Below are 72,089 nucleotides of genomic sequence, written 5' to 3'. Positions count from 1 at the left end.
AGCCGGGTCAATAATCGAGGAAACAAGAAAAGCAACTGGGTATGTAAGGCTGTAGAATACAAATTCAGAAGCAAGGAAGCAAAGAATAGGAGGGACATAAGTACGGACATGCTGATCATGTGACCCATGAACGGGAATTAATGTGAGAAGACACGTGATCTTAGAAACGTGGAACGACCGTGTTTCCAGGACAACCCCCAACGCTGTTTGAAAGAACTGTAGCGTAATGCAACGTTACCTTTGTTGAGACGCCGTTTACAGATTCCACAGGGAAAACGGGGGATGCTAGTAGGTAAAAGAAAAGCTTTTGTATACTGAGCCTTACATTTAGTAAAACAACCATCGCCCCTTGGCTTCCTGACAGCCACTCCCCTCTGGCATTACAAACGGCATCCTAAAGGACCTAAGAAGGGTCTGAGGAAGGGCGTCATTCCCCCAGCCTTCGTGAACTGTGATAAAAAACCAAAGAAGGGCCCAGGGAAGGGAGTCATGCCCCAAACTATGTGAACGGTGATAAAGAGCCTAAGAAGGGCCTGGGGAAGGGAGTCATTCCCCCAGCCTTTGCAAACTGTGTTAAAGAGCCTGAGAAGGACCAGGGGAAGGGAGACATTCCCCCTACTACTGTGAAAATTACAAACCAAGAAAGATCAGGGGAAGGAGACCATACCCCCTGATACTGTGCACTGTGAAGCAATGCCGAAGAAGGCCCGGAGAAGGGACTGTGAAAGTCTTGAAAGTAAGAATACCTGGAGAAAGGAGGCATTATCCAGGAACCCAATAGTGTGGAAACTATGGGCAATAAGGAATGTTTGAGCTGGAATCTTTGAGTTTGAACTAAGAACTTTACAGCACCTCAAGCTGGAGCTTTGTGTTACTCCTGGAAAGGAACTGAGACCTGGAGAAGAAAGTCATTCTCTCAGGCACAATTCCCACCTGCCAGTTGGAACTATAATTCAGTGTCTAGAAGAAGCAAGTCATTCTTCTGGAACAAGAAGACCCAGTATCCCTTTAGTTTAATTAATAGTGTACGGGATAGAAGTAGGCATTGTGACACAAGACAGTCGACTTTTTTAATACCCTTGGACATTCTGACAGATTCCTAATTCCCTTATTTGAGGCAGAGAAACACCTCTTAGAGTTAGGGAGAGATAGGTTTCCTTTTTATTTTTGGAACAAATAAAGGTCTTTGGCAATATTCATGCCACCTATGTGCCAGTCTCCTCCTACTGCACACTTACATTTAGTAAAGAAAATGCTGAGCAGGAATGAGTAGTTGGTTTTGGGAATGCATGGGTAAATCACACCCGTAAAGCCGCAACTGGTTAAAAAACTGGTCCCCAGAATAGTTAGGTGGCGGAACTGAAGCCAATATATAAAGTTGTCCTTACTGCCGTATATCACCAGTTCCAGGCACTAGTAATGATAGTTGATTCAGACTATGCCCAAAATTGATTAGTTGAGCATTTTTCTAAACTGGAAAGCCAGAGTTATGCTTTGCGCAAACCCCTGAAACATAAGAAGTTAATACAAATGATAGATGATTTATCCTGGACAAGGTTGCAACCATTCAAATTCAAGCTTTTATCGAAAAGACAGAACTCCTACATCCCAGACAGTCGGGTTTCAGACCCTATCATAGTACTGAGACGGCCCTTATAGACCTCCAATCCTTTATACTTGACATTGCTGATAGGGGTAAGGCTGGCCTTCTGGTCCTTTTAAAATTATCGGCCGCATTTGACCTCCTGGACCACAACCTCCTCATTTCTAACCTTAAAAGAACCGGTCAGTGTTGTGAAGATTCCATCACCTGGTTCCAGTCCTTCCTATCCCAAAGGGTTTCAACAGTATGCTGTGCTGGGGCAAAGCAACCTCCCCTCCATCACTGATTACCAACAGCGTTCATCAGGGGGCGTGTACTACCCCCCTCTTGTTCAATCTGTACATCTGTCCCCTATGCGATGCCTTGGATGAAAACAAGGTGTTCTTCACACACTATGCTGATGACACCCAGATAGTCTTGGAACTATCTGGTATCTATGAACTCGACGTAGCATGCCTCAACCATATCCACACTCAGATTGAGTCCTGGATGAATCATCACTGGATATGTCTGAACCGCAACAAGACGGCGCTCTTGATCTTTGGTCTCTCTCATGCGAAATGGAATTTGCATTCTGACTACCAGTCCTTTGTCATTCACAACTGTATCACACCAGCCATAGAGAAGGAAAAAACCTTAGGCTTCTGTTTGAACGCCACTCTGAACACCGACACCAGTGTTAGCCAGATCTCTAGGGTATTATCAGGCTGTAACTCAAAACAATCCTTTAACACTGCAAAGTAGCATAGAGAAAAAACAAGATGTTTTTCTAGTGAATGCAAACAGTATTCAGAGATCACGTTTAAAACTAAAGCCTTCACTGAGGCGTGAGGAAAATGTCCACTACACCCAGAATGCATTTCAAATAGTAGTCTCACATTAAAATGTAACAAAAATATGACATTTTTGTAAAAGCATTACATTCCACGGTTGGACATTTGACTACTATAACTCAGTGGCACTAAAGGTGGCTTCTGAAACCTACAAAGCATTCTTTTGTAAACTTTTTATTTGTTTTGGTTTATCATAAACCTTTCCAAAAACAACTTACAATTCTTTGCATAAAACCACATATTACAAAAATATATTTTCTTTTTCTTCGTTGTTAAAATACATATTCATCACATTTCATACTTCTATATTTCACAAAGTTCCTTTTCCTTAAGAATGTATCTGAAAATGGCAATATAAAATTGTTCTCTTGACTAAATGAATAACAAATATACTTCTCTAACAGACATCACATACATTTTTCAAGAAAATAGTCACACGTATAATTATGGCAGTATTACCTTCATGTAATAATCTATTCCAAATTAGTTCTCTGTTTACATATGCAGTTGAATGTACAAATTGTGCAAAATACGCAATTCTTTGGGTTAACAGTGCCGGACAGATAAGTAAAATATGTTGTAATGTTTCCTCGACTCATTCACTTTTGCAAAATCTACACCATTTCCAATCCTCAATTGTCTTATTCCTAATTTGGATTATTTGATTGGTGAGCATCGCATTCATTCTGTTACGCTCACCTGGTATCCACGGGGGCACCACACAATACTGGATGGAGGTCTAAGCGCTATCCCGGACCCCTCTCCGCTTGGGTATGTGCCAGACATTGGGTAGCACCTATTACAGGAGAATGGAGGTTTAAGATACTGGTTCTGTGATGGGTGGACTCCCACCTCCCTCTGGTCCAAATCCCCTCACTTGGGGTTATTGCTCACCGTAGGGTTTTGTGTGTTGAACTCTCCGTCCTGCGTCTCTGTGCAGGGGCGTGTGGTTTGTGCAGGTGTTCCATGGACCTAGTTGCTTCACTGGTCCGTGTACCCTTATGTCGGGTCCAGACCGGCTGTGACTCCAACTCTGCTTGCTGTCTTCAAGGGAGTTATAATATCTTTTCCGTCTTTATTCTGTCTTTTTATTTCACTCTGTTTTCTCTGTCTTCTCGGCGTCTTGCTCCACTACGCTGTACCTTAACAATGTCTCTTTTTGTTTTCACAGGGATAGTTGCGATCTCGGAGTTGCCGCGCCGATGGCGAAGACCACAGTGAGTTATTGATGCGCAGAGCGCTGCGCTGTTTATTGGTGTTAATTGCTAACCTGTGTTCTTTTCTCTTCTTTGTACAAGTTGCGGTGATGTTCCGGAGTGATGAGCGATCGAAGCGCTGCTTGCCCAGGTACGTGCTTTGTTAATGCTGACCTTGTTCCTTCTCCCTTGCAGGTTGCTGCCAGGACTCGCTGCTTGCCCAGGTAATAATTGTTATTAATGTATCCTTGTTTCTTTACCTTTGCAGGTTGCGGCGAACTCCGGAGATGGGCGAGGTAAGTGAAGTGCAGGATGGATTCAAGACCGGTTACCTCACAGGTAAGTGTTCTTGCTTGCTAATGCTGTTCTTGTTCTTCCAGGTTATTAATGGAATCTGGATCTAGGGCTTCAGGATCGGGCGGCCGGAGAAGCAGATGAGCAGGAGCTGGACACGGTGAGCGTTATGCTGCAGGAGTGCAGAATAACTCAAAGCATGTTCTGCTGTTTGGGTGTGATTTAAATAGCCCAGGTAAAGTAGTTCCAGGCCAAGTAGTTCCAGGCCCAGCCACACCCAAAACACTAGACTGCATGGCTTGGTTCTAAAGAACTGAGCTGTGTAACAGACCTCCATGTTGGATTAAGGTCTAAAACTGGTATTGCTTTATTCCTGATAATGAGCATGGTGCCAAAGGCGCCAGGACTGACTCCATGTATGTTTCTGATGGAGTTTTAAGGCCGTTGGGGCCAGTGTGAGGTGCTTTAGCCCCACTGCTGCCTGAGGGGTTCAGGGGCATGGATCGTGACACATTCTGAAATGCATAGTTAAGTTTCGTGTCTTTCGAGACGGGTATTTAATCAGATAACACTCAATTTCTGGAAAACGTTTCCACATTGAAAACGCATGGCCATATAGTTTGTAATTTGCCACCACATTTGTTGTATTAGCTCAGTCATTCCCTCGAATGGTTAATGTGATCTTGTTTGGTCTATTTAACAAAGTAGCGTGTGCCAGCCTCAAATCACTAAGAGTATTATTGGTCTGACTTGATGGTCGTGTAGATAATAATACCTCCGTCCCAAGTACCGCACGAGTAAGAGTAAAAACACTACTTAAGCAATCCTTGAGGACACAGGTGTAGAGTGTCGTCAGCCTGGAACCGGGAATGCCGGAAGAACCCCCTGACCACTGTAAGGCAATGAAGGGTTATGTTTAAACAATGATAATTGACAACAATGGGAAGGACAGCAGTGACAATGTAACAGTGGCTTACCTAAAGTGGGCAGTTGGGAAGTTGTAGGCGTAGGCAGGTAGTATGCTGACAGCAGCAGCAGGCTGAGGTGTTCTGATGGCACTCTGGGAGACACCTGAGTTAGGTATGGAACAAGAACGTAATCCGTGATCAATCCAAAACACAATCCGAGGTCAGGAGTCAAAAGACAGAAGTGTAGACAGAGAAATCCAAGTACCAAGTCCAATATCCAAGCCAGTGGTCAAAAGTCCAGATGATCAGAGAGCACGCCAAAATCCAAGTAGGGAAATCCAAAGGCAGTCCAAGCAAACGTTCCGAGATCAAGGTAGTACGTAATAACAAGCAAAGTTTCCGTGTTTGCTCGCCCTTTTTCAATACGAGCATGGTCATGTGACGCGGTCACGCGACCGAAGCTACGTGTCACGTGGAACGCAACTCAGACAGGGATTGGTGTTGATGTTGCGGGTGTCTTCCGGTCATTTGACGCGTTGGTTTCCCTACACCTTGTTTCGCCGCGGAGCGTGAAAGAGTTGCCATGGCAACCGCCAGCGTGGAAAGGGGCGTAAGGACACCGATCCACCAGCCGGGAGATCTCTGCGGCTGTGCCACTGCTGCTGTCGCTGCCGTTGGGAGTACATGTGGGAACTGGGAACAGTAGCAGGTGAGTGATTGGACATGACAGAGGACATGACAGAGCCCCTCTTCAAAGGCCCACGACCCCGTGGGCATGAAGGATGGTCACGGTGAAAGCGGCCCAGTAATCGAGAAGCGTGGACATCCCGGGAGGGAACCCAAGAGCGGTCCTCAGGACCGTAACCCACCCAGTCCACCAGGTATTGCAGGCCACCCCTGAAAACACGGGAACCCAGTATGGCGCGTACCTCAAACACATCAGGAGAGGAGACAGATACAGGAGCGGGAGGAGCAACCAGTCGGGTAGGACCTAAACAAGGCTTGACCAATGAAGGATGGAAGACAGGGTGGATCCGCCAGGAGGAGGGAACCGCTAGGCGTAGGGCCACCGGGTTCAGGATCTTGGAAACCCGATAAGGACCCACAAAACGAGGGAGCAACTTGCGACAACCAGCGATATGCAAATGGAGAGAGGAAAGCCAAACCCGATCCCCCACCCGATAGCTAGGGTCATCCACCCTTTTCCTGTCGGCCGCTGCTTTCATGGACACCTGTGCCTCGCGCAGATGGACTAGCGTCTGGGCATGGATCGAAACCAGATCACGGGCACAAGCCATGGCCGCAGGGGTGTTGGAGGAAGAAAAGTCCGGAATAGGAAGGGTACGATGTTGACCATAGAGGGCGAAGAAAGGAGAAAAACCATTGGAGGAGTGTAGTGTGTTATTGTATGCGAATTCAGCAAGATGCAACAGATTGAGCCAGGTGTCTTTGGAATTGGAGGGACAGACAGCGTAGATACTGTTCTAATGCCTGGTTACCCCTTTCTGTCTGTCCATCGCTCTATGGATGGTAGGCGGAGGAAATCGAGCATTGATGCCGAGCAGTTTGGTGAGGGCACGCCAGAATCGGGACATCAATTGCGTACCACCAGCGGATACTAAGACATAGGGCAACCCAAAAAGGTAAAACACGGACTTGAAGAATAACTTGGCCAACATTGGAGCCGAGGGTATCCCTTTACATGGTATAAATCGTGCCATCTTTGTATAGGAGTCAACCACCACCCAGATGGTGTCATAACCCTGAGTACGGGGTAGGTCGGTGATCAGATCCATTGAGACAGTATGCCATGGTCTTGGGGGAATAGGAAGAGGTTGAAGAAGACCTAGAGGGCGACCCCTACGTGATTACCCTGGGCACAAACAGAACAAGTGTTGACATAGTTCTCAACATCGCATTTCATGGTTGGCCACCAGCACCAACGTTTGAGGAGATCTAGGGTATGTTGTTGTCCAGGATGACCATTAATGGCAGCATCATGGGACAAGTCTAGTGCCTGATTTCGTGTCTCAGTCGTGGGTAAGTAGAGCTTCCCTTGTACGAAAGGTAGCCCGTCTTGCATAACCGGATCCCAGTCTGTTACATAGTGCGGATATTGCGAGGCCCATTGATGTATGGCGGACAACATGGAATGCAATGGTGTACAGGCGCAAACAACATGCCCCTTTCCTAGTAGGGTATCAGGAAAAGACGGGAGGGCCTCCCCCCCAGGGGAGTGAGACAGGGCATCTGCCTTCCCGTGAACCACTCCAGGCCTATGCTTAATCACAAAATAAAATGCAGCAAAGAAGAGATGCCAACGCACTTGACGACTGTTCATGCATTTGAGGGAGGCAAGATCTTGTAGGTTTTTGTGATCCAAGAACACCACAGTTTGATGTTTCGCGCCCAGAAGATGGTGCCTGCAGATCTGTAAAGCATCTTTGATGGCTAAAAGCTCCTTCTCTGTGACTGTATAGTGCAGTTCGGTTGAAGTGAACTTCCGTGACGGGTATGCCACGGGGTGTAGTCGGCCTGTAGTAGGACAAGGTTGTGAGAGTACAGCACCCAATGCGTATGAAGAAGCATCTGCTTCCAAGACAAAAGGGAGCTCTGGATCAGGATGTTGAAGCACTGGTGCTGTAGTGAACATTGCCTTAAGGGAATCGAAAGCAGTTTGTTGTTCTGCGGACCAGGAATAAGGGACTAGAGGACTTGTCATGGCAGTGAGAGGGGCAAAAATAGAAGAGAAACCAGCAATGAATCGCCGGTAAAAATTGGTGAACCCCAAAAATGTTTGCAATTGTTTCAAGTTAGCTGGAACCGGCCAATCACTGATCGCTCGGACTTTGGATTTATTCATGGACAGACCCCCAGGTGATATATGAAACCCCAAGAACTCGACCTGACTGGTGTGGAAAAGACATTTTTCAGGTTTGGCAAACAACGCGTTCTTTTGGAGTCGGGACAACACTTCCCTGACATGTATAATATGTTCCCCCAGGGAAGAAGAAAAGATTAATATGTCGTCTAAGTAGACCACTACGTAGACGTTCAAGATGTCACTGAAAATGTCATCCATGAAACGTTGAAACGTGGCTGGGGCGTTGCAGAGGCCAAATGGCATCACTGTATATTCAAACAATCCCTGTCGAGAGCAAAAGGCCGTTTTCCACTTATCCCCACTACGCATACGAATCAGGTTATAAGCCCCCCGAAGGTCCCTTTAGTGTAAACAGAAGCATGAGTGAGTTTATCTAGCAACGTAGAGATGAGAGGGATGGGATAACGTTTTTTTTACAGTGATGGAGTTCAACCGCATGTAGTCCACACAGGGACGGAGATCCCCCTCCTTCTTCGGGACGAAGAAGATCAGACTCGCTGCTGGCGAAGTCGAAGGGCGGATGTGGCCTAGGCGTAAAGCCTGCTGAATATATTCCTGTAGGGCTTGTTCTTCTGCCTGTGTTAAAGAGTAAATCCTGCCTTTTGGAACCCGGAGCATCGGGGATCAGATCAATGGGGCAGTCGTATGGTCTATGTGGAGGAAGGCCTTCCGCTGAACCCTTGTCAAACACAGCTTGAAAGTCATGGTACATGGAGGGGATTCCTGCCATGACCGCTCCTACCACAAGCGGACCCAAAGAAATGGAATCATCCTCGAGGACCAAAGAAGCGTCTGCCCCGAGAGCATTCGCCGGGTTGGAGGTCGAAGGGGGCTCTATTAGACAATAATGTTGGCATATCTGAGACTCGAAGAAAACTTGGCCTGTGCCCCAGTTGATGAAAGGGTTGTGCTTCTTTAACCATCGAATGCCTAGGATGATCCCAAACTGAGGAGTAGCAATGAGATCAAAAGACAGAGTTTCCTTGTGGATTTCTTGGATTACAACCTCCAGCGGGGCTGTTTGTTGCATAATCGGACCTGAAGCGAGAGACGTCCCATCAACGGCCTGAACCGGCTCTGGATGTCTTTTGGATATCAATGGTAGATTTAGCAAGTTGGCTAGTGCAATGTCTATGAAACATCCTGCAGCCCCTGAATCGATCACTGTGTGCACTGGATGCATGTTGCCTGTGGTAGGGTTCAATGAGGCCTGGACCATCACGGGTCGGACAGGACCAAAGGCAAGGTCAGAGGGGTTTTGTGAAGGACTCGCCCCAACCCCTGATCTCAAGGGCGAGTCTTCTGAAAACCCGGAGTTTTATTTTTTGGGCGGCGGGGACACTCCTTAGCGAAATGACCGTTGAGACCGCAGTAGAAACAGGCATTTTCTGTTCTCCTACGTTCTCGTTCAGCCTGGGTAATGGGTCTGCGTATCCCACCTATCTGCATGGGTTCACAAGTAGAATCAGATGTGGGTGTTGGTGGAAGGTGAGATAGACCTGCTTCCACTCTGCGTTCGATCCGTCTCGCGTCCAACTGTAAGACCAAGTCAACCAGGTCAGCATAGACTGATGGGAGAGACAGTAGAACCGACAATGCATCTTTCATGGCGTTACACAGACCCCGATAAAACACTACTGCCTTTTTGTTTTCGGGCCAGGAGGTTTCAGCGGAGAGCTGGTTAAACCGAGTAATGTATTCTATGAGCGACTGTCTGCCCTGGGTGAGGTCCAACAATTCCATATCCCGAGACTGCGCCTTGTACCTAGTATCGAAAACCTTGGCCATTTCACTGACTAATGGATCGAAATCGTAAAGGGCAGGGTGACCACTCTCTAACAGAGGGTTAGCCCAAGTGGCTGCCACAACTGATAAGTGGGAAAGCAAAACTGAGTCAGGGAATGCTTGAGGTCAGCACAAAAAGTGGAGTTTACATTGGTTTAGAAAAGTGCTATACTTTCTGGGGTCTCCCTGATATCTTTTGGGGGCTGCAAGAGGAAAGGGTGTTGGAATAACAACAGGGACAGCTGAAGTAGAGGATGGCGTGGCAGGAGTCGAGTCCTGTGACGGGGAAGGATCCCCAAATTCGGAATCTGCAGGCAGAGGATGATGGGAGCTTTGTAGGGTGTCAATGCAGTGATGTATAGCAGTTGTGGCGGCGGCCATGTCAGTCCTGAGTGCACTGGTGGCGGCGGCTATGTCAGTCCTGAGTGTTGTAACTGCTTGCATTAGAGTAGTCAAAGGGTCCCCGGTTGAGGTATCCATTATCTGGACAACCAAATGGCTTCACAGTCTGTTCTGACTTGATGGTCGTGTAGATAATAATACCTCCATCCCCAAGTACCGCACAAGTAAGAGTAAAAACACAACTCGAGCAATCTGTGAGGCCACAGGTGTAGAGTGTCGTCAGCCTGGAACCGGGAACGCCGGAAGAACCCCCTGACCACTGTAAGGCAATGAAGGTTTATGTTTAAACAATGATAATTGACAACAATGGGAAGGACAGCAGTGACAATGTAACAGCGGCTTACCTAAAGTGGGCAATTGGGAAGTTGAAGGCGTAGGCAGGTAGTATGCTAACAGCAGCAGCAGGCTGAGGTGTTCTGATGGCACTCTGGGAGACACCTGAGTTAGGTATGGAACAAGAACGTAATCCGTGATCAATCCAAAACACAATCCGAGGTCAGAAGTCAAAAGACAGAAGTGCAGACAGGGAAATCCAAGTACCAAGTCCAATATCCAAGCCAGTGGTCAAAAGTCCAGATGATCAGAGAGCACGCCAAAATCCAACTAGGGAAATCCAAAGGCAGTCCAAGCAAACGTTCCGAGATCAAGGTAGTACGTAATAACAAGAGTAATCCAAACGCCAAGCAGTTCTCCGTGAAGAAGCTGTGAAGCAAAGTTTCCGCGTTGGCTCACCCTTTTTCAATACGAGCATGGTCATGTGACGCGGTCACGCGACGGAAGCTACGTGTCACGTGGAACGCAACGCAGACAGGGATTGGTGTTGATGTTGTGGGTGTCTTCTGGGCATGTTACGCGTGGGTTTCCCTACGCCCTTGTTTCACCGCGGAGCGTGAAGGAGTCGCCATGGCAACCGCCAGCGTGGAAAGGGGCGTAAGGCCACTGATCCACCAGCCGGGAGACCTCTGCGGCTGTGCCGCTGCTGCTGTCGCTGCCGTTGGGAGTGCATGTGGGAACTGGGAACAGTAGCAGGTGAGCGATTGGACATGACAGAGGTCATGACAATTATCTACCTCTTTTTTCAGCACATTCATAAATGCGCAAGATGTATCCTTGCCGACATACTCGTATAAATTGGGTTCCCCATGCAGCCTGCACTTTCTCCATAGTAACAGTCTTTTCGTTGTTACCATAGAGCTTAGAGATTGGATACCAAGTTCGTATCTGATCAACTCGATTGGTATAGATTTCGGAAGAAAGAATAAAATATCCCTCCATATTATACCCTCCAAATACTTTAGATATTCCATGAATTTTTTTGTGAATAACTCCAAACCGTGAATGATCATAGGAACAACTTTCATCATATAAAATTCTTTTAAAGGTTTGATCGAGAATTTTCCGAATTTTGTTTCCATCAAACACATCTGTCTAAGTGCAATTTCCATCTTTGTTTTTAGTAGATTAAAAAAAATGTTTTTATTATTTTCACATACATACAAGAAAAAATAAAACTGAGTAACATCCCGCAACTTGTCCCCCCCACCCTCCCCGGAAGATCCTCTCAATGTTTCTTTTGTTCTCGAGAATGTCTATGAACTGTATATGTCTGTTATTCTAATATTAGGTGGGCACCATTGTTCCATATAGTCTGATTGCAGGTAGTCCAGAACCCCCCCCACTCCTTTGAGAAGGATTCTTTCGAGCCCTGTATGATATGTATGAGGTTTTCCATGGTCATTTGTGACCAGACCTTCTGAAGCCATGCGTACAGTAGAGGTGGGTCTTGCTTTTTCCAGTTTTGGGCTATTGCAGCCCATGCCGCCATGACTTATCCCATGAAACTCCTCCATTGTGATTTCTTGAATTTCTTGGCCGTCTGGTCTTTGATTCCGCAGAGCCACACTTTCTCCCCCAACTGCTCCACATCTGGGAACATCTTTTTCATCTCGTCTTCACTTCGGACCAGAAACTTTTGATCCCCTGGCAGTCCCACCATATGTGCTTTCACGTACCTGCTTCGGAGCATCCTCTCTAGCATTGATTGGGAGTTTGCGGGTGCATAGTGTGCAGTCTTTCCGGTGTGTAATGCCATTGGGTTCCTATTTTTAGCCACATTTCCCTTATTTTCACTGATCGGGTCATTTTTGGTATGCTGTTCCACAAATCCGCCCACTGTTGTTTTGGGATATCCTCTCCCAGTGTTTTCCCCCATTTGATTATGTAGGCCCATTTAACTTCTTCTTCTTGGGAGTTGATAAAGTTATAGAGAGAGGAGACTAACTTCCTGGATCCCAAGTTAGTTATTAAGAACTTTTCAAATGGAGTGAGGTCCCTTGTAGCCGCTTGTTTGACTTCTGGTGTCGCCAGCCAATGCCTGAGCTGGTCGTACTTGTACCTGTCCGACTCTGTTAGGTTTAGTAGAGCTTTACACTCTTCAAACGATCTCATTTCTTTGTCTTGGAACATTTCCTCAATTTATTTGCACCCTGCGGCTTCCCAATTCTCAAAGGCCCCACGTTCCCTTCCCGGCGGGAATTGGGGGTTTCGACAAATGAGTGTAAAGGGGCCTTCCACTGTGGTCATGATGCCCCTGCGCGTTTGTTCGTCCCAGGTTTCCAGAGTAGTTTTCATGACCTTGCTGATACGGAGATTAGGGTGCCTATGTTGTTTTGATTTCCATAAGGTGTCCTCCAAAGGAGATCTTGCTACAGCCCTATCTTGTGTCACCCATATTGTGTTTGTTGGTCTTCCCCCAGCCAGTCCTTCAGTACCCATAGTTGCGCTGCTTTGTAATATTTTCAAAAGTGTTGAAGGGACATTCCCCCCGCTCTAGTAGGTGCCGTAAGGGTATCTCTGGCGACCCTTGGGGGTTTCCTATTCCAAATATAGGTTGAGATTGTCTTTGATAGTGCCTTGAAGAAGGATATAGGGACCATTATTGGGAGAACATGAAAATAGTACAGCAACCTGGGGAGAATGTTCATTTTCACCGACTGAATTCTGCCCCACCATGAGACCATTAGGGGACTCCAGCGCTCCAGATCCCTCCTTACCCGTTCCAGGAGTGGGGGATAATTTACCTTATACAGCAAGTCCAACTTGTGTGTCAGAGTTATACCCAGGTACTTGATTCCCTTTTCTGCTATTTTTAGGTCTAGTGCTGCTGCCTCCCTTTTCATTTCCCTTCTCTCGCCTACCAAGAGTAGTATCTCTGATTTTTTTCTGTTTATTTTAAGGCCTGAGATTGCCCCAAATGTCTCCAGTTCTTTTATTGCTAAGGCTAATGTCCTCCCCGGGCCCGCTATGGCCAACATCATGTCATCTGCGTAGGCTATTACTTTATGCTCTCTGCCTGCCATCTCTATCCCCTTTATAAGGGTTGACTCCCTGATTCTAATTAGCAGTGGCTCCAGAAATATGGCATATAGGAGGGGGGAAAGAGGGCATCCCTGTTTGGTGCCCCTTGTTATCTCTACCCTATCTCAGACCTCTCCATTTATGGCTATCCTAATTGATGGGGTATTGTAATTGGCTCTTATCATGTTTATGTATTGATCTCCAAATCCCATGCACTTCAGTGTTTGTCCTGGGCTCTTATGTGGGTTTCTCGTAGTAGAAGAATGTTTGCCTTTTCCCTCTTGAGCATGCTCTCTACCTTTTTCCTCTTCACAGGGGAGTTCAGGCCCCTTATGTTATATGTTGGAATTCTAAGTTTCCCCATATTGACTTAGCCCGTTTTGAGTGTTATGAGTTCTGGAATACTGAGATCCTTTCCTTCTTCCAGAGTTCCCCTCCTACCCCACCCCCCAAACCCCCTAACTCCCCCTCAACAATAAACTTTGAACCATCTTTTATCCCAAGGAGGGCCCGGGTACCTAAGGATGCTAGGGCATTGAGCCTATCGCTCACGGCCCTCAATGATCTCGGGGTAAACTTTGTGGGGGCTCCTATACCCCGCATCTTCCTCTGTCTTTACTGAGTTCCCGTTCCGGGGCCCTTTACGGGGCCTCTGAGATGTGCGTTCTCCGGATATCCTTAAGTGTTCACTTCTCCAACCTCCTGTTGTTCTGGCTGTGTTCCCTGCGAATTTGTCTTGACTGTACTTCCCCTCTACTCATTTGTGGTCCTTGTGCTGTTCTCCCTTCCGTTTTGCTTCTTCTTTTGTCCTACCTCTTCCCAGCCTCTCGGCCTTTTGTGGTATTCTCTCCTTGCCTTGTTGCCTCTTCCCTCCGCCCCCTCTACTTGAATGTCCATTAAGTGGAGCCCTTCTTCACATGTAGTTACTCTTCTTTGTTTGCCTTCCCACGCGAACAGCAGACCAAATGGAAACGTCCATTTGTATCGTATTTCCCTCGCCACCAGTTCCTTAACCAGCGGGGTCATCTCTCTTCGTTTTTGTAGAGTCACCAATGCCAGGTCCTGGTATAGCTGAATGTCCGTCCCATTTATCCTTATGTGAGCCAACTGCCTCGCCCTCCTTAAGATTTGTTCTTTTGGCGGGTATGAGGACAGGGCTACCAGCACATCTCTTGGTCTTTCCCCTGGCACGCCTGCTCTTTTTGGGCCCACTCTGTGCACCCTGTCAATCCCGATGATTTCAGCCTCTTGCGCCTCAAGAATATCTCTGAACACCTCCTGCACTGCGTTTTAGAGATCCTTATCGAGCACCGATTCTGCCATGTTCTTAATACGAATATTGAATCTGCGGGACCGATATTCTAGGTCCTCACATTGGATCTCTAGGTTGTGGGTCAACCTCACCAGGTGTTCCTGCGTCTCGCTGTTTTGCTGTGCTTCTTCTTCTGCATTCTGGACGATTCTCTCGAGCGTGTCGGTCCCCGCTTCCAGTCTGGCCACATCTAACTTTAGTTCTTGGACCACCTGCTTCATTTCATTCCTCATCGTGGCGAACTGTCCTGCACCGTTGACATAAACTTGTCCTGTAGCTCCACGAACCATGCATGCATGTCATCCCTTGATGGTGGTAGTTGACTTGTGTTGGGAGGGTTGCGGTCAACTGGGGGGTCCTCCTGAACCCTTCCCCTAGTGTGTACCGGGGTATCCGATGACCACATTTGCATCAGATTAGCATCTTGTTTGGTGGATTGTGGGTTCGTTTGGGTCGAGCCCCCTTTCCCCTTTTCCTTGGACATGGCCTTGTGGGGTAGCTCCGCGGTTGGAGTGGGCACCTTACGGTGACTTCACTGCCGTGCCCTCAGTTTGTTGCCCTTGCTGTCCTCCGCTTGCCAGAGATGGGAGGGAAGGGGGGCTGAGACCTTGTCTTGGCGGTGGGGGGGTTGCTGTCTCTCTTGCCTCTTGGGAGCGTTAAGCTTGTGTTAAGGTTCTGGGGGCTGCAGTCCGATACCCCCCAGCCCGTGGAGGGCTTGAACCGGGGGGGTGTACTTCACTTGGTGCTCCCTTTTTTCCCCCAGCCCCTCCCCCGCAGCGTGTGGCCTTGATGATTGGCCGACCCTCCGAGGGTACTTTGCTGTGGAGAAGTGCCATCGTGGGGTTGGATGCCCCCTTCTTTGAGGGGCAGGGGGAATGGGGGGAACCGCTCACCTTCTGCACCGCCTGGCGACTGTTGGCAGACTGTCTCGCGGTCCAGGCTCCAGTGCTCTTGGTACTCTGCTTCCTTTATTGAGGGGCTGCGCGGCCCCTCACTACAGTGCTCTATGACCTCCCCGGCGCCCCTCACTGCAGGGCTCCACCGCAGCAGCGCTTCCTCTGTGGCCAGGAGGGGAGGTGCTCCGCCTCTCATGAGTGCCGGCCTGTGCGTTCCGCATTGCAGGGCTCCCTGCTGCTGCCTCCTCCTCTATTAGCGGTCGCCCTCCACGCCGCAGGCTCCTGCGAAATTCCTTGGAGGGGGAGGGTCAGGCCGCACCACTTCGCTCCCGTGTTTCCTCTTGTCCGCTCCTCGGGGGCGATTATTTCATGCCCGATGCGCTGGTTGCCTCAGCGGAGTCACGGGTTGGTGTTTCCCTTCATTATGTGAGGATTATCCATCTTTATTGCAGTGCTTCGTGGCGGCCCAGCAGGAGAGAGACTTAGACAAGTCTTCCTACACTGGCGGCCATCTTGGGAGTCCCCTTTTTTTTTTTGTAAATTTGATTTTATTAAATTTTACAAGTGTGAGTCATGCGACAACAAAAAAGAAAACCAGTACATATTCTTAGAATAATAGAACACACCCATGAAACTCTGTGCATTCCGTGTTTGTCCAGCAGACACGATCTCCATACATAGGGTTCGAGTGTAAACATGACTTCCCCCAGCACCCATTACCCACCTCCCTCTCCGTGGTCAGGCAGATTTTAGTTCAGTTCTTGCAGCGTTCATCGTGTGATGATCAGAGTTAGTAAGTGTTGTCGGGATCTTCCTCAATCATGGAGGTGCATATTGGTGGGGGTGGACTCTGTTTTTTTTTATTTTCGTTTCGCTCTTCCGTTCCGGGGGTAGTAGGTTTATGGCAAAGGAGTCCATTGGGTAGGTATATGGTCTTGTATTCCATCCACAAGGCTTTGATCTGCGACAACCTTTCGTGTAGTGGCGCTGTAATGTGTTCCATTATGCAAATATTAGTGGCAATGTTGATCCATTTGCTTTTTGATAGGAATTATGGGGGCTTTCCATTTCATTACCAACGCTGCTCTTGCCGCTAATAGCAGTTGTGGGGCTAGATCCTTTATTTTGACCCAGTCATCCTCATCCTTTTCAAGGCCGAACAGTATGAGGTAGGGATTAGCTGATACCGTCGACCTCTTTAATCCAGCCCAAAACTTCGGACCAGAAGACTTTTATTCGGGGACATCCCCACCACATGTGCCAATAGTCTGCTTTCTCCCCACATCCCCGCCAACATTCTGGCATGGCTGTTTGGAACATTTTGGATAGCCTGACTGGATCGCATTGCCATCTATGCACTAACTTGACTGCATGGAGCTTGTATTGGTTTGAGATGGATATTTGTGTGGCTGCTTGGCATATGGTCTCCCATAGATCCGATGTGATCTGTTCAGCAAAATCTTTTTCCCATCTACCTTTCAGTACATCCGTATTCACTCCCTCCCTCCTATCAGTGCTCTGTACATCTCAGATATTAGGCCCTTCATTTCAGTTCTTGAGTCCAATATTTTCTCAAAGGGAGTGAGATCTCTCATTAATTTGGGCTTCCACATAGGTTTCGTCAGAACGCCTTTAATTTGTATATATTGAAAAGTGGATAATGAGCCTATTCCGAGGGCTTCCATTAATTCTGGGAGAGGGATAAAGGAGTCTTTTGTTTGTAGTTGCCCAACACTTTCCAATCCTGCTGCATACCATGCTTGGAATCGGCCTACGTTTGGAATGTGGTCGTTGATTCCGGGGGACCATAAATGGCTTAAGGGGGCTGGCCAGGTGGTAATGTTTTGCATGTTCTTACCATGTGTCCAGATGTCCCAGATGGTGTTTAGTATGGGATGATCTTTGAGTTTTCTACGAATTCTTTTCTTGGGAGTCCAGAGCCATTCAGAAACCGTAGCTGGTGAGAAATAATGATTGTCCATATTAACCCAATGAATGTTTGTATGATTACGTAGATGTGGGATTAGTACTCTGAGTTGGGATGCTTCGTAATATTTTTGTAGCTTAGGGAGTCTGACCCCTCCCTTGTCTTTGGGGAGTGTTAAGGTCTTATATGGGATCCTCGCTTTCTTCCCTTGCCATAGAAATCGGAGCATGGCCCTTTTGGTCTCAATAAAGAAACTGTTTGGGATCTTAATGGGTAACATTTGGAAGGGGTATAGGAACCGAGGGAGGGATACCATCTTTATTGCATTAAGTCGACCCAGCCAGGATATTGTAAGCTTATCCCATCTTGCCAGATCTAACCCGAACTGATTTAGCAGGGTGGGAAAGTTAGCTTTGTATAGGTCACTCAGCTTTTTCGTAACTTGTATCCCCAGGTACTGTAATTTTTGTGTGTTCAATTCTAAGACCCAGTGGGGAGAATTTAGTGACATTTTCGTCTTCTGGGCCTTGAAGGGGAAAGAGCGTCGACTTGGTTTTGTTTACTTTAAACCCTGATAGTCTACTGTATTCTTCCAACAGACAGAGAGCTCGAGGGATGGAAGAAAGGGGGTTAGTAATGTGGAGGAGGATGTCATTCGCATAGAGGGCAATTTTGTATTTCGTCGACCCTAATCGGATACCCTCAAGGATGGGGTCGGCTCTCATCGTTATTGCCAGGGGCTCTAGTGAGAGTGCAAAGAGAATTGCCGAGAGGGGACACCCCTGTCTAGTCCCACGCTGTAAGTGAAACCACCTAGAATATTCACCATTCACGGATATTGAGGCTTTAGGGTCCGAGTATACTGCATACTGCATGTATTGCTTTCCTAAACCTAGTGCCCATTCCCACTTTACATAATACTGCTTTTAGGAATCCCCATTCCACCCTGTCAAAGGCCTTATCTGCATCGATGGAGAGTAGGACCGGGTAATTATCCAGGGTCTGGGACGTATGGATAAGGTGCAGGGTTTTGCGCATCGTGTCGGCCCCTTTTCTCCCGAGTATAAACCCAACATGATCCGGGTGTATGAGTTGTGGGATTAGTGATTCCAACCTTGCAGCCAGGACTCTGGTATAGATTTTTGCATCAAGGTTAAGCAGGACGTGGGGCGTACGAGGCGCATTTAGTGGGATCCCTCCCTGCCTTGGGGATCACTGTAATCAGTGCTCTGGTAAAGGAGTCCGGGGGTTTCCCCGTGTCCATTATTTCATTGAAAAGGGTCTTTAGGAAGGGAGACAGTATTGCAGTGAAGGTTTTATAAAATCTGGCTGTGTAGCCTTCTTCTCCCAGGGATTTGCCTACAGTTAGTCTCTTTATGGCAGCTTGGACTTCCGATTCTGTTAAAGGGTTTCCAACAGTTCGGCATCTTGGTGTGGTATGCGGGGGACATTTATTGAGAACAGGTAAGTTTCCGTATCTGTTTGTTCGGGGTTCACTTCAGAGGAGTATAGTGCCTTGTAAAAGTTGGCAAAGAATTCTGGAATAGTGGTGTGAGCGTGTGATGTTGGGGAGGTATCCTCAGCGATTTCTGATACTCTTCGTTCAGCTCTCTGCTCTCGAAGCCTGGCAGCGGAAAGCGCATCTGCCTTATCCCCCTTTTCGTAAAATTTTTGTTTCAAAAACCTTAATTTGCGCACAACCTGTTCGTGTTCTAATAGTTTCAGTTTGTTTCTTTTCTCTCTCGCCCTACTCATTTTTGTGGGGTCCAATCGTGTTAATGTTTGTTGTCATTGCTCCTTCTCAAGGGAAATAATCTCTTTGTGTATAATCAATACTGCTTTTTACTCATGAATTGCTTGCTGCTTTGATTGTTTTGGATCACTATGTGCGCTGCCTTGACCCTCCTCGGCCCGTTGGCCTTTCCCTCTTCCTCCTCCCACCCCCTCCCCAATCCTGATTGAAGGCGTCCGATCGAACCCGGCATGTTGCTCCAGGTCAGCATCGGACCACTTTCGGGGGCCGTTACTTCACGCCCCTTGACCAAATAAGTCATCTTTGTCCAGAGTAAGCCCCTCCGTGATTCCCCCCTAATTTTCTTCATTAGAGTCAGGGAAATGTGCATGTGCTCGTATCTCCTCATTACATCATTTACATATTTAATTGGAACTGTTTTACCAGTATCGCTTGGATTCAGTAATCTGCCTCTGGAGAGAGATAGCCTCTCCGGAATTTTCGTGACCCCTTTACTTTCTTTCTCCGGGGGCCTTGGATTCGCCATTCTCGTCCTTCTCCATGTGTCTCTTCCCGGCCAGCCTCTTTGCCCTGAGTGCCTAGGAGGTCAGATATGCATGTCTGTATTTCTTTTTTGGATCTTAGCCTGAATCTGGTCCCCTCATATTCAAAAGAAAGCGAGAAGGGGTAGCCCCATCTGTATCGAACATTCTTTTCTTTAAGTTTCTTTGTGAGCGGACCGCACATTTTCCTGAGAGCCAGGTTCAGGGAGGAAAGGTCTTGGTAAATTGAGATTCGTGCTCCCCCTAGCGTGATCATGTCGCTCCTCCTGGCTTTTTCAAGAATTCTAGCTTTGTCCCTGAAGCGGTGAAATCGGGCAAGAACCGATCTTGGTCCACCCATGGGGCCACCCGCCCTGTGTATTAATTCCGTTATTGGTTCATCCACTTCATCATCTGCTGTGAGGAGTTTAATAATGTTGTGGAGTGTTCCTTGAGGTCCGCGTCCATTTCCCCCTCTTTCTCAGGAATTCCAAAGATGCGTATATTGTTCCACCTTTCTCTATTTTCCAAATGATCCAACTTGAGCCTGAACTCATCTTCTCTTCGTTCCAGGTCTGTCATTCTCTGATCGAGTTGCGTCTCTAGCGTGTCGATTGAGGCCTGATTGTTTTCAACCCCTTCAAGCCTGTCCACCATTGCTGTCGAGTCTTTGGGTGATTCTGTCTATTTTGCCGCCTATGTTGGTGCCCAGATTCTTGATCTCCCCAATTGAGCTGCTATATCTCCTTTTGTGGCTGCAGCAAGGTCATTTCCCGTGGTAATGTTGTTAGCCATCGTGGATTCAGGGGGTGTTAGCGAGATGGGGTTGTAGGCGAAGGAAGCTAGCTTGTGTCTAATATTCATACAGTTCTCTCTATGTACCGCTTGTGCAGGAGCTTCCTGGTCGCAATGCGTTCTTAAGGTGGATCGAGTGTCTCTCCGTGAGTTAGACGTGCATTCTTCTAGCTCCGCTGTTGTACCGCGGTCAGGGGGTGACTCGAGAATTGTCTGTTGGCGTTTCCTGCAGGCTCAGGAGTCTGCACTAGGGTGGGCGCCGGGCACGGGGTGATGATTACGTGCTTGATATGCTCCGCTGCTCTCGGCGTGGGTAGGCCTCTGGAGAAGCGGTGGAGGATCTGTAGGGAGTGCAGGAGGCCCTGGTGAGTGGGTGAAGCGCTATGCAGGGGAACCGTCCCTCGGATGGTTTCGGTGCCGTCGCACGTTGGGTCCCGTCTTGAAGTGCGCCCTCAAAGGGGCTTGCGCGTATGAAGTAGGCCGTGTGGGTCAGGCAGAGGGCCTGCCTGGCGGCTGCGCATCCGGGGGACCTCCGCTCGGATTATCTTCTGATGCCGTTCCGTCGTGAGTTATATTTCCTGCACTCTGCGGTCCACACTCAGGGCTATACAGACCCGCGATCGGGCGGTGTGTCTTTTCCCCGGACAGGGGAGGTTGTTGCGCCTCGGGATCTGCACGAGGGCCTGGACGTCTACCTTGGCACGGTTGATGACTTGCTGCTACTTTCAATTTTGCCGCGGCTCGCAGGGCCTCACTTTCCTCTTCGCTTTTCAGGGTTGTGGAGGGCCGATTTTCTCCGAAATTTTCCCCAGCGTTGGGGGCGATGTTCCCACAGCAGGGTTGTGTCTTAGTTTCACGGGGGGTACCAAAAAATGGGGGCTCATTCCATCTTTCGGGGTGCTGGGTGCAGAGCTCACAGAGAGAGCATGCTAGTCTCTGCGCCCCTTGGTGGCCAGTCCTGGAGTCCCCTTTTTAGTCGATTTTTGATTAGTAGGTTTGATCCCGTTCCTAAGAAACAGTAACCTAAATACTTGAAAGCTCGTTGGCAGCAGATTTGTTTCCCTTCACACTGCCAAGTATAGCCATCTTGCTGCTTGCTTTAATTGCCCATACATATAATTGCCGTTTTAGTAGCGTCGATTTTAAGATGTAATTCGGAAATGAATCTCTCACATTCCTTTATGAGCCTTTGCAGCCCCACTTTAGTGTTATCTAAGAGTAAAAAACCATCGGTGTAAGCTAGCCATGGTATACGAGTGTCTCTCAATTTAGGCAATATTAATCCCTTGTTGGCTAGTGCTTTCTCTGCTCCACTCACATATAGATTAAAAATCGTGGGTGATAACATGCATCCCTGATGGAGACCATTCATTGTCGCAATTACTGGAGAGAGGTGCCCCTCAGAGTTTAGCCTAATTACCAGTCCTGTATCGGTATACAGTGCAATTACAATTTCTAATAAATGTCTCGGCATTCCGAGTTTGTTTAGTTTTTCCCATAGTGTAGCCCTGTCTACTAAGTCGATGGCCATACTGAGGTCCATTGATGCCACAAAGGTAGACCTTGCACCCTTTATCAAGGCTTTACTCTGTAGGCATCTTAGTATCAGTCCCCCACAGTCAGTTCCATAATTATTTTTAAAGCCTATTTGTTTATAGTGCAGAATGGTGTTATTCATAATCCAACCATGGATGCCTATTAATACCATTGAGGCAAAGATCTTCGAATCCGGGTCTGCAATAGCTATGGGTCTGTAGCTGGTACGTGCCATTCGAGAGCCTTTTTTGAAAATAGGTAACACAATTGAGACTCTCCATGAGAGAGGTATGATCTTTATTGACAATACATCATTATATAGTAAACGTAGTACATTGGCCCAAAACAGAGGGTTTGATTTGAAGATTTTGGTTTGGACATGGCGCCCCCAAATTCTTTGCTTTAATTATTAGTCTCTTCACCTTCTCTTCAGAATGTTCAATGGCCCAATTGACAGTTTCACCACCCCTCAATAAATCAAATGATTTACCTTTTTTGCATAGATTTGAGAAATGACCCCGCCATACATCTGCTGAAATAAGGTTTAGTGCTACTTCTTTCTTAGATCTTTCCAAGTTATTTATTAACTGCCAAAATTTCGATGAGTTGACATTTCTCATAGCTTTTATCATCTCTTCTCCATCTATTTGCGCTGTCCGGCTCCTTAGGATTGTTAGATGATTTTTTTTTTAACTTTGGTTTTATTAGCATTTTCTTAATATAACAAATGGGCTCCATGCATGTTCACGAGATGTACATTTGACCGGCCCAATAAACCCTGCCCCCCCCTTCATCCACCCCACCCCAATACATACCCACCCCCCTAACCGCTTAATCAAACATGAACCGTAATTTTGGGAGTCTTAAACTGTTCTTTTGTGTCCGGAGTTTGGTAATAAATGTGGACGCAGACATTCTTCTATGGCTGTAATTCGACCGCCTACCCCCGGGCCATGGGCGCCAGTTCCGTATTTGGTTCCTCTTAGTCCCATCCCACCGGGCCCGCCTGGGCCCCTACCGGGCATCAGTGGACGTCCCATCCCCAGGTTTGCTGCACCCCATACCAGTTCTCTTGGAAGGAGCCAGAGTCATTGTTCATCATTGCCGTTAGCTTGTCCATTACGAACATATTTTTCAACTTTTTTAGCCAGTCCTCCTTTGAGGGGGTCTCCGGGCTCTTCCATTTCTGCGCCAGGGCCACCCTTCCCGCCCTCAGCATTGTTTCCCACATTCTAGGGTATCTGTAAATCTCTGTGGCCTCCGGGGGGAGATCCAACAACACCGTCAGAGGGTTCTGGAGGAGCAATTCCTCTGTGACTTCAGCAATCCAACCCCTAACCTTCTCCCAATACGCCTGTACTTTTGGGCAGAGCCACCACATGTGGCCCCTCAATCAAGTCTGGCCACAACACCGTGGACACATGGGGGACACTCCCGTGAACATTTTTGATAGGATCACAGGGTCTCTGTGCCACCCTTGCAAAATCTTGAAGTTGTGTTCCATGTCTGCCGTGAATAAGTTCCCATGGAATGCTATTTTGAATATCCGTGACCAGGCGTCCTCCGAAATCACCTCTCCTGCCAAATCATTCCAAAATGTCATATAAACTCACGGACCGTGTTCTGTAGAGTCCTAAAGGTTTGGTCGGGGACGCTGGTTTGGAGGGAGGTAAAGAGATACAGTAAACGCGGTAGTACATTCATCTTTACTGCCGTCATGCGGCCGTACCAGGACAGAATCACCAAGCCCCACCTCCTGAGTTCCGTGGAAATTCCTGCCAAGACAGGGTCATAGTTGGTTGGGGCGAGTTTTGATAGATCCCTGGTGAGGAGGACGCTCAGGGATCGGATAGAGATCTTTCCCACTGCTATCCCGTTAAGCCTGCCCACCGGGTCTAAGCCCAGGTCCCGTGTTCTCATGGGGAGCAGAACTGACTTAGACGCGTTAATCTTCAGCCCCGAGAAGCGCCCGAATGCGCCCACCAGAGACAGGAGGGGGGGGGATCCGAGGTCCACCAGATAAGCCAAGATGTCGTCCGCGAACAGGGAAAGCTTAAATTCCACTTCACCTCTCCTAACCCCTTTGATATCCGGGTGTGATCTAACTGCTATGGCCAGGGGTTCCATTGTAAGGACATAGATCAGGGGGGACAGCGGGCATCCCTGTCTTGTGCCCCGTGAGAGGGGGAAGGGATCCGACAACCTGCCATTCACTTGTACCCTTGCCATTGGAGCTCTGTATAGTGCAGCCACTCATCCCCTGATATGTACGCCAAAACCCATTTTCTGGAGGAGGAGTTTCATGTATCTCCACTCGACCCTATCGAACGCCTTTTCCGAGTCCAGGGAGAGGACACTTGCATCGAGGTCCGATTCCTGGGCGTGGTGGAACAAGTCTATGTTTTTACGGATGTTGTCTGAGCCCTGTCTACACCTTATAAACCCTACCTGGTCCCCGTGGATCAGTTTCGGTAGTATCGCCTCCATCCGCCTCCCAATTACCTTGGCTAGGATCTTAACATCAATGTTCAACAGGGATATTGGGCATTAGGAGGAGCACTCCATGGGGTCCTTTCCTTCCTTGGGCAACACAACAATTATGGCCTCCATCATTGAGTCCGGGAGAGTCCCCCCCTCTACTACTGCATTGAAGACCTTTACTAAGTGCGGGGCTAGGGTCGAGCGAAACCTCTTATAGAAGTAGACTGTGAAGCCATCCTCGCCCTGGGAAGAGCCCACCTTCATCCCGCTGATCACGTGTTCCACCTCCTCCTCGGTCACCAGGCCCTCCAACCCCTCTGCCATCTCCCCAGTCAGGGCCGGTATTTGTATTGAGTTCAGGAACCCTTCTATCTCCGCGCCACCCCGTTATATTCTGATGAGTATAGTATTTCATAGTATCGGCGGAAGGCCTCTCCTATGTGGGGAGTGTAGTGGCCTACTGACCCCTCTTCGTTCTTCACTGCTTTCACCATTCTGCTTCTCTGTTTCCAGGCCAGGATCCTATCCGCCCTGTTCCCCTTTTCGTAGTACTTTTGCTTAACCAGTTGGAGACTCTGTTCTGTTTTGTGCAGGAGGAGATCTTTTAACTGGAGCCTATAGTCAGCCAGAGTGGTGAGCTGATCCCGATCTAAGGGTACTGCTGGGGGCCCCCCGGCTGGAGTTGAGCTATTTTATCTCTCAGGATTTCTCCTGGGAGTCCCTTATTCTTTTATTTTGGGCACCCATTTTGATAAGGAATTCCCTTAGGTTTGCCTTGAAGGCGTCCCATAGGGTGTGCGGGCCTACCTCCCCATTGTCATTAAACTTGAAGAATTCCGTTATGGCGTCTAGCATGGACCTCATCCTTCAACAAGGAGTCATTGCATTTCCATCGTCCCCTGCGGTCGCTTAGCCAGCTCCTTGCAATGGTGGTTCAGACCAGTTCGTGGTCCGACCAGGGGACGGGGTCAATCTTGTGGCCAGTGACAAATGGGTGCAGAGTCTCGTCCACTAAGATGTAATCTATTCTGGAAAATGACGAGTGGATGGTTGAGTAATTTGTGAAAGAGGGGGTGCCTGTCCTCGGGGTCGGGACCGTGTCCACCAGACCCAATTCTGAGTTAACCCTTTGGAAGGCACGTGCCATGACCTCATCCACTGACCTAGATAACTGGGGGCCAATGCATTTCCTGTCCTGGGTTGGGTCCAGGACCATGTTGAAATCTCCCCCCTTCACCAAGGCACCCTGGACAAAGATCTTGAGTTTCTCCCCCACCTCTTCCCAGAATTGGGTTTGACCTTCATTTGGACTGTATACTACAGCAAGGGTAAGTGGGGCGCCCTCCAGGGACCTTCGTGCCACCAAGTAGCGGCCCTCAGGGTCTTTCAGTATGTCATCTTTTTCGAAACCAACATTCCTCGCTAAGAGGATGGCTACCCCTCTTTTTTTGCCCTTGTGGGATGCGCAGAAGACCTCCCCTATTCCTCCCCCTACATCTTGGGCTCCTTCCCCGTGCCCAGTGAGTCTCTTGTAAGAAGAGAAGGTCAAGGGTCACCCTTATAAATTCCCTACAGACCAGGGACCTCTTTGTGGGGGTGTTTAGGCCCCGTACGTTGAGGGACCCCACTGCCAGGGCCGGCAGACTCTCAGCCATTATCTTGGATCGCTTCTCTCTCTGTCGACATCCTCACATTACCCTTTCTTGCGTGCTCCCTTGGTTTTAATTTATGCTCCCCCTTTCCTCCCTCCCCGCCCCCCTGGGTGAGCCTGAAACTTTTCCCCAACTGCCCCCCAAACCCCACCCGAAACTGAACAACACCAACTTTCGTGTGTCCCCCCTTCCCCCTCCCCGGCATCCAGCCAGTTAGTTCTGCCATCGCTGGCTATGGCCGAACCACCAGCCTGCCCACCTCGGCCAGGCCATCTGTGCAAAGGTCTTTGCCTTGAGCCCCCCTTGCCCCCTTATCGCAACGTCCCCTCCTTGGCCCCCTTATACTTGCTGTTCGTGGGGACGCTGTGAGTGGTAGAACTTCTGAGACATCGTTACACCATTTCAGAGCCTGTCGGGTCGCCACCGTCCTCAGTCCTCGGAGTCGTTCCGCTCACCGTCCTTCGCTGGTGATGGAGTATTCATTTTTCGGAATTTCCTTGCGCCCGTTTTCCTTCTCCTGTCTCCCGATGGGCCAGAGCCACTTGGTCTGCCTGTCTCCGGCCCCGATGGGCCCCTCTGGGGGTCCGAGTCCGCTACGTAATCTTGGATGGCTCCCCTTATGTCGTCTTCCGTAATCAGAGTTGACCGCTGACCCATATATTCGAAGGTCAGGGAGAAGGGGTAGCCCCATCTGTATCGCACCCCTTTTTCCTTAAGCAATTGTGTTAGGGGGCGGCACATTCTACATTTAGCCACTGTGTAGGCCGAGAGATCCTGGTATATTGAGATCTGGGCGTTATTGTACGTGATCTCCTGGGCTTTCCTGCCCTCCTCCAGCACTTTTTTCTTTTCCGAGGAATAGTGGAACCGGACCAAAATCGACCGGGGGCCCCCCGCTCTGCCCACCGCCCTGTGCACCCTATCAAATGTGAGTTCCGTTGTCATCTCTTCCGCGAACAGGAGGGTGATGATGTCTCTCACCATTCGGGTGATGTCCCTCTCCGTTTCTCCCCAAAGATTCTGAGGTTGTTCCTCCGTGCCCTATTTTCAAAGTTGTCCATCTGCCTTGCCTGCTCCTCGTCCCTCTTCTCCAGGGCCGCTAGCCTCATGCCTATTTGTATTTCTTGGGACGCAGATGAGGACTGGTTGGTCTCCACCTGTAGCAGTCTGTCCTCGACCTTATCCACCCTCTGGTCAATATTTTCGAATTTCTGGGCGATGTCAGAGCGCATGTCCCTGATCTCCTGCAGGATCGAGGCAAAGCCCTTTTCCATTGCCGCTGTGGAGGGTGCCGGGGCCTCCGGCTGGGCCATTTCACTCTTGAGGGTCATACCTTTGATGCTACTCACGGCCTCCTGGAAGCGAAATTCCTGTAAGGTTTTCTGCCAGTTCATCTGGTCACTCCTAGTCCCCTTCCGCCAAGACCACTGTGGCCCTGGCGGGGGTCTGTAAGCCCCTCACGGGTCAGCCGGTAATTTTCTTCCCGGGGTGCCCGGGGGGGGCCTCGCGAGAGAGAGGGGGAGGAGGGAACCGGGGCCAGGTCTCACCTTCCCCGACCCTAGTGTGACTTTGCAACTGGGGGGCGGGTCGATGTTGGGCGGGCACACGCCCCGTCGCCGAGCGGGGGCCTCACACCCTGTCCAGCTTCGCCATGGCAGTTGGGGGTTCTTGACGGCCTCCTCATGGAAGGCAGAGCAGGCAGCTAAATCCGTTTGACCAGGCCCAGAGGGCCCCCTCTCTGGGATAGGGGGGCAGGGCACCGTGGCCGTCACCCTCTGCTTGGTGGCTATCGTCTGCACTTTATGTTTTTATTTTGTTTTCTTCTTCTTTTCCTTTTTTTCTGTTTTTTTAAGGAGGGGGAGGGGGAAGGGTTGTCCACGGGCGGGCACACGTGCCACCAACGCCGTGTGGGGGCCTCGCACCCAGACTCCCCCCGGGGTTGCCGGAGCCTCCTCAGTGTCTCCCGTGGGGGAGGGAATGTTCCAGCATGGCCGTGGTCACTGGCCTCACAGGGGCTCCCCTCAGGCAAAGGGCCAGGCTACGCCACCTCGCCGTCCTCATCTGGTGCTTACTAATCCCTCCTTGACCGAGGCCGGCATGCTCGTGTTCCCTCGCCGCCACCCGCTCATCCGATGGGAGCGGCACCTCTGATTTTGTGCTGGGGTGCTGGCCCTGCTGTGGTGCGGGAGGCTCCCGCCCTCCCGGCCCGCCTTGACTTTATCGGGCTGTCAAGTGCCCAGAAACGACCCGCCCCAATGAGCGAGGGCTCCACTGCCCCAGTCCCCCAGACTCCAACCACCCGATGGCCTCAGGGCAGTGTGTTCTGGCCCGGGCGGGGGTGGGGGGTGTGAGGGCTCACCCCACCCTCCGTGACTGTCCTCTCGGTCCGCCGAGGGCCGTTCCTCCCACGGGTGCAGCGGGCCGATCGATGAGCAGGAGCGGCACGCCCTGCGGCTCCTCGCGGCCTCGGTGAGACGCCTTTGTTCCGCTGGTGCCGCGGCCTCCCAGGCCACGTTTCTCTTCTCCGCCCGTATGTTTCGGGGCCCGTTCTCGGGCTCCACGGGGTTCTCGGGGGTCGCTCTTTCGAACATAGGGTGCCCGGGGAGGTCACAACACCAAGCCGCTAGGTTGAGTCCGCCTGGGTGGGTTCGGGGGGGCTCAATCCTCCGATACGGCCAGGCTTCGGCTGGAGCAGTGCACTCAGGCAGCCACTGCCTGTGTGCCCCCTGGTGGCCTCCTGTTTGATGATTTTAATCCTTTTCTTAATTTTGGGATTATGGCTACTGTTTTTTGCATCACCGTTTTACGGTTATGCACCTCTAGATCAGTGCCATGTTTGTGGGATTTATATACAATTCCAATGTTTCTCATTTGGCTCTCCACCATGGCGATGTTTTTTCTGATATTTGTGGAGAAATTTTGAGCTGTATATGTATTTTGACGGCTCGCCAACGGCATATTATCATACTCCCACACCATCATAGCTGTAAACCTTTCGGTTTTTCTGAAGGTCCATCTAATCCTATTCACATTGGGACTAATCTGCATTCCTTCATTATAACTTTCTAAGTTTGTTTATTGAGCCTTACAGATAATTTTAAAATTAGCATACAATGGTCGCTAACCGAGACTTCTTTAACATCAAAATTAAACTTTGCATTACTAAATTGAGGGGATATAAAAATATAATCGATCATTGAAGTAATGTAAGGATTCTCATCACTGCAATTGCGGAGGAATTGGAGGAAGCATCATTCACAATATCAACAGTGGAATTCAAGATGGCGCCTTCTCAGCGTCGTATCGGCAAGCCACCTGTAGCTCTAGTTCTTTTCCAACATGGCGACCGCATCTACCCGTTCTATATCTTTCATCTCTATGGTCGGGTAGGTGCGTCGCTTCTGTTTCGCTCCACGGTGCCTAGCCTGTGCTTTGCATCGCGTTCCTGCTACTTTGTTTACCACCTACTTCCTGACTACTCTTTCTTCCATCCCTTGGCCTTTCTCTTTGCGCTTCTCCGTGACTTTCATTCTTCAGATTTCTTCCTTTCTTTTCTCCGCCTCCACTCCGGATCCTTTCTTGCATTTTGTTACCTTCTCCTTGCCTACGGCAGTATCGTCTGTCGATTCCTCTGCCTTTCATTCTGAGTCTTACATTTAACTTACCTTTCATTATTTCTTTCCTGCCCCTTGTTTTCTCCTTTACGTTTGGAGCATCCTTGTTTCCTCTTCTTCCTGCTCTCCTTACGTTCTGGTGTGTGTGCCCGACCACAGTACTCTTGCCAGTTGCCTTCCGGAGCCTGTTTCCGCTCTACGCAATTCGGCCTTGGTTCCACTGACCTGCAATCCCTCGGAGCTTGTGGAACTACGCCTATTGATCTCCACTGCCTTGAAACCCTTTTTCTTCAATCACCCCTGACAGAACTTACCTACAGTCTACTGCAGTACTCATGGGTATCTTTTTGTTGGATCACACAACTTCCTAGGACTACATCTGATTGAGTTTTCTTCCCCTCAAGGGTTTCCCAAGGGCGCTGCCCCCAAGTTGCACTGAGACCAGTTTCTGGTCTCTGGACACCTTAGGGGACGCATCCGAATTCTTCTGGACCTTCATCATCCGCATCTGCAGCAACAGGCAATCGTGAGTAAACATGTTGGGTTTGCGATAAGTAAGTCCCCTAGCTTTCCAGGTATACTGTTCATTATGGACCAATTCTAATCCCCATAAATCACCAAAATTTAGCCAAATATTTCCCCGCAACTTGGGGTTTCCAGTTTTAGTGACAATAGAGTCCCTATCAGCATATAGCACATCACCTCCCACTCTGCCCACTGAGCAATCAGCGTTCAGATCTCCAGCTATGACAATTTGGCCCCCAAGCTGGTCATGGAGCCATTGATCAATCTCTGCCCCTAAAATAGCTAGCTCATTCTCCAATGGTTGATCAGTATATACACAGGCATTCCAATATATATTAACAATCAACAATGGGTAACCGTCGTACTCGGTCCCCACTTCAAACGTTACTGTGAGTGGCTCCATCCACCTATTTTTTTGATACTTATATTTTCTTTTGAAGCCAAAATTAAACCTCCTTTGCGACGCCCCCTGGGGCCTCTCTGTGCGCATATCTCCTCCACCGAGTATCCCTCCCAGCATAACTTATTTGTGGCCCAGGTTTCCTGAAGCAAGATAAAATCAAAGGATGATAAATCCTTCATGAGGCTCTCATTGTTTGATAAATGGTAGCAGCCCCTGGAATTCCAGCTTAATAGCTGCTGTGCTATAGTGGTTTTTCGAATTGTTTCAGCCTATCGATTGAGTCTCGAAGTGTTAGCGCCAACCATCTCCAATCTTGTTTATCTTCAATTGGTGGAGCGGCTATTTCATCCTTTGTTGTCTTTATATAGTTTTTGACATTCTTAATACATGGTTTGGCAGCAATAGATGTCGGCAAGAATGGAAAAATATTGAAACCTCTACATTGAAATGCCTCTAATTCCTTTAATAGCAGCAATCTAACCAACGGGGATGGTATTGCTAGTCTCACAAAATCATAACAGGTTTTGTGGATAAAATTGACCAGCAATATGCCCGCCGAAGATACCAGCCTTAGTTCTGGTATTGATGCGAGAATCAAGAAAATGTGGGGTCTATTTAATGCTTGGTTCTCCCCTTCATTAAACAATGAGCATAAAATCAGACCTGGCACCTCCAGATAAACAGGGTTCCGCAATTCTTGTTCTGTATTATGCTGCTCAGTTTCCCACTTTCACCCTCCCCCTCCATACCATATTTAATGACTTCACCTCCAATTCCATTAGCTACGGCCAGTACACCGTTTACCAATTGAAAGTTCGTATTGGATCTCTTACATTCATCGGACTTGGATACTTCTTTCACTGTGCCCTGCTGATTTTCAAACAGAGCCTTCCGAACCAATCTCAACATCTCAACAGAGTCGCCTCTTTTAGTTCAGTCTCTGTTGGGACTTCCTCAGGTCTCTCTAGATTTTCCTTTATTCTTCTGTCCATGGGCCTCTCCGGTTCATTTCCATTCACCATATCAGTTGCTGCTAACCTCTCTTGTTCATTTCCCTTCATTATGTCAGTTCCTATCATTGTGGAAATAAAGGGCTTTGTATTCAATATCCCCTTATCCTTGAACCCCAGGCCCTTATTTACTGTTATATTGGTGTTACTTTTTTTGGGGAGTGCTTTTGGCTGTGTTTGTTTATTTTGATTATTACATACACCCAACTTAGAAGGCACCTCCCTCCCATTGCCTCAAGTGTATTTCTTTGTATTCACTGCAGTTTCCACAGTCTTTATTTCAGAGCTCAACACGGTCAACGATCTGGTGCCGATAGAAGGATTCTTAAAGATATCAAAAATGTTATTTAGCCCATTTTCAAGCGATTGTAGTTGCTTTACAATTAACTGTGAATCTTTTTTTCTTTTTCATAGTATCATACAGCCCGTCCTTCACCCTCAAAGTATTCACTCTGTGTGGCTCGTTCGATAGATTGTTTTTTTTTCAGAGGATTTTATGAGCTTGACCCATGCATTAGCTGGTCTAGACAGGGAAGTACTTGGGGCCTCAAACTCCTTTCTCTCCTCCTCCATTAAGTGTGAGAAACCCACATCCCTCAGAAATTTCCTTGAGGATGTATTTGTTTGATCATTTTTTCTATGGTTATTTATTTTCTTAGCATGTTTTTTCGCCTATTTATTGGTTACCTTTAAGAATCCTTCGTCTGGCACTGATTCTCCAACATATTTGGGAGGTGAGACTGTGTCTCCACCTTCCCCCGGCTTGTTTGCATTTGCTGGAGCTTCGGGTTTCTCATTAAGCCCCTTACCTCCACTTGTTGGCTTAGGCTCTATGGAAACCCCTCCAGCAGTAGCTGAACTTCCTTCCGCATTCACTACTAGCGGGACATTTGCCCCCTTGAGTGTGGAGATAAGTACCTCAGATAATCTCGAGGGTAAATCATTAGACACTTTAACTAATGAGGTCAGTACTTCTGGTTGCTTCGGCAGTTCCATCAAAATTGCCCTATTGAAAATTCCCAACATAGTGTCTAATTCCCACCCTTCTACTTTTTCATTCCCTTCTTCTCTTAACAGATCGTTTGTGGGAACAAACAATGGCCTCTTATCGAAATGTTCAGAGAGAAAAATTGAGGGAGTGTCAATAGATGGATCCTCAATACCATATATATTAGGGAGATGTTGTCCCTCTTTTGGAAAAGAACCCATAGAGTCTTCAATGAACAAAGACTGTGAAGCATCGTCCTTCTCAATGGGATTGTTTAATTCCGCAGGGGAAGATGGAGTGCCACGGCGCGCGCCAGGCTTGCTCTTCTCGTCGTAACTGCCGCAAAAAAATCTGCTCTGGGCTCCTTTCGGATCAGGGGTATTTTGTTTATCCCCATATTCCCCTTCTCAGGCGAACCTTGTGAAACCTTAATCAAATCAGCCCCCAAACCGTACCTGATTTTACACACTACTCCTTACTTGTAGGGTTAGACAGCTGCAGTGTCTTCAAAACAAGCACTCCATGACCCCCCTTCATCATAAAATACTCAAACAGCCCAACAGCCATGCACTTTCCGAATGCACTTCCCAGAATGCGCGTGCACTATGGTATTAGCAGTGCAAACGAGGCTTGGCCACGGGCAGGGGGGCGTTTCCAGTGGGTAATTACAGCCAATCTCTCTAAAAGAGTGAGAAGAGACAAAGTAAAAGCTTTGTTCAGAAACAATGGCCAGAAAACTAAAGTGGGCACAAGCACAAGTCCGTAGCTTAAAGCCACAAGGCACAAAACAGGTCCCCACAAAAGAGCACTGGAGTAAAAGTCCCAATATTTACTTTTTGCCACAGTCCGTCCAGATTCACAACGCGAGTTTCACTCGCCGCCCAAACTTCCTCTTGCAGACTGCCAGTCCCGCAGCTTGAACAGAACAGAAAACACCAACAACAACATCCAACGGATCCAGCCCAACAGCCGTGCACTTTCCGAGTTAGTCTAGAAATGCATTGAAAACAACAAAAAACAATCAAAATCATCAAAATAAAAAAATAAGAAAAATGCAAACAAAAGCATAACGTAAGCTTTCTCCAATATTTGGAATCCATGAAAACAACCAGTCCCACCAATTCCCATTATGAAAAGACCTCACTTGCTTTGTCAAATCCTCACTCAAATTAAAACAGCATATCCCTTCAAATGCATTACACCCCAAATGATGTTTTTATAACAAGTAATAAATGGCAGCTGTATTCTGCAAAACTTTTTTTTCTCATAACTTTGCCATCTAAAAACAATCTTCTGAAGGCTTGACAGGTGTGAGTCAACCCCTTCACTACTAAACATACTAACGTAATCAAAGATTTATAGCCCCCAGGAGGTAATCCCCAAACTCCCACCAATGAATATGCAAGAGGTAGGACTTCTGATTCAGACAATAAATTCACATTTGAATCAAAATCTGGAGTTAGCCCTATAGATTAAAAAAACAGATCTTTTAACTTTAGGTAATGCTGGCTGCAAAGGAAACAGCATAAGTGCTAGTCGTTATACTGCACAGGGTACTCCAGAGATGTTAGCAGGAATGTAAGTGAAAGTGGTATTCCCACAGGAAAATAACCATCCCACTGGAAGTATGCCATGGTTCAAATGACTACCAACTACAATTGTATGATTACAGGTCATGGTATTGTCAACGTTGGTTTCCCTGTGTTGTGCCTCCATTTTTAAAAATCAGATTTAGGTGTGTTTTATTCCAGCTGTGAACCTCCTGCACTGCACTGTGTTGTGCCGCAATTTTGTAAAATTTTATTTAGATGTGTTTTATCGAATTTAGGTGTGTGCTCATCTTATATTGTTTTGCTACTAGTTAAAATCGTATTTTGGTGTGTGCTCATCCTGCGTTGTTTTGCTGCTAGTTAAAAATCAAATTAAGATGTGTGCTCATCCTGCATTTTCTTGGGACTGGTTACTCCTTTTGCCCCCTCTTCTGGTCTGTTTTCTGTTCCATCACCATCTTCAGTCCCTACCATCTCTTCCCAGTCTTGGTGTGTCTCCTTGTGTGACTGCTCCCTCCTTGCCTACTTCCTCCCACGTTCCTTAACTGCTGTGCCTAGTTTAAGTATACTATATTCTGCGCCCCTCACTTTGGCAATTTCTATCCCTCCTATCTTCTCTAACTGCTTCTCTATTTCCTATCCTTCTCCTCTCACTAAGTCTGGCAGGAAGAAACTCATAAATGACACACTGTGCTCCAACCCAGGCCTGCCTATCGCTGACACCTACGTCAGTGCTTCCGCTAGAGAGACTCTCACCGACATCCTCTTTGTCGTTCCTTCTCCCAACCTATGGACTCTTCATATGGTTGTTCTGCTCTCTCCTTACTTTTACTCACATATTAATGGAGGCACCCGCTGGGAGGTCCTTCTTGCCTTGTTAACACCTCCACGGTCATCAAAAATGTCTATTGAAACGGTACCATCTGGGTGCAAGGGCCTCAACCCAACCTCTTACTTTTTGATAGGGTTCTTCCTGACCTTATCAACTTTCCTCCTCACAGGCTCCCTAGTCATCTGTTTCAACGACAGCCCGCGTGTCCTTGCCAGCCATGCCCACCTTGCCTTCTACTAACCTCACTGCCTCTCTCACAACTGCTCCCTTGTCGCTTGCAACTGTAAAGGCTTGCTTGCCTACACGCACTGCTCTGACAAACTTCCACCTCTCTGGTGCTCTTGCCACCCACTGCCACTGCATCTCCGGCCGTACTACACTGGATCCCTTGCCATCTACTACTGTCCTGGCTCCCTTGCCTACACTCCCCTCAATGACATTGTCAGCCTCGGCCCCTCTGCACCTTCCTACCTCTATCTTTCAGGCACTCTCGCCGCTCACTGGGGGGACCACTATCCCCTGTACCCCCCATCGTAAGTCTTACAAAAACAGCATTCGAAGGGATTGTGTCCTCCGACGTATTCCTCATCTTAGATATATCCTTCCAGCTCTGCTGGCCTCGGAAAATTTTTTCTCCAGAGGGCGCTGCGCGTCGACGTCCCTCGAGTCGATGTCCTTCGACAGCCGCCGTATCGACGCTCGACGTCATCCTGCCTATAAAGGCCGCGCGCAGCGTCCGTTGCTCAGTTCCGTTTTTCCACGCTACTCGGTGCCTCGGAATACCGTTGCTCAGTTCTTAATCTATTTACCTCGAGTTATTCGATCCGTACTCGATGGCTTCCTCGTCGGAACCGACAACTCCTCGATCCGGCTTCAAAAAATTTCGAGATTGTGGGAAAAAGATGTCGTTGACCGATCATCACAGAAATTGTCTGTGGTGCTTGGGAGCCGAACACCATTGTTCGGAGTGCGAGGACTGTATGTCCATGACAGCTAAGGCCCTGAAGGAGCGTAGGGGGAAGCTGGAGAAAGGTAAGACTTTTAAAGCTTCTTCTTCGTCGACGAAGTCGAGACATTCGTCTCCTCGTCACCATTCGCGCTCCAGGTCTCGGAGTGGGTCTCATCATTCCTCGAGATCGAAGCACTCGAAGAGGAGACGTCGAAGATCCCCTTCTCCGTCTTCCTCTTCCTCTGTTTCGCCAAAAAGAATCCCTTGCCCCACGAAACATAGTTCCCGGGCTGAATGGGAGGAATTCAGAAAAAATATGATGAGCGTCTTCGAGAAAGCGGCGTCGACCCCCTCGAAGACTGCCGAGAGCGATGCTCTGGTCGAAAGACCCGAAGGTCAAAAACGCCGCGAGTCGCAGTACCCGGCGAAAGAAACCTCTCGAGCGCGTCTCGAACCCTCGAGTAGGACTATGACCTCCAAACCTTCCTCGAAGGTTCCGTCGACGCCGTTGACGAAGGTTCCGTCGACGTCGAGGTCGTTGTCGAGGGGACCTTCGACACACGGGTCTGTCGACTCGACGCCGGCCTCGACACCGGCGTCGACGCCGAGAAAAGTCACGGTGACCACACATCCAGTGACGATCCCCAGGCCCTCGAAGTCGATGGCGTCGATATTGTCGAGTAGAATTCCAATTCTGTCGAGGTCCTCGAGGCCTCACCTCTGTTTTCGACGCCACGCTCGAAGCCTTCGACGTCGGCGACATCGACGTTCTCGAGGCCAATAATGACAAGTTCGGCACCCTCTGCCTTGGAAATGGGATTTACTCCCTTTATGAGTTCAGAACAATTGAGAACTATATCCTCAATTTTAGAAGAGGGTGATTTGTCTGAACAAGACACATTTGAGTTACAGGGACCTGTAACCCCAGTTAGAGAGGAATTTTCCTCTGAAGAGCGCAGATTAAAGGATCTTCATGATTCTTTACATGAGGCAAGTGGGTTAGACACTTCCCCTGAGGTGGATTTTGCTAAGCCAGACCCGGGGGAGCATGCTGAAACCCCCTACAGAGCCTTAATGGCCAGGATTACAGAGTTCATGGGGTGGTCTACACCTTCACAATCTTTCCAGCAAGATGACCTCACGGATATTCTTGACAAAGGCCCACAAGAGGATCCAGTGGTGCCCTTTCATAAAGCTCTTCAGAGAAAGATCATGACAAACTGGGAAACCCCAGATGTAATACCAGCAGTAAATAAAAAACTGTCTGCAAAGTACAGGGTATCTGCCACAGACCCAGAGTTCTTGTCTAAACATCCATCCCCAGAAAGTCTGGTGGTACAAGCAGCATCCTCTACCGATGTCAAGACGGCTTATCCTACAGTCCCACAGGACAGGGACGATAAAAAATATGATGCTATGGCAAAGAAAGTCTTTTCAGCATGTAGCATGGCGTTAAAGTCTGTTAATGCTACTTGCACCCTTGCTAGGTTCAGCCATACACTTTGGGAGTGTGCTTCTACAGCGGCTGACTGCATCCCGGAGGGAGAAGAAAGGGATGCGTTCCTGAATATTATACAGGACGGTAAAGACGCTATGTGCGAATCTCTCCAGACGGGCATTGATTCGGCTGACAGTATCAGCAGAGCAATGGCGGCAAGTACATCAACCAGGAGGTTCGCTTGGTTGAGAAAGTCGGGTTTTGCCCCAGATGTGCAAGCCAGGCTCTTGAACATGCCATTTGATGGCTCTTCTTTGTTCGGGAAAAAGGCGGATGACAGTTTAGAGAAACTGCAAACTTCAAAAGCAGCAGCAAAATCCCTAGGAGCTGCAATCCGTCAGACTCCTTTTCGTCCCACAGGAACCTCTGCGAGGGGCAAGTCCTTTCGCTTCTACTCCGCATTCGGAAGAGGTAGAGGACGACCGGCTCAAAGGGGTCAAAGAAGAACTACCCGAGGTGGACGGGGTAGATATTCTAAAGCCGCAGCAACAGCAGGTGCCTCTTTACCATCGGCATCTGCATCAGCCGCCCCAAAACCACTCTGAGGACTCCCCTCACAGGACACCTGTAGGAGGCAGGTTGACTCAACATCTGACGGTATGGCAGGCTATCACGTCAGATGCTTGGGCATTGGAAACAGTCGCCCAAGGTTACTGCCTGCCTTTCCTACGTATACCTCAGAGTCATCCACCGGGGATCAGCTCTCAGAAAGCTCCAGATCCGCTCCTCTTGCAGGAAATTTTGGACCTGCTAGAGAAAGGTGCCATAGAACCGGTACCTGTAGCGGAGAGGAACAAGGGCTGGTACTCCCCTTACTTTCTCATTCCGAAGAAAGACGGAGGACTGAGACCCATCTTGGACTTGCGAGAATTGAACAAATTCCTCAGGAAAGACAAATTCAAGATGGTCACTCTTTCTCAGATCCTCCAGGCCCTTCAGTTTCAGGACTGGTTGGTATCTCTGGACCTTCAGGACGCTTATTTCCATGTGCCTATCCATCTCAAATACAGGAAATACCTGAGGTTCGCAATTGGCAACTCTCACTATCAATTTCGAGTACTGCCATTTGGGCTGACCTCCGCCCCGAGGGTCTTCACCAAGTTAATTTCGGTAGTGGCTGCAAGTCTAATGAGGGAAGGGATTCACGTCTACCCCTACCTGGACGATTGGCTGATCAGGGCTGTTTCTCCAGAGCAAGCTCAGATCCAGCTAAATCATGTGTGCTACTCCCTTCACAAACTGGGCTTCTCCCTCAATTTAAAGAAGTCTCAAATGATACCATCGCAGAGACTCCAGTTCATAGGAGCGATCCTGGATACTTCCCTGGGAAAAGCCTCGCCACCAGAGGTGAGGGCTCAAGATATTCTACAGATGGTTACCAAGTTCCAACATGCCCAACGTCTCCCAGCCTTCGACTTTTTGAGGTTGCTAGGCCTCATGGCATCCTGCATTTTCCTTGTGCCAGAGGCTCGCCTGAGAATGAGATCCCTCCAGTGGGCACTGAGGACTCAGTGGTCACAATTCTCAGGGAGAATGACAGATCTTCTTCAGGTTCCCGGCAGGGTGGCTCGAGACCTTCAGTGGTGGGCCTGTCAGGAGAACATTCTGAAAGGAGAACAGTTTTGGCAACCCTGGCCGGAGATAACAGTAGTCACGGATGCCTCACTCACGGGGTGGGGAGCCCACGCCAACGACTTGACCATCAGCGGTCGTTGGTCTCCATCGGAGTCCAGACTACACATCAACCTGTTAGAGCTGAGAGCCATCAGACTTGCGTTGAAGGCTTTCCTGCCAGCTGTACAAGGGAAGAACGTCCTGATAATGACGGACAACACGGTGGCCATGCATTACCTCAACAAAAGAGGAGGCGTAGGATCACTACCCCTGTGCAGAGAGGCGATGCAGCTCTGGTTTTGGGCAATCCAAGAAGGAATCTCTCTATCGGCAGTTCACCTAGCCGGAGAGAAGAACTTGACAGCGGACGCTCTGAGCAGGCAGAACACAGTCTCCCACGAGTGGGAGCTAGCTCAGGAAGTCCTTCAAGAGATCTTCGCCCTTTGGGGAACCCCTCAGGTAGATCTGTTCGCCACCAGTCTAAACAGGAAATGCGACCTGTTCTGCTCAAGGGAATTTCCTCCGAGAGGAGCTCTGGGAGACGCGTTCATAGTGGACTGGGAGTTTCCGCTTCTGTACGCGTTCCCACCGGTCCCTGTCATTCCTCAAATGATCAGGAGGTTGAGAAGATTCCGGCGAACCATGATCCTAATTGCCCCGGATTGGGCCAGGAGAACGTGGTACCCGGACCTTCTAGACTTGTCCATCTGCCCTCCAATTCGACTTCCGCTCAGAGAGAACCTACTCTCACAGAAGGGAGGTCAGGTTCTCCATCCAGACATCAAAACCCTCAACCTTCACGCTTGGCTTCTGAACGGCTGAGGTACAAGGATTGGGACCTCCCTGATGATGTTATGGAGGTGTTGCTTTCGGCAAGGAGGCCAGCAACAAAGTCTTTATACCGCTGCCGTTGGAACAGATTTTGCAGCTAGTGTAGAGAACAGAATATCGACCCATTTTCATGTGGTACACCAATGGTTTTGTCCTTCCTACTATATTTGGCAAATTCAGGCCTTCAAGTTGGCACCATTAAGGGCTATCTCGCAGCGCTATCTATCTTTAAGCGTACTGCGGAGGAACCATCCTATTTCAAATTACCCTTGGTAATACAGTTTCTAAAGGGGTTAACCAATGTTTATCCCCCAAGACCATTCCAAGTTCCCCTATGGGATTTAAACTTAGTACTAACTTTCCTGATGGGTACACCTTTCGAACCTCTCCATTCTTGTTCGTTAAGATTCCTTACCCTTAAGACTGTTTTATTAATAGCACTTACATCTGCTAGAAGGTTGAGCGAATTACAAGCTCTTTCTTGTAAACCCCCTCATACAATCTTTCACAAAGACAAAGTTGTCCTGCAAGTGAAGCCTAATTTCCTCCCAAAGGTAGTTTCTGAATTCCATATCTCTCAGAAGATTACCCTACCATCTTTCTATCCTCCTCCTCACCCGGGGAAAGAGGAAGAGAGGTTACACAGACTAGACCCTAGGAGGGTTTTAAGTTTTTACATTAGTAGACTAGCCAGGATAAGACAGGCAGACCAGCTGTTTGTAGGTTACGCAGGTCACAAGCTGGGGTTAGCAATAACTAAGCAGACCATTTCCAGATGGATCATTCTAGCCATTCTGGAATGTTATAAACTGGCAGGGAAAGAGCCCCCTCAAAACCTTAGGGCTCATTCGACCAGATGTATTGCAGCTTCATCGGCCCTCAAAAGAGGCGTGCCGATTAAAGACATATGTGCGGCCGCTACATGGTCGTCTGTCCATACCTTTACACGTTTTTACAATCTGGATTCCTCCTCTAGTCAAGAGACTAGGTTTGGAAGGGCTGTACTGCATTCTATTCATCAATAGAAGACAGCGTGAAGTCAGTACTCCCTCCTCCGAATATAGAATACTGCTATGGGAGCCTATCTAAGATGAGGAATACGTCGGAGGACACAATCCCTTCGAAGAACAAGTTACTTCTTACCTTGTAACGTTCTTTCGACGGGATGTTCCTCCGACGTATTCCTCATCGACCCTCCCATCCATCCCCGCAGTTCTACTTCCCTTGTTGTTGCAGCTTACGCTCCTTCAGGGTGATTAGTCTAGTCCAGACAGTAATACTGTGGGCTACAAAACGGAACTGAGCAACGGACGCTGCACGCGGCCTTTATAGGCAGGATGACGTCGAGCGTCGATACGGCGGCTGTCGAAGGACATCGACTCGAGGGACGTCGACGCGCAGCGCCCTCTGGAGAAAAGATTTTCCGAGGCCAGCAGAGCTGGAAGGATATATCTAAGATGAGGAATACGTCGGAGGAACATCCCGTCGAAAGAACGTTACAAGGTAAGAAGTAACTTGTTCATCTGCTCCATTTTACCACGCTTAACTCTCGCTCTGCTGCCAAGCACTACTCTGATATCTGCCATCTCGTGGATCTCGATGTCCTAGCCCTTACTGAGACATGGTTAAAGGACAGCTCTGTCACAAGTTTTCACACACTTCTCCCTAAAGGCTACAGGATCCTCTCTCTGCCCAGGCCTAAGAGGCCAGGAAGGGGAGTAGCCCAGATCTTTCCCGAGTGGATCCCTGTTGCCATCATTCCCACTCAGGTCTTCTGTTCCTTTGAATGTCTGGTCTGCAGGCTCTCTCTCTCTCCTGTCTCCACCTTCTATCGGCTGCCGGGGCCAGTCCACCCTCTTACTCTCTTAAAGGGCTGACCTGCCCTCTTCTCTCATTTCCTCCTCCTCCCAAATCCTCCTGCTGGGAGATCTTAGCATCCATCTTGATGGTCTTGTCTCTGCAGGTCCTTTCCACAACCTATGCACCACTCTTTCTCTCTCTATTCTACCATCTGGCCCAACGCACACTGCTGGCCACACCATAGACGCTCTTATTTCCACAGAGATCCCCTCTCTCTATCCCTCACAGTACACCACTCTCCTAGACTAATCATTCTCTTCTCTCTTCCCAAATGAAGCTCTCTTCTCCTCTAGTCCTGGCACACCCTTCACTGCCCTCTGCCTGCAAGGCCATCCAACCCATGAAAAGAGTGACAGTGGCTACCTTTGCCTCCACCTACTCTCCTCCATCTACTCCTGCAGCTGACTCCCACCCTGACCCAGCCCTCTCAAACTTTACCTCTCCATTTCCAACACTCTTGACATTCTTGCCCCTGTCATGAGGGTCCGTCTGAAGACTTCAAAAAAGTGCAACTCTTGGTATGACTCCGAGCTGGCTGCCCTTAAACAAAAGTGCAGAGCAGCCGAACGGAAATAGGGATCTTCAGGTGCACCATCTGACAAACTGGCCTGCCGTCTTCTTCAAAGGCAATATAGACTCTGCTTCCGGTCCAAAAAAGAGTCTATATTCATCAAGCCTGCATTTTAGCGGCATCTAACAACACAACTGAAGTCTTCAAAGTCTGCAAGGAACTGGCCAATCATACTGCAGCCTCTTCCTCTACTGTACCCACCCAGTCCCTTTGTCTACCCCCGGTTGTTCATTTCACTGCCAAAACACAGGACATCCTGTCCTCTCACTCCCCCTCACCTTCGCCTGCACCCGCACCTCTTGGGCCTCCCTTGGCTACCCCACCCCCTTTTCTCTCCTCCCTCTCCCCTGTCACACCTGAGGAGGTCTCTAGACAAGTCTGGTCCATGAAAGCCTCCTCCAAACAGGTTGACCCATGCCCTCCTAAAACCATCAAGGACAGCATTGATTCTCTTGCTCCAGCCTTGGCCCGACCTCTGCAACTTCTCTTTCGCCACTGGAGTTTTCCCCACTTCCCTCAAGCACTCTCTTGTGCACCCTTTGCTCAAAAAACCCTCTGCTGATCCTTCTATCCCGGCAAACTATCGCCCGATCTCTATCACTCCTTCCAAACCCCTTGCGAAGTTAGCTATCTCTCAGCTTACCCTCCACACTGAATCTGTTTGTCGTCTCCTTGACCATGAGTCTGGCTTTAGAGCATCCAGAGGCATGGAAACTACTCTTTTGAACACCTGTGAAGACCTGCTCTCAAATCTTGACTCTTACTCTCCTTCTGTCCTCATTCTTCTCGACCTCTCCTCTGCCTTTGACACGGTAAACCACAACATCCTGATCTCCCGTCTCTGTGATACCCCGGACATCAAAGATCTGGCCATACCAAGGCTTGTCTCCTTTCTCTCTGACCGCCCTTCCCAGGTGTAACTTGGGTCCTTTCTCTCCTCCGTCACTCTCTCTACTTGTGGCGTCTCCCAGGTATCAGGAAACGAAGGGGGATAAGGTATTCGGTTAGGTTCTGAGCTCGGTGTCCAGAAACGACGCCTGTTCCACCCTCTGTTCCCACACGACGCTGTCACTCACCCCATGGATTACGGACACATTCCTACAGCGTTCGTACCCGTAATTATTCGGTACGCTGCCAGTTCTTCCGAAAGCGCTGGGCGTTGCCATGGGAACGCGGATGCTCTGCGTTTCTGAGGTCACGTGTCTTCTCACATTGAGCTACGTTTTATGGATCACGTGACCGGCATTAGTGTATTTATGCCCCGTTTGAACTTGGCGCTTTGCTTCTGAATTGTATTCTATAGCCTAGTGATTATTGTGACATTCTTGACCCTTGGATTTCTTGAACTCGGACTATTTTTGGATTCCCTTGGTTTGTCCATCTTGTCTTCTTGTTTCTGGATATCTACGATCCCAGAAAGCTACTCGACTTCCCTCTGCTTCACGAATCGATTCTTGTTTGCACACAGTTCTTACCCTTGGATTTATCCCCGACCTGTCTACTGCTTTGCTCTTGTCTCTGTCTTACCTGTACTGTTGCCAACCCAGACCGCTTCCTCGACTTGCCTTGGATCTGTGATTCATCTGACACAGCTCAGAGTTCCTTCCTTCTGCGGATTTCAAGTACGCCCATTCCACTTGGCGTTTGAACTAGCGATGCTTCGTGTTGCTACTTAGGCGTCCTCGTGCCGGCGGTTGGTAGGCGGATTGCTGAACTCTTTTCCATTCCGGGACTGCGATTTGGGACTAGTAGGCGCCCTCGTGCCGGCGGGTGATAGGTGGTCTCCTGGACTTCCGGTGGACTTCCTGAATCATCTTCTTCACGGATCTGCAAGGTTTACTGCATATGGTAAGAGCGTTCTACGTTGAGTCTTTGTTAAGGAAACTAGTCAGATCATTGATTAGTGTCTAACTGCCTTGGTGGTCTTCTAGGTTATACGTCTCAAGTACTTACTCATACAACATCTTCCTGCTAGTCATTCAGGTATTGCTTTACTCTTGCTTCTTATATTGCTTTGTTATTGACATTTTGCTGGTATTAATTGTGACTTCCTTTACAGGCTGGCGGTTCCTGTGGCGTCCATCCATCTTTTGTTTAATAGATCTGTCAGGGGGGTTTTATTGGCTCCTCTGACATGTATATTGGCAGAAAGAACTCGTCTACTACACGACGGGTTCAACTGCCAAGACGGATCTACGCTTATTTGGCAAGAATATCGAGCTCTATGCTATCACCAGGGATCTAACCTATCTCCTTGGTTCTTCAAAGTCTACATGGCCCCTCTGGCCCACAGGATCTCTACCTTCACCTCTAACTATCAGTGTTATGCGGATGACACGCAGCTCTCTTTCAGGCCACCCTCAGCCTCTTCCCCTCCTTGCTCATTCCTGACTGTACGCAATTCAGTCTTGGTGTGCTGCTAACAATCTCTGCCTCAATGCCATTAAGACAGGGATCATCCGGATTGGGACCCCTGCTCCCGCTTTCCCAATTTCCGCAGCCTCCCTTGGCCCTTTGCCCCCACCTGCTAGGGAGGCAAAATATCTGGGGGTCATTTTCTACTCCACTCTTTCCCTCTCTTCTCACATCTCAAACATCTCCAAAAAAAGTCCCTCTACCAGCAGCTGCATCTCCTCAGAGGTATTTTTGCCTTTTCTCACTTTCCCCCAAAGGCTCACTGTCTCCAGAGCCCTGGTTCTTTATAGGCTAGGCAACAGCCTCTTTATCAATCTTCCTACTTCTACTTTCTGTCCGCTACAACTCATCCAGAACAGAACTGCAAGACGTATCCTTGGCTTCAAGCCGAGGAGCCGCATCTCTTTGGCGCAGAAATACCCCCACTGGCTTCCTGTGGCTACTAGCATGAAGTTCAAGACCCTCTGCACAGTCCACAAGGCTTTCTTCCTAAATACTCTCCTTCTGGAGCCCTCCGCTCATCCTCCTCCAACTCTTTGAGGGTGAGCCGTTTTTCCAAGCAGAGATTTGGGGGTAGATCTTTATCCTCTGCAGCTGCCTCCCTCTGAAACAGCCTCCCTGCCTCTCTCCACCTTGAACCGGAGCTCTTTAAATTCCGGAAACTCCTCAAGACCTTCCTCCTCTCTTCCTCTTTCTCTATCCCTCTACCCCGCTAACCTCCTCTCTCTTTCTCTCCTGCTTCACTCCTCTATCTCTTCCCTAACTCTTTTCAGCTTGTTGGCTCACCTCCAGAGCCTCACAAGTTCCAGGCTCCCCTGCCAGTCTTTGCACTTGCCTCCGGGCCTCTGCACTATGTTCAGCACTACTGCACGCACTTTCAGCATACGTTCCACGAGAGGGGTAACCTCTCTGCACTTAACCAAGGGCGCTGCTGGACTGTGCGCACTTGTTCCCCCAACCCTTGCACTTCCGTCTGTACACTTGCATGACCTGAATTTACTAGGCCTAGTAAGTTCTGTCCTGTCTCTCCTTTGTCTCCTCTCCCTTATCTGGCTGTGCCTGAAACACCTCATGCACTTTTAATAGGAGAAATGCTGTCAGGCCTAGTACGCTAGTTACTTATTTGTTAGATCATTCGGAAATCTCAAGGCCTAAGAATGACTACTGTATTCCCTTGCTCCCTTCCCGCTTTGAAGCACTTCACCTGTCTATAAGCGCTATACAAATAAACAATTACAATGTGCTTGGAGCACGTGAGCACAGTTGTTCTTCAAACACAGTTCGGTTCATTTGTTTGTTCATATTCAATTGCTGACATTTGCCATCCTCTTTTGGCTGACAAGTTAACTTAAAACATAAATTACCCTGAGTAATGTAGGTTATGATTTTAGTCAAATTTTTCCATTTTTGGTTGGTCTCCTCGCAAAATTTGAAATATTCATGAACAGAAAATGACTGTCGGACATCATTATTCTCCACCAGAGAGTCGTTATGAGTGATGCTGAAAATCTGTCTCAAAGTTGAAGCAGGTGTTGGCACCGCTACCAGACATGTTGTCAGTTGGTCCAGTCCATTGTGCCCATTCGATAAACAAAAATGGGTGATATTGAGAACTTCACGAGCAAGATAAATCAATATGTTTTTTGTTTGGGCAGCTTGTACTTAGTTTATCCTCAATACGTTGCAAATTTGTTTCTTCGTGCCAGCTTGGGCTGGTATGTCAGCATTAACATCAAGTGACCCATGCACATCATTCCTCATCATCAGACTCCCAGTGATTGGCTGCACAACTATGACATTCTGCTTCTATATGGTGTCCTTTGACTTGTCCAAATGGAGTCCATTTATAATTGCACCAGCCAGGCAAAGAATTTGTAAAGCAAACCAGAAAAAACATATCAATGTTGATTATCATTCTCTTAAATAACATTTGTCATCAGGGACATAGTCCAATTTTTCTCTGCCAGGCTCCATAACTAACACAACCTGGTCTCTGCCTGATGCTATGGGATCTCTGGGCACAGCTGGGCCACTAGGCTTTTCTACCCACATCTTTGCACCCATTACCATGCTGTCTGATAAGCCAAAACCACGGTTCCCCAGAGTAGTTAACACTGTAGGGGGCTCTCCCTTTCTGATCATGGACAATTTAACTGGTATGGCAATCAATTGGGCTATGCTGTCTGGTACATGGATAGGCAGTAGCTGATCTTCACTGTTCATTAAAATGACTTTGATGTTTCCTTGATAGTCCGCATCTATTACCCTCCAGAACTTGGATGCCCTTCAATGCTAATGCAGATCTAGTGGAAATCCATCTCATGTGTTCTGAGGGTATTTGTACTCCATCTCCAGTCTCTATGACTATTTTACCTCTGGATTCTAATCTGATTTTTCTATGCGCATGCACATCTACTCCTGCTGTTTCTGGAGTTGCGCGGTATGGGCCTAGGGTATCTGGCGTGATTTCCCAATACACTAAAGTTTCTGTAGTTGAATTAGGTTGCATCTACACAGTAGGTCTTAACAAGCATGTCAATGGTGCCTCACAATTGGCCATTGGCTGGTTATCCAAGATTTTCACAGCATCAAACACACAGTCACGCCAACCTACCAAACTACAATTACCTGATTTACGCAATTGCTCTTTGAACAATCCATTCATCTTCTCAATCATAGCTGCCCCACATGGTAGAGCCAGCCAACACTGTTCTCTTGACAGTACTCCTGAATTAACTTGCCTTTGAAATGTGTGCCATTGTCACTCTGAACTTGCAAGGGCACGTCATAATGCAATATGATTTGATTTAACAACTTGATGGTGTTCAATTGTGTGGTCCTTTTGCATGGCAACACCATCAAATATCCTGAAAAGGTATCCACATGGTACAGGTATGTTGGCAGCTTTTACTGATTGGCATAGGACTCATATAATCGATCTGCCAGATTTGACCCATTAACCTTCCTCTTCCCAAAGTGCCTTGGACAATGTGAGGGATGGGTCTATGCTGAAGATGTTGACACACAGGATATGATTGTTTTCACTACCTCTAAAAGGATAGATCCCCTGAGCCTGTGCCCACCTGCAAGTAGCTTTTTCTCCCATGTGGCCACAAATTCAAGCTTTTTTCGAAAAGACAGAAATCCTACATCCCAGACAGTCGGGTTTCAGACCCTATCATAGTACTGAGACGGCCCTTATAGACCTCCAATCCTTCATACTTGACATTGCTGATAGGTGTAAGGCTGGCCTTCTGGTCCTTTTAGATTTATCGGCCGCATTTGACCTCCTTGACCACAACCTCCTCCTTTCTAACCTTAGATGAACCGGTTAGTGTTGTGAAGATTCCATCACCTGGTTCCAGTCCTTCCTAACCCAAAGGGTTTCTAGAGTATGCTGGGGCAAAGCGACCTCCACTCCATCACTGATTACCAACGGCGTTCCTCAGGGGGCGTGTACACCCCCCTCTTGTTCAATCTGTACATCTGTCCCCTGTGCGATACCTTAGATGAAAACAAGGAGTTCTTCACAAACAATGCTGATGACACCCAGATAATCTTGGAACTATCTGGTATCTATGAACTCGACTTAGCATGCCTCAACCATATCCACACTCAGATGAGTCCTGGATGAATCATCACTGGATGTGTTTGAACCACAACAAGACGGAGCTCTTGATCTCCGGTCTCCCTCATGCTAAATGGAATTTTCATCCCGACTACCAGTCCTTTGTCATTCACGACTGTATCACACCAGCCGTAGAGAAGGTAAAAACCTTAGGCTTCTATTTGAACGCCACTCTGAACACTGACACCAGTGTTAGCCAGATCGCTAGGGCATTATCAGGCTGCAACTCAAAGCAATCCTTGAACACTGCAAAGTAGCATAGAGAAAAAACAAGATGTTTTTCTAGTGAATGCAAACAGTATTCAGAGCTCACGTTTAAAACTAAAGCCTTCACTGAGGCGTGAGGAAAATGGCCACTACACCCAGAATGCATTTCAAATAGTAGTCTCACATTAAAATGTAACAAAAATATAACATTTTTGTAAAAGCATTACATTCCACCGTTGGACATTTGACTACTATAACTCAGTGGCACTAAAGGTGGCTTCTGAAACCTACAAAGCATTATTTTTTTACTTTTTTATTTGTTTTGGTTTCTCATAAACCTTTCCAAAAACAACTTACAATTCTTTGCATAAAACCACATATTACAAAAATATATTTTTCTTTTTCTTCGTTGTTAAAATACATATTCATCACATTTCATACTTCTATATTTCACAAAGTTCCTTTTCCTTAAGAATGTATCTGAAAATGGCAATATAAAATTGTTCTCTTGACTAAATGAATAACAAATATACTTCTCTAACAGAGATCACATACATTTTTCAAGAAAATAGTCACACGTATAATTATGGCGGTAGTACCTTCATGTAATAATCTATACCAAATAAGTTCTCTGGTTACACAGGCAGATGAATGTACAAATTGTGCAAAAAACGCAATTCTTTGGGTTAACAGTGCCGGACAGATAAGTAAAATATGTTGTAATGTTTCCTTGATTCATTCACTTTTGCAAAATCTACACCATTTCCAATCCTCAATTGTCTTATTCCTAATTTGGATTATTTGATTGGTGAGCATTGCATTCATTCTGTTACGCTCACCTGGCCACACGATAGTGGATGGAGGTCTAAGCGCTATCCCGGACCCCTCTCTGCTTGGTTATGTGCCAGACATTGGGTAGCGCCTATTACAGGAGAATGGAGGGTTAAGATACTGGTTCTGTGATGGGTGGACTTCCACCTCCCTCTGGTCCAAATCCCCTTGCTTGGGGTTATTGCTCACTGTAGGTTTTTGTGTGTTGAACTCTCCGTCCTGCGTCTCTGTGCAGGGGCACGTGGTTTGTGCGGGTGTTCCGTGGACCTAGTTGCTTCACTGGTCCATGTGCCCTTATGTCGGGTCCAGACCGGCTGTGACACCGACTCTGCTTGCTGTCTTCTAGGTGAGTTATAATGTCTTTTCTGTCTTTATTCTGTCTTTTTCTTTCACTCTGTTTTCTCTGTCTTCTCGGCGTCTTGCTCCACTACGCTGTTCCCTAACATTGTCTCCTTTTGTTTTCACAGGGATAGTTGCGATCTCGGAGTTGCCGCGCCAATGGCGAAGACCACAGTAAGTTATTGATGCGCAGAGCGCTGCGCTGTTTATTGGTGTTAATTGCTAACCTGTGTTCTTTTCTCTTCTTTGTACAGGTTGCGGTGATGTTCCGGAGTGATGAGCGATCGAAGCGCTGCATGCCCAGGTACGTGCTTTGTTAATGCTGACCTTGTTCCTTCTCCCTTGCAGGTTACGGCGAAACCCAGAGATGGGCGAGGTAAGAGAAGCGCAGGGTGCTGCCAGGACTCGCTGCTTGCCCAGGTAAGAATTGTTATTAATGCTGTCCTTGTTTCTTTACCTTTGCAGGTTGAGGCGAACTCCGGAGATGGGCGAGGTAAGCGAAGTGCAGGATGGATTGAAGACCGGTTACTTCACAGGTAAGTGTTCTTGCTTGCTAATGCTGTTCTTTTTCTTCCAGGTTATTAATGGAATCCGGATCTAGGGCTTCAGGATTGGGCCGCCGGAGAAGCAGATGAGCAGGAGCTGGACACGGTGAGCGTTACGCTGCAGGAGTGTAGAATAACTGAAAGCATGTTCTGCTGTTTGGGTGTGGTTTAAATAGCCCAGGTAAAGTAGTTCCAGGCCCAGCCACACCCAAAACACTAGACTGCATGGCTTGGTTCTAAAGAACTGAGCTGTGTAATAGGCCTCCATGTTGGATTAAGGTCTAAAACTGATATTGCTTTATTCCTGATAATGAGCCTGGTGCCAAAGGCGCCAGGACTGACTCCATGTATGTTTCTGATGGAGTTTTAAGGCCCTTGGGGCCAGTGTGAGGGGCTTTAGCCCCACTGCTGCCAGGGGGCTGTTACACCTGAGGGGGTCAGGGGCATGGATCGTGACACATTCTGAAACGCATAAATGAGTTTTGTGTCTTTCGAGAAGGGTTTTTAATCAGATAATACTCAATTTCTGGAAAATGTTTCCACATTGAAAACGCATGGCCATATAGTTTGTAATTTGCCACCACATGTGTTGTATTAGCCCAGTCATTCCCTTGACTGGTTAATTTGATCTTGTTTGGTCTATTTAAAAAAAGTAGCGTGTCCCAGCCTCAAATCACTACGAATATTATCTACCTCTTTTTTCAGCATGTTCATAAATGCGCAAGATGTATCCTTGCAGACATACTCGTATAAATTGGGTTCCCTATGCAGCCTGCACTTTCTCCATAGTAACAGTCTTTTCGTTGTTACCATAGAGCTTAGAGATTGGATACCAAGTTCGTATCTGATCAACTCGATTGGTATACATTTCAGAAGAAAGAATAAAATATCCCTCCATATTATACCCTCCAAATACTTTAGATATTCCAGGAATTTATTTTGCGAATAACTCGAAACCGTAAATGATCATAGGAACAACTTTCATCATATAAAATTCTTTTAAAGGTTTGATCGAGAATTTTCCGAATTTTGTTTCCATCAAATGCATCTGTCTAAGTGCAATTTCCATCTTTCTTTTTAGTAGATATTTTTTAAAAATGTTTTTATAATTTTCACATACATACAAGAAAAAATAAAACTGAGTATCATCCCGCAACTTGTAACCCCCCCCCCACCCTCCCCGGAAGATCCTCTCAATGTTTCTTTTGTTCTCGAGAATGTCTATGAACTGTATATGTCTGTTATTCTAATATTATGTGGGCACCATTGTTCTATATAGTCTGATTGCAGGTAGTGCAATACCCCCCCACTCCTTTGTGAAGGATTCTTTCGAGCACTGTATGATATGTGTGAGGTTTTCCATGGTCATTTGTGACCAGACCTTCTGAAGCCATGCGTACAGTAGAGGTGGGTCTTGCTTTTTCCAGTTTTGGGCTATTGCAACCCATGCCGCCATGACTTATCCCATGAAACTCCTCCATTGTGATTTCTTGAATTTCTTGGCCGTCTGGTCTTTGATTCCGCAGTGCCACACTTTCTCCCCCAACTGCTCCACATCTGGGAACATCTTTTTCATCTCCGTCTTCACTTCGGACCAGAAGCCTTTGATCCCCTGGCAGTCCCACCATATGTGCTTCCACGTACCTGCCTCTGAGCATCCTCTCCAGCATTGATTGGGAGTTTGCGGGTACATAGTGTGTAGTCTTTCCGGTGTGTAATGCCATTGGGTTACTATTTTTAGCCACATTTCCCTTATTTTCACTGATCGGCTAACTTTAGGTATGCTGCTCCACAAATCCGCCCACTGTTGTTTTGGGATATTCTCCCCCAGTGTTTTCCCCCATTTGATCATGTAGGCCCATTTAACTTCTTCTTCCTGGGAGTTGATAAAGTTATAGAGAGAGGAGACTAACTTCCTGGATCCCGGGTTGGTTATTAAGTACTTTTCAAATGGAGTGAGGTCCCTTGTAGCCTCTTGTTTGACTTCTGGTGTCGCCAGCCAATGCCCGAGCTGGTCGTACTTGTACCTGTCTGGCTCTGTTAGGTTTAGTAGAGCTTTACACTCCTCAAATGATCTAATTTCTTTGTCTTGGAACATTTCCCCAATTGATTTGCACCCTGCGGCTTCCCATTTCTCAAAGGCCCCACGTTCCATTCCCGGCAGGAATTGGGGGTTTTGACAAATGGGTGTAAAGGGGCCTTCCACTGTGGTCATGATGCCCCTGCGCGTTTGTTCGTCCCAGGCTTCAAGAGTAGTTTTCATGACCCGCTGATACGGAGATTAGGGTGCCTATGTTGTTTTGATTTCCATAAGGTGTCCTCCAAAGGAGATCTTGCTACAGCCCTATCTTGTGTCACCCATATTGTTTGTTGGTCTTCCCCCAGCCAGTCCTTCAGTGCCCATAGTTGCGCTGCTTGGTAATATTTTCGAAAGTGTTGAAGGGACATTCCCCCTGCTCTAGTAGGTGCCGTAAGGGTAGCTCTGGCGACCCTTGGGGGTTTCCTATTCCAAATATAGGTTGAGATTGCCTTTGATAGTGCCGTGAAGAAGGATCTAGGGACCATTATTGGGAGAACATGAAAATAGTATAGCAACCTGGGGAGAATGTTCATTTTCACCGACTGAATTCTGCCCCACCATGAGACCGTTATGGGACTCCAGTGCTCCAGATCCCTCCTTACCCGTTCCAGTAGTGGGGGATAATTTCCCTCATACAGCAAGTCCACCTTGTGTGTCAGAGTTATACTCAGGTACTTGATTCCCTTTTCTGCTATTTTTAGGTCTAGTGCTGCTACCTCCCTTTTCATTTCCCTTCTCTCGCCTGCCAAGAGTAGTATCTCCGATTCTTTTCTGTTTATTTTATGGCCTGATATTGCCCCAAATTTCACCAGTTCTTTTATTGCTAAGGCTAATGTCCTCCCCAGGTCCGCTATGGCCAACATCATGTCATCTGCATAGGCTATTACTTTATGCTGTCTGCCTGCCATCTCTATCCCCTTTATAAGGGTTGGCTCCCTGATTCTAATTAGCAGAGGCTCCAGAAATATGGCATATAGGAGGGGGGAAGAGGGCATCCCTGTTTGGTGCCCCTTGTTATCTCTACCCTATCTGAGACCTCTCCATTTATGGCTATCCTAATTCATGGGGTATTGTAATGGGCTCTTATCATGTTTATGTATTGATCTCCAAATCCCATGCACTTCAGTGTTTTGAAAAGTATTGACCACTCAACCCGGTCAAATGCCTTTTCGGCATCTAGTGAGAGCAGGATTGCCGGTGTGTGTGTAATGCCTGTCTTTTCCACTAGGTGTATTAGTCTTCTCAGGTTGCCGTGCGTTTGTTTTCCCCGGTATAAAGCCCGATTGGTCAGTGTTTATCAGGCTGGGCAAAAGTGGGGATAACCTTGCTGCCAGACTTTTTGTGTAAATCTTAGAGTCCAAATTAATCAGGGCTGTGGGGTGGTAGGAGCAAGGGAGGGAGGGGTCTTTTCCTACTTTATGGAATACCAAAACCTTAGCCTCATTCATTGATGGGGTTACGTTTCCGCTTTCTTCGAAGGTGTTTAAGAGTCTTGACAAAACTGGGGTAAGTATGTCCGCATATTTATTATAGAATGGGGCAGTGTGCCTTGTTATTTGGGAGTTCTGCTATTGCCTTCTTCACTTCTTCTTCGCTAATCAGGCTCTCTAGTGCCAATTTGTCCTCCTCTGGTATTTTTGGAATGGGGAGAGCTTGTAGAAACCTGTCTTGGCTGCTTCCATCCGGGTATTCCATATCATACAGCTTTTGATAGAATTCCCTGAAGGCCTCCCCCATATCCTGGGTGCGCGATTGAGTCTCTGCTTGTGCGTTTCTGATGTTCATGATGGTCCTTGACTATTGTTTTTCGCAGAGTTGCCTTGCCAGGTATCTATCTGCCTTATTGGCTCTGATGTAGTATCGTTTTTAAGATATAGGAGGGATTTCTCTGCTTTTTTGGTGCGTAGCATTTCCAGTTGCCCCTGCACGTATCTCAGGGCCTTCTGGAGACTTCTGGTGGGGTGATTCAGTAGTTTCTCCCATGTATCCGCTAATTTATTTTCTAGTTCTCTTTCCCAGCAATGCCTGTGGTTGTCTTTGGAGGCTTTCAGTGCTATCAATTGGCCGCAGATTACCGCTTTGAAAGCCTCCCAGACTGTTCCCAATGGGACATCCCCGGTATTGTTTTGTGCAAAATATTCTGTGATTTTGTCCCTTATCGCTTGTCCCATTATCGGGTCCTGGGGAAGATCCTGTGGGAGCCTCCAACGCCAGAGCCCTCCCCGTTCCCTGGGGTCATTACCTCCAACCATAGCGGGGCATGGTCTGACAATGCTATGGAGCCTATGTCCATTCCTTGTATTTTGCCCATCAGTCCCACCGACACCCAGAAATAGTCTATTCTTGACATTGTGTTATATACATGCGAGTAATACGTGCATCCTCTCTGTTGTCCCTTTAGTTCCCTCCATACGTCAGATAGAGATATCTGGTCCATCTGTTACTTGAGATGCTTGGATGGTGCCCCCTGGCTTTGGGAACCCCCCGTGCTCCTATCTATTTGTGGGTGCCAAGCTATATTTAGGTCTGCCCCCATTATCATCTATCCTTTTGCAAAGCCCTCGAGCTTCCCTATCATATCCCCTAAGAAACCATCTTGACCCGTGTTGGGTGCATATATCGTGGCCAGGGTGAGACGGCTACCGTCTAACATAATGTTGGCAAACGCGAACCTCCCATCCCCATCCGTTAGCTTATCAGTAAGTATAACGTCTGCTCCCTCTTTTACTGCTATCAGCACACCAGCTCTTTTATCTACAGCATTGGATTGAGCCCATATCTTGTACCCTCTGAGATGCACCTTCTGTTTGTCCTGGGCTCTTATGTGGGTTTCTCGTAGTAGAAGAATGTTCGCCTTTTTCCTCTTGAGCATGCTCTCTACCTTTTTCCTCTTTACAGGGGAGTTCAGGCCCCTTATGTTATATGTTAGAATTCTAAGTTTCCCCATATTGACTTAGCCCGTTTCGAGTGTTATAAGTTCCCGAATACTGAGGTCCTTTCCTTCTTCCAGAGTTCCCCTCCTAGCCCACCCCCCAAACCTCCTAAACCCCTCCCCACAATAAACTTTGAACCAACTGTTATCCCAAGGAGGGCCCGGGTACCTAAGGATGCTAGGGCGTTGAGCCTATCGCTCCCGGCCCTCAATGATCTCGGGGTGAACTTCGCGGGGGCTCCTATATCCCGCATCTTCCTCTGTCCTTACCGAGTTCCTGTTCCGGGGCCCTTTACCGGGCCGCTGAGTTGTGCTTTCTCCGGATATCCTTAAGTGTTCACTTCTCCAACCTCCTGTTGTTCTGACTGTGTTCCATGCGAATTTGACTTGACTGTACTTCCCCTCTACTCATCTGTGGTCCTTGTGCTGTTCTCCCTTCTGTTTTGCTTCTTCTTTTGTCGTACCTCTTCCCAGCCTCTCGGCCTTTTGTGGTATTCTCCCCTTGCCTTGTTGCCCCTTCCCTCCGCCCCCTCTACTTGAATGTCCATTAAGTGGAGCCCTTCTTCACATGTAGTCACTCTTCTTTGTTTGCCTTCCCACGCGAACAGCAGACCAAATGGAAACATCCATTTGTATCGTATTTCCCTCGCCACCAGTTCCTTAACCAGCGGGGTCACCTCTCTTCTTTTTTGTAGAGTCACCAATGCCAGGTCCTGGTATAGCTGAATGTCCGTCCCATTTATCCTTTTGTGGGCCAACTGCCTCACCTTCCTTAAGATTTGTTCTTTTTGCAGGTATGAGGAGAGGGCTACCAGCACATCTCTTGGTCTTTCCCCTGGCACGTCTGTTCTTTTTGGGCCCACTCTGTCAATCCCAATGATTTCTGCCTCTTGCGCCTCAAGAATATCTCTGAACACCTCCTGGACTGCGTTTTTGAGATACTTATCGAGCACCGACTCCGCCATGTTCTTAATACGAATATTGGATCTGCGGGACTGATTTTCTAGGTCCTCACATTGGATCTCTAGGTTGTGGGTCAACCTCACCAGGTGTTCCTGCATCTCGCTGTTTTGCTGTGCTTCTTCTGCATTCTGGACGATTCTCTCGAGCATGTCGGTCCTCGCTTCCAGTCTGGCCACATCGAACTTCAGTTCTTGGACCACCTGCTTAATTTCATTCCTCATCGTGGCGAACTGGTCCTGCACCGTTGACATAAATTTGTCCTGTAGCTCCACGAACCATGCATGCATGTCATCCCTTGATGGTGGTAGTTGACATGTGTTGGGAGGGTTGCGGTCAACTGGGGGGTCCTCCTGAACCCTTCCCCTAGTGTGTACCGGTGTATCCGATGACCACATTTGCATCAGATTAGCATCTTGTTTGGTGGATTGTGGGTTTGTTTGGGTTGAGCCCCCTTTCCCCTTTTCCTTGGACATGGCGTCATGGGGTAGCTCCGCGATTGGAGTGGGTGCCTTACCGTGACTTCACTGCCGTGCCCTCAGTTTGTTGCCCTTGCTGTCCTCCGCTTGCCAGAGATGGGAGGGAAGGGGGGGTGAGACCTTGTCTTGGCGGTGGGGGGTGCTGTCTCTCTTGCCTCTTGGGAGTGTTGATCCTGTGTTAAGGTTCTGGGGGCTGCAGTCCGATACCCCCCCCCAGCCCGTGGAGGGTTTGAACCGGGGGGGGGTGTACTCCACTTGGTGCTCCCTTTTTTCCCCCAGCACCTCCCCCGCAGCGTGTGGCCTTGATGATTGGCCGCCCCTCCAGGGGTACTTTGCTGTGGAGGGGTTCCTCACGTGGGGTTGGATGCCCCCTTGCCTTCCTTGCGGGGTAGCGGGGAATGGGGGGAGCCGCTCACACGTGTCCATTAAAGGAACCCGAACTTTCCGTCCAAGATACCTGGGTCCATTCACCGTCACCTCTTTGATAAATCCTGTGGCGGTCATACTAGCTTTGCCGTCAAACATGCAGATTCATCCTGTGTTCCAGGTGTCTCTCCTTAAACCTGTTCAACCTGGGACCCGGGTAGCACGCCACCACAGCCAGTAGTAGTCGCTGGGGAGCCAGAATTCGAAGTCAAGGACATCCTGGATTCAAAGTACGTCAGATCCAAATTCTACTACTTAGTAGACTGGAAGGGGTATGGTCCACAAGACAGGACATGGGAGCCTTGTGAGTACATCCATGCACCTCGCTTGCTTAGACGATTTCATAAAAACCATCCAAACAAACCACAACCAGACAGGAGAGCCACCTTGAGAGGGGCCTGCTGGGGTGTGGGGGGGGGGGAGTGCTGTCATGATTCCTGCCCCTCATGTCCCCAGCTCTCCAAGATGTCAGGCTGGAGCCAGGCCACAATCACCTACATGGCCCTCAAGGCCTCTCCATCCCTCCAAAGACCCACTTGGAGTCAGACTTGGCGCTTATGGCACCAGACTCACTCACTCCCATAGGATAACATTGGGGGTTGGACTTGATGGGGACAAGATGGATGCTCCCACATATTTCGGTTCCCAGAACTGCATGTGCAGTCTAGTCTTTTGGGTGTGGTTCAGCCCAGAGACACCTGGGATAGCCAGAGTCTATTTAAGCCACGCCCAGGCTGAGAAACATGCTTTGTGTTTTCTGCACCTGCAGCGTGACACTCACCGTGTTCGGATCGGTCTCCAGTAGGCCTGCATCTTTCTTCTGCGCTTAGCTCCTGCAAGAACAAGAACACTGTTAGGAACAGCCTTACCTTGCGGTGCTTCTACCCATCATTCATCGCTTCTTCTGTTCTGCGGGCATCTTTGGCGGTGTCATTCCCATCCCGGCACGCCGCTTCCTAAGGAAAAGGGAAAAGAACAGAAAAAAGGCATTAGTAAGCATTCAGCAAATCTTTGCTTATTTTTAAAGACTGTACGAGCTTCAAACGCTTACCTGAATCCCAGCCGCTCTGGGGGAACTCTGTCTCCTGAACTTCTCATTCATCTGCAAGAGGGAAAAGACACTCCAGGTTAGCGTGGAAACATCTAGAGGTGCCGCATACTGTGCTTACTCACTGCATTTCTTCTTCATAACCGGCATCCACGCTGAAAACATTGCGGCACCTAAAAGAAACAGAAAAAGAACTCAGTTCAATACAAATATGAAAGGGTTGCATCGCGCTCTCACTCACCTTCAGCGCTACTCATCTCAGCAGCTTGTCGCCATCCACTGATGCCGGCCATCATCTAAGGAAGGAAAGGGACGAAGTTAGAGAACTGTTCAAAAGACTCATTATACTTACATGTTGGACTCTTGCCAGTGAAGTAACTAGGCAGCAAGGAGACTGCATCAATCAACGGCCCCCTGTGCTGAAAGCAGGACGGAGAGCACACTTTCCAAGAAAACAAGGTGAGCTGTGGATCAAAGGGAAGGGTTGGACCCCGGGGAAGAAGGGGTTCAAGCAAACAGAGACAATAGGGAGTTAAACTCTACCAATCCTGTGTTTCAGGCCCAGTCTCCAGTCGAGTAGACTCCAGGGAAGGGTTCGAGGTCGTAAGAGGTCAGAACAGGCTGAGTGACATCCCCGTGGATGTCTATTACCGCCACATTTAAGGGACCGCCAGATCATGGCTTTGGCGGATTTCCCCCCCAGCTTTGAGCTGGGGGGAAATCCGTGGCAAAATTGCTGATTTTCAGCACGATTACCGCTGGCGGGAAATCCGCCGGCGGTAATAGCGCACATTTTCCCCATTGGGCCCAATGGGGAATGAGGAATTCCCAAATGGGCCCAATGGGGAATGGGCAATAACCCTTCCGCCAAACCTGTGATCCGGCGCAAATAGCGCCGGGGGGGTTTGGCGGTAGGGCTATTAGTGCCTGTAATAGCGCTGGCGTTTTCCACTCAACTCGTGATGAGGCCCTAAGTCTGGCAGGAAGAAACTCAAGAATGACACACTGTGCTCCAACCTAGGCCTGCCTATCGCTGACACCTACGTCAGTGCTTCCGGTAGAGAGACTCTCACCGACATCATCTTTGTTGTTCCTTCTCCCAACCTATGGACTCTTCATATGGTTGCTCTGATCTCTCCTTACTTTTCCTCACACATTAATGGAGGCACCCGCTGGGAGGTCCTTCTTGCCTTGTTCTCACCTCCAGGGTCATCTAAAATGTTTATCGAAACGGTACCATCTTGGTGCAAGGGCCTCAACCCAACCTCTTACTTTTTGATAGGGTTCCTCCTGGCCTTATCAACTTTCCTCCTCCCAGGCTCCCTTGCCATCTGTTTCGACGGCCGCCCGGGTGCCCTTGCCAGCCATGCCAACCTTGCCTTCTACTAACCTCACTGCCTCTCTCACAACTGCTCCCTTTTCGCTTGCAACTGTAAAGGCTCTCTTGCCTACACGCACTGCTCTGACAACCTCATCAACTTACATCTCTCTGGTGCTCTTGCCACCCACTGCCACTGCATCTCGGGCACCATTGCCCCCTGTGGGCCGTACTACACTAGCTCCCTTGCATACACTCCCCTCAATGGCATGGTCAGCCTCGGCCCCTCTGCCCCTTCATACCTCTATCTCTCAGGCACTCTCGCCGCTCACTGGGGGGACCACAAGCCCCTGTACCCCCACTCGTAAGTCTTTCAAAAACAGCAATCTGCTCCATGTTGCCACGCTTAACTCTCGCTCTGCTGTCAAGCACTCCTCTGATATCTACCACCTCCTTGAACTTGTGGATCTCGATGTCCTAGCCTTTACTGAGACTTGGTTAAAGGACAGCTCTGTCATAAGTGTTGACACACTTCTCCCTGAAGGCTACAAGATCCTCTCTTTGACCAGGCCTAAGAGGCCAGGAGGGGGAGTAGCCCAGATCTTTCCCGAGTGGATCCCTGTTGCCATCATTCCCACTCAGGTCTACTGTTCCTTTGAATGTCTGGTCTGCAGGCTCACTCTTTCTCCTGTCTCCACCTTCTATCGGCCGCCGGGCCAGTCCACCCTCTTACTCTCTTAAAGGGTTGACTTGGCCTATTCTCTCATTTCCTCCTCCTCCCAAATCCTCCTGCTGGAGATTTTAACATCCATCTTGATTGTCCTGACTCTGCAGGTCCTTTCCACAACCCATGCACCACTCTTTCTCTCTCTATTCTACCTTCTGGCCCGACGCACACTGCTGGCCACACCATATATGCTCTTATCTCCACAGAGATCCCCTCTCTCTATCCCTCACACTACACCACTCTCCTAGACTGATCATTCTCTTATCTCTTCCCACTTGAAGCTCTCTTCTCCTCTAGTACTGGCACACCCTTCATTGCCCTCTGCCTTCAAGGTCATCCAACCCATGAAAAGAGTGACAGTGGCTACCTTTGCCTCCACCTACTCTTCTCCTTCTACTCCTGCAGCTGACTCCCACCCTGACACAGCCCTCTCAAACTTTACCTCTCCATTTCCAACACTCTTGACATTCTTGCCCCTGTCATGAGGGTCCGTCTGAAGACACAAAAAAGTGCAACTCTTGGTACGACGCTGAGCTGGCTGCCCTTAAACAAAAGTGCAGAGCAGCCGAACGGAAATAGGGATCTTCAGGTGCACCATCTGACAAACTGGCCTGCCGTCTTCTTCAAAGGCAATATAGACTCTGCATCCGGTCCAAAAAAAGAGTCTATATTCATCAAGCCTGCATCCTAGCGGCAACTCTTCAAAGTCTGCAAGGAACTGGCCAATCCTACTGCAGCCTCTTCTTCTACTGTACCCACCCAGTCCCTTTGTCTGCCCCTCGATTGTTCATTTCACTGCCAAAACACAGGATATCCTGTCCTCTCACTCCCCTGCACCTTCGTCTCTACCCGCATCTCTTGGGCCCCCCTCGGCCACTCCACCCCCTTTTCTCTCGTCCCTCTCCCCTGTCACACCTGAGGAGGTCTCTAGACAAGTCCGGTCCATGAAAACCTCCTCCAAACAGGTTGACCCATGCCCTCTTAAAACCATCAAGGACAACATTGATTCTCTTGCTCCAGCCTTGGGCTGACCTCTGCAACCTCTTTTTCACCACTGGAGTTTTCCCCACTTCTCTCAAGCACTCTCTTGTGCACCCTCTGCTCATCCTTCTATCCCGGCAAACTATTGTCGATCTCTATCACTCCTTCCAAACTCCTAGAGAAGTTAGCTATCTTTCAGTTTACCCTCCAGACTGAATCTGTTTGTTGTCTCCTTGGCCATCACTCTGGCCTTAGAGCATCCAGAGGAATGGAAACTGCTCTTTTGAACACCTGTGAAGACCTGCTCTCAAATCTTGACTCTTACTCTCCTTCTGTCCTCGTTCTTCTCGACCTCTCCTCTGCCTTCGACACGGTAAACCACAACATCCTTATCTCCCATCTCTGTGATACCCTGGGCATCACAGATCTTGCCATACCAAGGCTTGTCTCCTTTATCTCTGACCGTCCTTCCCAGGTGTAACTTGGGTCCTTTCTCTCCTCTATCACTCTCTCTACTTGTGGCGTCTCGCAGGTGTCAGGAAAAGAAGGGGGATCAGGTATTCAGTTAGGTCCAGAGCTCAGTGTCCAGAAACTATGCCTGTTCCACCCTCTGTTCCCACATGACACTGTCACTCACCCCATGGATTACGGACATATTCCTACAGCGTTCGTACCCGTAACCATTCGGTACGCTGCCAGTCCTTCCGAAAGCGCTGGGTGTTGCCATGGGAACGCGGAAGCTCTGCGTTTCTGAGGTCACGTGTCTTCTCACGTTCAGCTCCGTTTTACGTTTCAGTTGACCGGCGTTAGTGTATTTATGCCCAGTTTGAACTTGGCGCTTCGCTTCTGAATTTGTATTCTATAGCCTAGTGATTATTGTGACATTCTTGACACTTGGATTTCTTGACCTCGGCCTGTTTTTGGATTCCCTTGTTTTGCCCATCTTGTCTTCTTGTTTCCGGATATCTACGACCCCAGAAAGCTACTCTACTTCCCTCTGCTTCACAAATCGATTCTTGTTTGCACACAGTTCTGACCCTTGGATTTATCCGTGTTAGGCAGAAACCTGTGCAGTTCCCTTAGGGACCACTGCAAAAGGCTTAGGACTACAGGTGTTGGCAGTAAACCCAATTGGTAGTAGTCTGTACCAGCCAGATTTACCTGGTAGCTGTGGCTGAGCAGCCAGACTTCTCTCAAGAAGAGTTAGACAGTATATAGAGTATACAAGATAGGTACCAAAATACAGTAGCACAAGCAAACACTGACCAGAGCTTGGGTATAAAAATATATAATTATTTATTTAAAAACACACTTTGTAAAATACACTAACACTAATATGGCAAGCAAGTTCAAACACAGTCACTATTAATATATATACATCCCTGATCACTTATTGAACAAGTCTTAGTTAACACACCACTTATTTTCAGACAGAGGTGAGCGCTTAACCTATGATGGCACTCCATTAAGTTAATTAAAAAGGAAGGGAAAAAGGCAGAATTAGGAACATACACAATACCAACTCTTTAAGAGAGCCAGAGCAAATCAGAAAAGGCAGAGTCCACTGAGGAGCAAGAAAGTCATAGGCCAGGCCCACTCTTGGAGAGAGCAAGGTGGAATGTGTCCAAGATCACACAGTTGAATAGTACTTTTCAAGAGTTTTTGCAAAGAGTTCAAAAAGGGTTGGATCAAGTCAGGAAGAGTTAGTTAGGAGGTCCCATGTCACCCCAGGATAGAAAGTCAAGGATTTATGTGACACCTTGGACAGTCTGTGGCAAGGGAGACCAGGTGGGACACAGTACCTGAAATGGTGAGAAAGCTCCAGCGGGGGTAGTTCCTGGCAGCGGGTGCAAGTCGGTGCTTCGTCCAGGGGAAGAGAAGATCTTGACGTGGAGGAAAGCTGGAGGTCGTTGCACTGCCAGGGAAGAAACCAGCCGCAGAGTTTCCCGGTTAAAAGGTACTACCCTTTTATTTGCGGTAGTGGTGAAGCGTGGCTATCTGGCCGCCGGGGTGCTTGGCACGGGCAATTCGACCATGAGACGATCCAGGAAGGCAAAAAGAGGGCGAACTGGTTATCCCCACCAGTTCAGAGGAAGAAGACTCTCCGGGATGAAGATCTTCTCTGTCGTTGGGATTTCGTGAGACGGTTCAGCAGGGCTCCACCGGTGGTGTCGTCGTTGCAGGTCAGCTCAGCTTTTCCCTCTTCGGATTCTTTGGTCCTGTGGCGACTTCTGAAGTTCCAGTCCCCAAAGCCCTGCTTTTATGCAGAAAACCCCCATTCATCAGTCCTAGCTGTCACTCAAACATGCAAAGTGGTGAGCCGGGCGGCTCACCACTGGGCCAATCACACAAGAGTGCGACTTGAGTTGCCGAGGCAACTCAGTCCAGGGTGCCTAAACCCCCCACGCCCCAGCAATGTTGTAGACCCAGACAGAATGGCACCACTTTTGGAGGCTTCTGTGGAGAAGCCCGCCAAAAAGTGGAACAAAGGGCTCGTCTTGGGTTGGAGTTACAGAGGCGAACACAAACGCCATTTTAAAACCGAGTCCTGGCAAAAAGACCCAACCGGGGAATAAATATTAAATAAATAACCCAGCGGTATCTTTAACATTGCACCAAAAAGTGGTGCGTTTAAAATGAATGGGAAAATCCCATAGGAAATATTCCGGTGGAATCTTTCGCGTGGTAACCACTGCCACCAGCCAGAAATTCGACAAGGGGGGACTGCACAGTGCCCCCTTGAAAAACAGACCCGGGGCAATCTAATTACCCCTCTCAGTACTTCCACAATATGATGGTTTGTACTGGTTCTGTTCACAATTTAAGACTAGTAAAGTCAATGGTGACTTTACATGCCCTGGGAGACAGTAGTCAGTCCCAGGGTATGGAGTCTATGTTTGGGGGTCACTATGACACCCCTGTGTTACTGCACTGAGGGTGCTATTTAACACACTTACCAAAAATACATGAAACCCTATGGAGTAAAAGACCCCATTGCCCATTAAACACATTGCAAAGTCAAAGGATATCTCAAATCATGTCTAAGAGGGGGATAAAAAGAGTCTCACTCTTAGCAGGAGAAAAAAATAAACCCCAAAAATCCAGCAAAGCTGCTGGGGGACTCACTAGGTTTGGGAAATTATCCTTAACAGAGAATTCTCCCCAACAAGGATCACCTGGATAAGGGGTCTTTGGGGAGTGGAAGTGGGACACCGGACGGTGAGAAACGGTATCGACTTCCCTGTAACATCTTTTACCCATCCTACCATGTAGGATACCTATGAACTCAACTCCCGCCCCCTTTCCAGACATGAACTCTTTCTCACGGACAGTTCACCGTGAGCGACAATGGACTAACACCAGAGCCATATACCTGACATGTCCCCCACAATGGTCAGGCAAGGTCAGGCAAATACGGATCATTACACACACCTGACTTCCATCACACTTCCCCACACGGATAAAAGGCGGACCATGAAAGTACTCTCTGAGTGAGGCAAAACACATGAGGAAACAGCAGTTCCAAGATAACAGTTTAATACAAGGAGAAATATGGCTAGACCGGAGAGGGTTGCAAGAAGGCAAGCACACTTGACCTATAAAGACCGTTACTTTCAAGAGCCTTGGAAAGTAAGAAACCGAAAGACCAGGAACAAGGCTGATCAAACCTGCAAAGTGTGTCAGAGGTACCCGGGGCTCTCCTGCATCGATAACCAAGGCAAGGAAGAGCAAGTGCTGCAAATTGGGGTTGTTTTACTATGGCAGAAATAACCGCGACGGAAATGACTGAATGAGAAATGTACGTAATGCATAATTGTTCGTACATTTCCCATTCGGTCATTCAAGGTAAAACACCCAAATCTAAAGAAACTCTAACCTCCCTCCCAACCCCCCGGGCCCCTACTTACCTTTTCTTCAGTCTCGTTGGTCCCTGCGACGCCAGTTCGCTTTCACTTCCGTGATCGGGAACCGGCGCCTCAGGGTATTTCTTTATTTATTTTTTGGTTCAGCTGCAGAGGTGTTTCTTGCAACCCCTGCTCACTATACTCTATAGTAGAATGAGCGAGATGTTGCGGGGGACACCTTTTTTTTTGGTTGGATCAGTTGCAGGGATGTCCCCCACTCACTATACTCTAGTGAGCGGGGTGTTGCGGGGGACAGCCCAGCAGCCTTTGTTTTTCTTTTTTTTTTACCTACCCCACCAAAAGACCTAGACCAAATATACATACCACAAACATTTGGTAGTTCAAACTTTTTGTGGTATGTATATTAGGTCTTTTGGTGGGGTAGGTAAATTGGATTTGGTAATTTTGTCCAAATCCATTGCTGCTGTGGTATTGTTCTCGGCACCTACAACAAAGTGGCATCCAAAAAAGCAACACAGCCAGTGAGTCGAACAGACTGATCCCAAACCAGCTTGTGTTTTGAACCAAGGTTGCAAGCTGGCAACATTGCATAAAAAGACAAGTGTGTGAAGCGTTTGGAATGAGCGACGTGACTGCAAATGAAAGCCAAAAATAATTACTTGAACTTTATAACTAAAGTCTGGGGAAACCAAGAAAAGATACCATACACCGAGTGGTCCGGCACCATGTGGGTGCTCATTCGAAAGTCTGTTAGGTATCCAACTGATGCAGAGTGAGAATGAAATATTGAGATCAAAGTGGTCAAGCTAAACCCTGTGCACATTCGAAAGTCTTTGATAGTTTAAAGTAAATCCAATTGGTCCGAGCCCGGCTGAGGGAAACTAATTGAACCTTGTTTTGGAAAGGGATCTGAGCCCGGAAGAGTGGGATCCACCATTGAACTTTTTGTTTGTGAAAAGGATCTGAGCCCGGCTGAGGGGGGTCCAGAGTGAACACCCAAATTGAATACTAAAGAGAACGTTTGCATGTTGTCGTTTTTGGTACATCAGGCCTTCTGCATCAAGAGACTTGTAAGAAGTTGTCACAATCCTACTCGCCTGCCACACAGCACCGCTACATGCGTCTCTGCCTTTATTTCCTTGTTTTACCGCTGCAGTTTTCGACTAATCTAATTGCAAATTCCATTCCGGCTTTTGGGGTAAACCAGCAGATGCATTCTGGGACATGTATGCTGTCCAAAAGGCAGAGGGCTGGAGGATACTAAATGCATTTGTTTGCAGCAAGCTACTAAGAGCTGCAGAGTGCCCGATTGCATTCATCAGTTCCAAGCTACTGCAGGCTATGCTACAGAGAGCTGGAGAGCACTTTATTAGAACCACTGCTGCAGGCTACTGAAGCCAGGGCTGGGCTTAATTGAACACAGCGGCCAGAGTCTGCAATCAGCTCCACCCTGCTGGCCTGCTGCCTGGGAGGGCCTTTATAAGCTCACTTTGAACAGAAGCAGTTGTCAGTCAACTGCTTCCACTGGGAGTTCGTGCTGGTGCTCCTGTTACCAGTTTTTGACCTTTCCTGGAAATCCTCTTTTGGCCTTTGATTCCTGTTGCTGTTGATGCTTGCAGCTCCCTTTCCAGTCTGCTGCAGCCTTCTGCCCTGCTCCTCTGGGCTCCCACCTGACTGCTCTGCCACACTCTGTTGCCTTCCGCCCTGCTCCTCTGGGCTCCCACCTGGTGTCTCTGCCGCACTCCGCTGCCTACCACCCTGCTCCTTTGGGCTCCCACCTGGTGGCTCTGCAGCACTCTGTTGCCTTCAGCCCTGCTCCTCTGGGCTCCCACCTGGCGGCTCTGCCACACTCCGCTGCCTTCCTCCCTGCTCCTCTGGGCTCCCACCTGGAGGCGCTGCCACACTCTGCTGCCTTCCGGCCTGCTCCTCTGGTCTCCCACCTGGCATCTCTGCCACACTCCGCTGCCTTCCGCCCTGCTCTGGTCTCCCACCTGGCGGCTCTGCCACACTCCGATGCCTTCCGCCCTGCTCCTCTGGTCTCCCACCTGGAGGCTCTGCCACACTCTGCTGCCTTCCGCCCTGCTCCTCTGGGCTCCCACCTGACGGCTCTGCCGCACTCCGCTGCCTTCTGCCCTTCTCCTCTGGGCTTCCCTGCCTGGCAGCCTTGCCGCTCTCCGCTGCGTTCTGCCCTGTTCCTCTGGGCTCCTTGCCTTGCAACCTGCATGTTGTAGCTTCTGATATCCTATCCTGTCCTCTACCTGGTTATTTCTTTCAACGCCGCTTTCTACTTGTATACATCTTGGTCCACTGTGGTGTCGCCACTTGAATCCGTTTTACAGTGTGACCCTGTGTTAGTCTCCGTTCAGATCAGATAAGGGAAGACTTCTGTTGCCTTCACCTAGTCAGTTGAAGTCGTACTTGCCTCAGTATATGGTCTTTCCGTTTTACCCTTGCACTGAGTACAACAGTTTCCTCGGCACGCCCAAGTCTTGACGTTGCTGTATGACAGTTAAGAGTAATCTGCTCGTACCTATCCCAAGGGCATTCCTTAATCCATGGAGACCCCTTATCATATTCCAGTACACCCTTATTTCTGATCAATCCGTGTTGCCCAGTGTACTTGCTTGTCTTTGCCTTTTCTCTGTCTCTTTGTTTACAGCTTGCTCCTGCAGTTCCTGTGAATACATGTTTCAACTAACAGCTTGGTATGTACCTTTATTCTGTTATATGCTAGCATTGTCTCCGGAATCTCCCTTAATCTACTTGCATACAGTGAGAGATAGCCTCTGCCCTGTACACTCCGCCTAGACTTCTGACAGAAGTAAAGAGACTTGGACACAGAAGGTCTTGAGTTTTGTGAACTGTGAAAATGGAACTGTATCCTCATGCCTCAAAAGTCAGAGTGTGCGCTTTGCCCGAATGAACCGCCTTGCCCCGTGCTCAAAACGGCCCAATAATCCTGACTTATGATTTTTGTGAACACTTCTTTTTTTTTCATGAACTTCACCACACACTATTTGTAACTTACTAGTAAGGAGTGGCAATAGTTTTGTTTTTTTAGTATAGGCCCTTTTATGTTGACAAGACTCCACTAGGACTGCCTTCTTTATTATTTGATGGTTGTAGCTTGTTCCCATATTAAGATTTAGGTTTAGATAGGCATTTATCACACCCCTGCAAAAGTTCAGTAAACTGTGGTCACTTGTGTCAGTCTTACTATTGCCACCATGCCTTCCTTACATGTGGTGTCAGGAATGGGATGTGATTCAATTGATAAAAAGTGAAGAAGGAACAAGTTACTTACCTGTAACTGTTGTTAACCAGCATGGGTCTGGCATGGATTCACATGCTCATGAATATTCTCCGTCGTCAGGCTGGGAATCCTCTGTAAAGAAAAAATCAGTTTCAGTTTTGTTTCTGAACTGTCTTTCTACTAATAACCAATCACTGGTCTCTGGGTCATACTGCCCCTAGCCAATGAATGCCCTCTACCTAAGCCCCTCCTCTGGCAGCCATCTTCAGATTTGGTAGCACGTAAAGAGGCAGTAGGACCAAGAGAAGAGCCGCAGAGGGGTTGGAGGGAGGGTTTGCATGTGAATCCATGCCAGACCCATGCTGGAGAACAACAGTTACAGGTAACTAACTTGTTCTTTCTCCAGCATGGGGTCTGGCATGGATTCACATGCTCATGAATACAAGAATACATAGCAGTACACAAATGCACAACCACGGGAGGTGGCAAGGCTCAACATTAAGCATTTCAACAACTCAACATTAAGCGTCTCTTACCTCCTCATCAGGCTCACCTTCAAGCGAACAGGTTGCGCAGCACTGCTTGGCTGACTCTGGACTCCTCCCTGAAATCCCGGTCAACGCAGTAGAATATCGTGAAGGTGTGCGTCGACCTCCACGTAGCAGCCCTGCAGATGTCCAGCAGGGGCACACCAGACAGGAAAGCCGTGGTAGCAGCGATCGCTCTGGTTGAATGGGCCCTTGGACGGCCGGGCAACGGTCGGTTTGCCAACCGGTGACAGTGCATGATGCAGCCAGAAAGCCATCTGGAAATGGAAGCCTTCGAGAGGTTCACAGGTCCAAAGTTCACTAACAGTTGTGATATCTTCCCAAAACTCTTTGTGCGGTCCACGTAGAATTTCAGCGTCTAGCCACATCCAGCAAGTGCAAAGTCCTCTCAGCCAGCGACGAAGGCGATGGGAACAAAACAGGTAACACCAAGGGCTCGTTGAGGTGGAAGTCCAACGGCACTTTGGGCATGAAGGAGGGGTGCGTCCTCAGCACAACCCTCTTCTCGTGGAATGTCAGGTATGTAGGTTTACAGGAGAGGGTCTGGATCTCTCCCATTCATCGTGCGGAGGTGATGGCCACAAGAAACACTGTTTTCCACGACAGGAATTTCAACAGTGTCGAATGCAGAGGCTCGAATGGCGGGCCCATGAGTCTTGTCAGCACCACGTTGTGCTCCCACGCCGGGGCCTTCACCGGCGGGAACGAGCGGAACAGTCCTTTAATGAACTTCACAAGGCGGTGAGACCACAGCAACGACCGCCCCGGAGTTCTGGTGTAGCGGGAGATAGCCGCCAGATGGATCTTGATGGAGGCATGCGCCAGCCCCGCCTTGGCCAGCGATAGCAAGTATGGCAGCACTTTGAGGGGCCGTAATCCATAGAGGGTTGATCTTCTGTGCACGGCACCAGACAGAGAACCTCTTCCATTTATGCCCATAGCACTCAAGAGTCGAGGACGCCCTGGCCTTTGCAAGGACCTCCTTGCAGTCCGCCGGGATATCGTAGCCTCCGAACTCTAGTGCTGCAGGAGCCAGGCCTGCAGGTTCAGCCATCCCGGGTCGTGATGCAGGATGGCGCCTCCTTCCCTGGCGAGAAGATCTGCGTCCATCGGCAGTTTGACTGGGGGGGGGGACGCTGAAAAGTCCAGAAGATCCAGGAACTATATTTGCCTCGGCCACGCTGGTGCGATGAGGATCATCCTGCACCAGGACCGTCTGAGTTGACTGATGAGTCGCTGAAGCAATGGCAACGGCGGGAACGCATACAGGAACAGGGCATCCCAGGGGAAGGAGAATGCATCGCCCTTGCTCCCCGGCTGGGGAAACCTGCTGGCAAACCTCCGGCACTTGGTGTTCGTCACCGTCGCAAATAGATCCATCTGGGGATTGTTCTTTACTCTTGCCAGGTGGAAGGGTACCAGGAACATCACGTGGGCAACGGCCCAGTGCCACAGATCCTGTGCTTCCTTGGATAGGGCTGGGGATCTGGTGCCCCCTTGCTTCTGGATGTAGAACATTGTGGTGGTGTTGTCGGTGAAGACCCTCACCACCTTGCCCTTGAGGGACAGGAGGAACGACAGCTCGGAGGGCCCAGAACACGGCTCGGAGCTCCAGGAATTTGATGTGTAGAGACCTCTCCTCCGGGAGCCAGAGGCCTCTTGCGTGGAGATCTCCGGTGTGCACTCTCCATCCTTCCAGAGAGGCGTCCGTCTTCACCGTCTCCTAATGTGTCAGGGTCTGGAAGTACATACCCGCCGCTAGATGCGCGCGGTTGCCCCACCACCGGTTTGCTTGGTAGAACGTCTCATTGAGGGAGATCTTGTCTTCGAAATATGCTTGCTGCTTGCATCCAACGGGCATCGAGGAACTCCTGTAGTGGTCGCATCCGCAACCTGCATAGGCGCACGAGGTAGATGCACAATGAGATTATGCCGAGTAGGGTCTTGATGGACCTCACCCTGGCCGTGTCCATGGTCAACAGCCATTGTACCTTGCCCAGGATTTCCTTTCCACAGACGGCATAGCCAATCGCGCCACTGTGTGGAGCTCCCAGGACGGTACCAAGTGGGATTTCGCAAAGTTGATCGAGAATCCCAGATCCCTGAGCAGTTGGACGGTCTTTGCTGTGTGATCGACGGCGAGTTTCTTTGACTTTGCTAGCCAATCGACTTCGCTAGCCAATCGTCCAGGTAGGAGTATATGTGGATACCCTGCAGGCGCAGCCGTGCCATCACCAGTGCCAAGCACTTGGTGAAGACCCTGGGCGCCGACTTCAATCCGAAGGGCAGGGCCTTGAACTGGTAATGTCGCCCTTGGACCACGAACCGTAGGAACTTTCGATGTCCTTTGAGTATGGGGATGTGGAAGTAGGCATCCTCCAAGTCCAGCGACGATAGAAAGTCACCCTCCTTCAGCTGTCCCAGCACGTGCTGCATGGTGACCATCTGGAATTTCTGGGACTTGATGTATTTGTTTAGACGACGAAGGTCCAGAATGGGTCGCCAACCGTCGGTCTTCATTCGGATGAGGAAGTACTGCGAGTATACTCCGGAGCCCCGGAGCCTCTTCGGGACGAGTTCTATCGAGCCCTTTTTCAGCATTGCTCGTACCTCCAGAAGTAGCTGTGGCATGTGGTTTTTCTTCCTGGCCACAGGTGGTATACGGGGACACTTTCCTTGGAATTCCAGAGTGGGCCAGTGGGCCAGCGTGTCCAGCACCCAACGGTCGGTGGAGATGGACTCCCACGCGCTGACGTCCCACCGGGGTGCTTGGGTGGGGGCCCGACGTCACGGCCGGTTCAATCTTGCTTTGCCGAGGCCTTGCCTCCTTGGCGACGAAGACCTCCGGCCTTGCTGCGGCCTCTGTAGGCCTCTTGCGACGATGAGCGTGCTGCTTGACGGTACGACGAGGAACCACCCCAAATCCTTTGGAGGCACCTTGAGACTTGCCTCCGGGGGTCTGAAAGGACGGCCGGCGTTGATGGAGAGAACCCAAGGCCCAGGCCGTCTTGGTGTCTGCCTTGATGGCCTGCACTGACTCATCCATTGCCTTGCTGAACAGGTTGTTCCCGTCGAAGGGCATGTCCAGAACCCTGGTCTGAACGTCCTGACAGAAGTCGGTGTCCT

Source organism: Ambystoma mexicanum, chromosome 4q (assembly GCF_040938575.1).
Source record: "Ambystoma mexicanum isolate Mex_15411 chromosome 4q, UKY_AmexF1_1, whole genome shotgun sequence".
Lineage (NCBI taxonomy): Eukaryota > Metazoa > Chordata > Amphibia > Caudata > Ambystomatidae > Ambystoma > Ambystoma mexicanum.
The sequence above is the reverse complement of the archived record's forward strand: the minus strand, read 5'-3'. Positions refer to the sequence as shown.